The 68,116-nt window shown below is 48.6% G+C and overlaps 2 protein-coding genes across 2 annotated transcripts; one reads left to right on the top strand and one right to left on the bottom strand.

The window, feature by feature from the left end:
- Window positions 1-14,930: 14,930 nt before the first annotated feature.
- LOC309345790 (cytochrome P450 2F5-like) lies at window positions 14,931-41,469 on the top strand. The gene is made up of 9 exons (XM_081869184.1): window positions 14,931-15,386; window positions 22,514-22,676; window positions 26,138-26,287; window positions 29,478-29,638; window positions 30,808-30,984; window positions 32,157-32,298; window positions 34,122-34,309; window positions 37,734-37,875; window positions 40,811-41,469. The coding sequence occupies exons 1-9, from the start codon at window positions 15,201-15,203 to the stop codon at window positions 40,990-40,992; spliced, it is 1,491 nt and encodes a 496-aa protein (XP_081725310.1). The 5' UTR covers window positions 14,931-15,200; the 3' UTR covers window positions 40,993-41,469.
- Window positions 41,470-46,017: 4,548 nt separating this feature from the next.
- EGLN2 (egl-9 family hypoxia inducible factor 2) lies at window positions 46,018-64,889 on the bottom strand. The gene is made up of 6 exons (XM_081869444.1): window positions 64,725-64,889; window positions 63,293-64,004; window positions 53,432-53,551; window positions 50,626-50,762; window positions 46,557-46,624; window positions 46,018-46,282 (listed from the first exon to the last, which is right to left on the bottom strand). The coding sequence occupies exons 2-6, from the start codon at window positions 63,866-63,868 to the stop codon at window positions 46,224-46,226; spliced, it is 960 nt and encodes a 319-aa protein (XP_081725570.1). The 5' UTR covers window positions 63,869-64,004; window positions 64,725-64,889; the 3' UTR covers window positions 46,018-46,223.
- Window positions 64,890-68,116: the final 3,227 nt, after the last annotated feature.

Here is a 68,116-nt window from a genome sequence, read left to right as displayed (position 1 = left end):
AAACCAGAGCAGCGCACGGAAACGCCATTTACCTTTTGAACTGCTAGGTTGGCAGGAGCAGGGACCGAGCAACGGGAGCTCACCCCGTCGCAGGGATTCGAACCGCCGACCTTCTGATCGGCAAGCCCAAGAGGCTCAGTGGTTTAGACCAAAGCGCCACCTGCGTCCCTAGGACGTCCCTATTTACATCAGAGGGGATGCTTCATGGGGGGGGGGGGTTCTGGCACCTTTTCCCCCTCTTTAAAAAAAAATCACTGTGAACCAGGATAGACAAACTGAGTGGGGGATAACTGTCGAAGCCTCCGTACGGCCGAGCTGTAATGGCTACTCCTCCGGCCGTATTTTCGGAACCCATCCAGGCTCTCCTCCGAAGGTGATTAACGACCTAAGCCTTTGAATAATAATAATTATTATTATTATTATATATTTATACCCTGCCCATCTGGCTGGGCCTCCCCAGCCACTCTGGGCGGCTTCCATAGAAAGCAAAAATACAGTAAAATATCACACGTTAAAAACTTCCCTGAACAGGGCTGCCTTAAGATGTCTTCTGAATGTCAGGTAGTTGTTTATCGCTTTGACATCTGCTGGAAGGGCGTTCCACAGGGCGGGCGCCACTACCAAGAAGGCCCTCTGCCTGGTTCCCTGTAGCTTTGCTTCTCGCAATGATGGGACCGCCAGAAGGCCCTCGGCGCTGGACCTCAGCATCCGGGCAGAATGATGGGGGTGGAGACGCTCCTTCAGGTATACTGGACCGAGGCCGTTTAGGGCTTTAAAGGTCAGCACCAACACTTTGAATTGTGCTCGGAAACGTACTGGGAGCCAATGTAGGTCTTTCAAGACCGGTGTTATATGGTCTCGGCAGCCGCCCCCAGTCACCAGTCTAGCTGCCGCATTCTGGATTAGCTGTAGTTTCCAAGTCACCTTCAAAGGTAGCCCCACGTAGAGTGCATTGTAGTAGTCCAAGCGGGAGATAACCAGAGCATGCACCACTCTGGCGAGACAGTCCGCAGGCAGATAGGGTCCCAGCCTACGTACCAGATGGAGCTGGTAAACAGCTGCCCTGGACACAGATTGAATGAGACTTCAGGCATGCTCTCTCCTCAATCTGAATGAGACTTCAGGCATGCTCTCCATTGCGCAGTGTACCCAGACAGCAGCAGAAGGAGCCAGAAATATGTGCTACATTGCTACTTTATTTCTAACTACGCAAGACAGAAAAGAATATGCGCCTGCTCTCTGTGAGAGACAGAAAATAACAGGACAAAAAAACAGGAAACCAGTAACATCAACATCCATCTCCCGTGAGACTTCCAACAGTCTGGAATGTCAACAGAGTCTTGTGACTCCAAGAACTGCACAGTGGCATAACAGAAACCTAACAATAACACCCTTCCTTCAGGGTCTTACATGTGTATTTTTTTGATGTGGTTTATTTATTGTTTATGACTTTTGTAATTATGTAAATCTTGTTAGGCTGTAAGCTGCCTTGAGCATTGTTTTTTTAACTGTGGAAAGGCGGCATACAAATAAAAAATGATGATGAAGATGATGATGATGACACATCAGAAAATGCAGGACGGCTCCACCGATTGATTCAGGACAGAATCAGGAAAAGTCCAATGCTTTTTTAGCCACTCTAGAAACAAATATGGCCTTATTTGGGTTACCCATTCAGCTTTCCATACCCTCCAACATTTCTCTGATGAAAATAGGGACGTCCCATTCCATATCGACAATTTTACTATTTATACCCCACACATCTTACTGGGTTGCCCCAGCCACTCTGGGCAGCTTCCAACATATGTAAAAACATAATAAAACATTAAGCATTTTTATTTTTTTTTCAATATCCCTGTACAGGATTGCCTTCAGGCGGCTCAGGGGGTGAATAACTTCATACCCTCCAACATTTCTGCAATGAATATAGGAACATCCTAAGGAAAAGGGTGACATTCCGGGATCAAATCAGAAACCAGGACAGCTTCTCTAAATCAGGGATGTCCCTGGAAAATAGGGACACTTGGAGGGTCTGGCTTCCCAGGCTGCATTTAAAAAACAACAGCCAGGAAAAGGAAACAGTGATGGTTTTACATTAAGGCCTCCCATGCAACCATATGTGAAGGCTGAGAAGAAGCAAGCTGAACTGAGCTCCATCCACAGTGAGGTGTTAGCACCCTGATTACCAGGCTCCATTTTCACAATACAGTGGTACCTCGGGTTACATACGCTTCAGGTTACAGACTCCACTAACCCAGAACTAGTACCTCGGGTTAAGAACTTTGCTTCAGGATGAGAACAGAAATCGTGCTCCGGTAGCACAGCAGCAGCGGGAGGCCCCATTAGCTAAAGTGGTACCTCAGGTTAAGAACAGTTTCAGGTTAAGAACGGACCTCCAGAACAAATTACAGTGGTACCTCAGGTTAAGTACTTAATTCGTTTCGGAGGTCCGTACTTAACCTGAAACTGTTCTTAACCTGAAGTACCACTTTAGCTAATGGGGCCTCCTGCTGCCACCGTGCCGCCGGAGCACGATTTCTGTTCTCATCCTGAAGCAAAGTTCTTAACCTGAAGCACTATTTCTGGGTTAGCAGAGTCTGTAACCTGAAGCGTATGTAACCTGAAGTGTATGTAACCCAAGGTACCACTGTATGTTCTTAACCTGAGGTACCACTGTACAGGGTGCCCGACATGCCACCTGAAATTAAATATACTTATGTTTTCTCCTGTGCAATGGAAGTCAAAGATGTGTGTCTAGGGAGACACTTAGTAGAAAAACCCAGAAGCTGGCTGCCTTCTGCTCCGGGTTGAGTGGCAACCTCTTTGACTGCACCTTGCGAAAGAAAAGGCTGTTTGGGGAAATGCCACGTGGCAGAGGGACACATGGCGCTGCTGGGCCCTCCTCCCATGGCCCAGAGCCCCTGGGAAGCCGCTAAGTATTTGGCCGCGTCTGCATGTTGTTCCTCTCCTGATAAGTTGTTCAGCTGAACTTGCTTCTCAATGGTATCTATTTGCTTAACTTCCCTCTGTGTTTTGCATCTTTTGAAAATCTGGAATCAGCTTTGGCAGTGATGCCAAACCAACAGCAGGTTTCCAAGCCAAGAAATGTCCCCTTTGCCTGGAGTTTGATGTATGAAGTAATGTAATAGCAAACTTCTCTTGAGAAATAGGTTGGAGCTGAGGGAAGAAGGGGAGGAGGGGAGGTAGACCACATTGGCTGTGAGTCTTGGATGACCCACCCCACTCCCACCAGAAGTCAAAGAGAAAAACAACTACCAGACTTTTAGAAGACATCTGAAGGCAATCCTATTTAAGGAAGCTTTTGATGTTTGACAGACTATTGTATTTTAATATTTTGTTGGAAGCCACCCAGAGTGGCTGGGAAAACCCAGCCAGATGGGTGGGGTATAAATAAATTGTTGTTGTTGTTGTTGTTGTTGTTGTTCTTGTTGTTGTTCTTGTTCTTGTTCTTGTTCTTGTTCTTGTTGTTATTGGCTTACAGGCCTTTTCCACCTGACCTGGGAGGGCACAACCTGGACTGACTCCAGCTACAAAAGCAGAGGCGGCTGGGTCAGGTTGGGTAAAGGCCACACGGCACCGGCTGTCCCTCCAGTAGGGTTGCCAACAACTTTCTTTGGGTGATTTCCCCAAAGAAAACAACTTTTTGTGTCTGAATTTTTATTTCTTAAAGTGTAGCAATCCCACCTTCCTCCAGTCCTGGGAAATTGCCTTTCTTGGGCAAGGTTCTTGAGTAGGAGCTTGTGGACCAGATCCAGGTGCTCTTGGAGGAAACTGGTTTTCTAGACTTAAATATACTCGGAGTCGAGTGTGGATTTCATGCTCTTTATTCAGCTCATAGTAATGGGGAATGGAAGTTCCCCCAGAATGTCTGCTTTATATACATTATTTACACAATGGGCCCCACGTGATTGGCTAATTCCGGGGTTCACCTGCAGGCCAATCAGGTTGCGGATTCACTTCCACCTGGAGCTGGATTGGGTGGCTCCTGTGGACCAATCAGACTGTTGCATTCTGGACGCTATTGTTCTAGGACCAATCAGACTGCTGCATTCTGAATCCTATTGTTCTAGGACCAATCAGACTGCTGCATTCTGAATCCTATTGTTCTAGGACCAATCAGACTGCTGCATTTTGGATCCTATTCAACTCAGTACGTAACATAGACTCACTTCAATCATCAGTTCTGACAACCTCATTACTGGGATCCAGTCATCTGTAGGTTTCTCTCTCTGTATTCTGTTTCCTTAAATAGAGAGAATCCACTTTGCTGCTCATCGCTGAGTCTCTGCGCTGACCTGCAGCTGAACCGGCCCTGACAGGAGTGGGGAGTCACCACTTCACAGTTTTCTTCGGGTGCCCAAATGTCTTGGGCTGACTCTGATTGTATGTGTTAGAGATCAGCAACTCAGGGTAGCAGCTGGGGCTTGCCACAAGGGCGAGGCTTCAGGTTCCAGTTAAGCCCATGTTAACTGAGGATAAAACCTCACCCAGAGTTTCTATTCTATCCCAGGAACGTCTCTAATCCATACACTGGCAGGAGGGAGCTCAACATGTCAGGTTCTGCACTTAGGCAGGAAGAACCAGGTGCACAAATATATGATGGGGGACATCTGGCTTACTAGCAGTACATGCAGCGGCGTAGCGTGGGTTGTCAGCACCCGGGGCAAGGCAAGTAATTTGCGCCCCTAACCCCTAACCTGCCGCCGCTGCCAGCTTCTTCTTGCTGCTGCCTGGGCTGGGGTATTTACGGTAAGGTAGCCACGGCGGCGGCGGCGGGTCCGTGTCAGGTGATCTGAGGCGAGTTGCTGCTGGCGCTGGCGCTGCCGCCCAAACGACGCCGCTTGCCCGGAGGAGGAGGAGGAGGGCAGAGAGGCGAGGAAAATGCAACATGGCCCAGCAGCTGCAGCAGTGGCGGCGGTGGGGCTGTGAGGAGGGGCTGCCTGGTGCCGGACGCCTTCAGCCCGGACGCGCGCACAGCTCGCCGGTTCCGCGAGACATGGGGCTCGGCTACAGGCTGCACCCCCCACGCTATGCCACTGAGTACATGTGAAAAGGATCTAGGGGTCTTAGTGGACCACTGGCACTGTGGGTTAAACCACAGAGCCTAGGACTTGCCGATCAGAAGGTCGGCGGTTCGAATCCCCGCGACGGGGTGAGCTCCCGTTGCTCGGTCCCTGCTCCTGCCAACCTAGCAGCTCGAAAGCACGTCAAAGTGCAAGTAGATAAATAGGTACCGCTCCGGCGGGAAGGTAAACGGTGTTTCCGTGTGCTGCTCTGGTTCGCCAGAAGCAGCTTAGTCATGCTGGCCACATGAACCAGAAGCTGTACGCCAGCTCCCTCGGCCAATAAAGCGAGATGAGCGCCGCAACCCCAGAGTCAGCCACGACTGGACCTAATGGCCAGGGGTCCTTTAGCTTCACATGAGTCAACAGTGTGATGCAGCAACAAAAAGAGAAAATTCTATTCTAGGCTGCATCCACAGAAGTCTTGTGTTCAAATCAAGGGAAGTCAAAGTTCCAATCTATTCTGCCTTGGTCAGACCACACTTGGAATCCTGTGTCCAGTTCTGGGCACCACAATTTAAGAAGGCTCAGAACCAGTGAAGGCGGTGAAGGTCCTTTGTGTCTGGGGGCGGCTGGAGGATGGATGGTGGCTAACAGACTGAGGTTGAATCCTGACAAGAGAGAAGTACTGTTTTTGGGGGACAGGAGGCGGGCGGGTGTGGAGGACTCCCTGGTCCTGAATGGGGTAACTGTGCCCCTGAAGGACCAGGTGCGCAGACTGGGAGTCATTTTGGGCTCACAGCTGTCCATGGAGGCCCAGGTCAATTCTGTGTCCAGGGCAGCTGTCTACCAGCTCCATCTGGTACGCAGGCTGAGACCCTATCTGCCCGCAGACTGTCTCGCCAGAGTGGTGCATGCTCTGGTTATCTCCCGCTTGGACTACTGCAATGCGCTCTACGTGGGGCTACCTTTGAAGGTGAGCTGGAAACTGGAATTAATCCAGAATGCGGCAGCTAGACTGGTGACTGGGAGCGGCCGCCGGGACCACATAACACTGGTCTTGAAAGACCTACATTGGCTCCCAGTATGTTTCCGAGCACAATTCAAAGTGTTGGTGCTGACCTTTAAAGCCCTAAATGGCCTCGGTCCAGTATACCTGAAGGAGCGTCTCCACCCCCATCATTCTGCCCGGACACTGAGGTCCAGCACCAAGGGCCTTCTGGCGGTTCCCTCACTGCGAGAAGCCAAGTTACAGGGAACCAGGCAGAGGGCCTTCTTGGTGGTGGCTCCTGCTCTGTGGAGCACCCTCCCACTAGATGGGACCCCAAGGTCCCTTTGACAACAACAATTACCAGACTTTTAGAAGACATCTCAAGGCAGCCCTGTTTGGGGATGCTTTTAATGTTTAATAGGTTATTGTATTTTAGTGTTTTGTTGGAGGCCGCCCAGAGTGGCTGGGGAAACCCAGCCAGATGGGCGGGGTATAAATAATAAATTATTATTATTATTATTATTATTATTATTATTATTATTATTATATTATAAGGATGTTGATAAGCTGGAAGGTGTGCAGAGGAGGGCAACCAAGATGATCAAGGGTCAGGAAGCCAAGCCTTATGAGGAGCGGTTGAAGAAGCTGGGTATGTTTAGCCTGGAAAAAAGGAGACTGAGAGGAGATACGAGAGCCATCTTCAAATATCCTTACGGCTGCCACATGGAAAAGGGAATTAGCTTGTTTCCTCCTGCTCTGGAAGGTAGGACCTGAGGCAATGGCTCCAAGTTGCAAGAAAGCAGATTCTGACTAAACATTAGAAGGAACTTTCTGACAGCAAAAGCTGTTTGGCAGCAAAATTGACTCCCTTGGAAGGCTGTGGGCTTTCCTTCTTTGGAGGTTTTTAAGCTCAGTGTCCATCTGCCACGGATGCTTTAGCCGAGATTCCTGCATTGCAGGGGGTTGGACTAGATGACCCTTGGGGTCCCTTTCAACTCTTTTGATTCTATGACCCTCAAGCTGAAAAAAAGATTTGCCCCTGGTTCGAGTGGAACTGGCACACTCTCTGCCATGTGTTGAGGCACACAAGAGGATTGGGTCAGGCCCCTGGGCCATCCAGCTCAGTTTGGTCTGAGCTGACCGGCAATAATAATAATAATAATAATAATAATAATAATAATTTATTTTCCCCAAACACTGTAAAATTATTGAATGTTAATGACGTTGGAATGAAATGAAGTGGTTCTAGCAATAAGGCAAACTAAGAATATGCAAGAATGGATTGATATTAGATGAAAATATGAAATTATAATATGTGAGGATAAACAATTAATGGTAAACTAAGAGGGTATGGATTTGCTGAACAAATTTTTAAATGGAATACAAAAAAGGGAGGTGTGAGGAAGTCATGAAAATAAGTTAATGAGTGGTAAGATATTAGAAAGAGGGATTTTTTATTTTTTTATTTTTACGTTTAATTTTGGATTTTGTGTTTTCCTGTGTTTTCTCTTTACGGTTTTGTAACCCCTTTTTTCTTTTTCTTTTTTGTTAAAACTTAATAAATATTATTTAAAAAATAATAACAATTTATTTTCCCCATTTATTTATTATTAATGTTGCAATGTGGGACGCGGGTGGCGCTGTGGGTAAAACCTCAGCGCCTAGGACTTGCCGACCGTATGGTCGGCGGTTCGAATCCCCATGGCGGGGTGCGCTCCCGTCATTCGGTCCCAGCGCCTGCCCACCTAGCAGTTCGAAAGCACCCCTAAGTGCAAGTAGATAAATAGGTACCGCTTTATAGCGGAAAGGTAAACGGTGTTTCCGTGTGCTGTGCTGGTGCTGGCTCGCCAGAGCAGCTTCATCACGCTGGCCACGTGACCCGGAAGTGTCTTCGGACAGCGCTGGCTCCCGGCCTCTTAAGTGAGATGGGCGCACAACCCTACAGTTGGACACGACTGGCCCGTATGGGCAGGGGTACCTTTACCTTAATGTTGCAATGCATATATGAAATCCTTACATAATGATACATATACAGTGGTGCCCCTCAAGACGAATGCCTCGCAAGACGGAAAACCCGCTAGACGAAAGGGTTTTCCGTTTTGGAGGCGCTTCGCAAAACGAATTTCCCTATGGGTTTGCTTCGCAAGACGAAATGTCTTGGGGGGTTTTCCAACTTTTTTTTCTCTCCCCCCCCCCTTTTATGAAGATCACCCGCTCTGAGACCCCACAACTAATTCTCCCTTGGCCTCCTTACTGGCCCAAGTAGGACTAATTCAGCCAGCTAGTCCTATGGATTATCAAATGCTTATTAGATGGATTTCCCCCAAATTGATTTCTGAACTTTGAATTTTATTGTTATTCATGTTTTTATACTGTATTTTATGCTGCTTTTACAAGTAAGTGTTTTAAATTTGTTGTTAGCCGCCCTGAACCCGGTTTTTGAACCGGGAAGGGTGGGGTATAAATAAAAATTTATTATTATTTATTAGTAGTTAGAGAGTAGGACTAGAACCTAGGAGAGACCAGGGTTCAAACCCCCCCTTGGCCAGGAAGCTCAATGGGTGACCTTGAAGGCTCTGTCTCTCTCAGCCTGGCCTACCTCACAGGGTTGTTGTGGGATTAAATAGGAGGCAGAGAACCATGGACTCAGACTTGAGCTCCTTGGGGACAAAGGCGGGATAAAGGTAAAGGGTAAAGGGACCCCTGACCATTAGGTCCAGTCGTGACAGACTCTGGGGTTGCGGCGCTCATCTCACTTTACTGGCAGAGGGAGCCGGCGTACAGCTTCCGGGTCATGTGGCCAGCATGACCAAACCGCTTCTGGTGAACCAGAGCAGTGCATGGAAATGCCGTTTACCTTCCCGCCGGAGTGGTACCTATTTATCTACTTGCACTTTGACGTGCTTTCAAACTGCTAGGTTGGCAGGAGCAGGGACCAAGCAACGGGAGCTCACGCCATCATGGGGATTCGAACCGCCGACCTTCTGCTTGGCAAGTCCTAGGCTCTGTGGTTTAACCCACAGCGCCACCGCGTATTGGTTGGTTGGTTGGTTGGTTCTCTGCCACGCAGAAGACATCTTTCCCAGTCCCATGTGGGACTAAATGCCTGCAAGCTCGTGACCCCTCAGTGGACTCCCCAATTCGTTCATCATTAACCAGTGCAATTAGGCAACAGAGTAATGGATTTTCTCACTGCATGCTCAGCCCCTTTGGCCCAAGGCTAGATCTATTGTTATTAAGTTTTATTAAGTGTTTGTAACACTGGTTTCCCAACATCATATAAACAGTCTCGAACATTGCCGCAGGTTGGGTGCATTTTGCAAGTTGAGGATTTCAGGCGAAAGGGTGGAATTTATGGCTCTGTACAGACGGCTCAGAAAAACAGCTCCCCTCCCCACATTTGGCTAAAATGAGCATCAGGATTCGACTGCCACAGATGCTGGCATGACAATGCATTTGTTCTACAAGCTCTGCGGCCCAAATCTCATGGAGAGTTCTGCTTCCATGGACTGAGCTGAGCTGGGCACTCCGGTGTTAATCAGAGAGGTGCTGGGGCTCAGTCCTCTGGCAAGCCCCTGCCCTTTGGCCCTGGGAATCCTTCAAACACCAGGCATCAGAGAGCTGGTGACATGAGCTGGGGGTGGGGAATTCAACGCAGCTCACATGCAAGGGACCGAATTCACACTTTCCCAAACGACCCATGAACACAGAGCCCTTGTTGGAAAGTTGCTCTCCTCTGAACTTTGCAGTGCAGCAATCCAGCCAAATAACTTGCACAACAACAAGAGAAACCAAGAAACGGAGAGGAAAGGAAACGGACAGGAATGCCCATTTCTAACAATCGAACAAAGCTGAAGGCGAATCACTCAATGGCATAATGGTTAGGGGGCTGGGAGACTAGGACTCGTCTCCCCACTCCCCACACCATGAAACTCAGTGATTTTGGGCCATACATTGTCTCTCGACCTCACAGGGTTGTTGTAAGCATAAAATGAGGAGCAGAGAGCCATGTGCACTAGTTTGAGCTTCTTGGAAGAAGAGGTGGGATTTGAATGTAATAAAGTAGAATAGTTATAATAACTGGGGATCACCTAAAGGCGGGAGGTGACCCAGAAATAAGCTTTGGAGCCCACTACATGGCTTGCAGAGGCAGCCAAGAGAAACTAGGACAGCAAAGTTTGTCCCAAGGCTTATTCTTCTCTTCAGCAACGTGCTCAGCACAACAAAGTCTCTCGAATGTCTGCCAAGAGACCTTTGTTTCGCCACCATCCGTGGCCAGCACTTTCTTCTCGGCTGAAAAAAGTGAGGAGGAAGGACCTGCTGGGTGTTAGCAGATCTTGCAGTGTTTGGGTCAATAAGATTGGAAAATTTAGGGCTGCTATATTTCAGAATATAGGGACGCAGGTGGCGCTGTGGGTTAAACCACAGAGTCTAGGGCTTGCTGATCAGAAGATCGGCGGTTCGAATCCCTGCGACGGGGTGAGCTCCCATTGCTCGGTCCCTGCTCCTGCCCACCTAGCAGTTCGAAAGCACGTCAAAGTGCAAGTAGATAAATAGGTACCGCTCCGGCGGGAAGGTAAACGGTGTTTCCGTGCGCTGCTCTGGTTCGCCAGAAGCAGCTTAGTCATGCTGGCCACGTGACCCGGAAGCTGTACGCCGGCTCCCTCGGCCAGTAAAGCGAGATGAGTGCCACAACCCCAGAGTCTGTCACGACTGGACCTAATGGTCAGGGGTCCCTTTACCTATATTTCAGAAAGTGAAAACCTGGACAGAAGGGTTGTTGAGCTTATTTTGGCAATGTTGTTGAGCTTTCGACTGCAGTATTCCCCACACAAATCCAGGACTTACTTACTTCCTTCCTTCCTTCCTTCCTTCCTTCCTTCCTTCCTTCCCTCCTTCCCCTGAAGCCTAGTAAAGTCCTCCCTTGTGTATTTTCTCAGCAAAGTGGAAGCAAGTCTCTTCTGATGGAATGGCATTTCTCGATTTATTCATTTATTTCTCAAAAACACCTCTGCTTTCCCATTTTGACATGCCTGGGGATTTTGTTTTTAAGCTGGATTGTGGAAGGGAGACTCTCCCTGAAACACTTGCCCTCTCGCACAAGCGAGTACTTGCAGGGTTGGGGCCTTCCATCTTTCGTCTTCTCCTCCCTCCCTAGTTGTACAACACTTTCCCCCACACCCTACGCTACCTGCCCGGACCTCACAAGCAACTTTTTGCCAATTTTGAGAAGCTGCGTCTCTTCATTCTGGAGATGGTCAAGGAGCACCAGGCGACCTTCGACCCCAGCTGCCCTCGTGACTTCATTGACAGCTTCCTGCTCAAAATGCAAGAGGTGAGCCCTTGGGCTTTGGGGGTGGAGAAGGGGCTAAGTCCTTGTCTACGTGCTTCTTCTCACCTGGGGCCGGCAGGGAAAGGGCAGGGGGCGTGTTCCTGGCTGGGGGCATCAGGGCAGCTTCCTGGTAGCTTCATCAAGGGCGAGGCTGTGTTCTGCCATGGACAATGGAGTCCTCGCCTTGCTGCCTGTTTGCTCAGCTTGGAGATAATCTCCCCGTCTTTTGGTGGAGGCCAAGACAGGGGCAGGTGTGGGGTAACCTGAGCCCCGTCCCAGGTAAGCCCTGGATTTGGGACATGTCCAAAAAGTGGTTGTGTGTGTTGTGCAGCACCATTTGCAAAGCTCAGGTGCCACGCCTGCCCTGAAATCCCTCTTTCGGGAAGGACGAACAACAAGTAGGATCAATGCAATATCCAACAGATGCAAATATCCAAGGAAAATAAACCCTTAATGATCCGTGAAAAGCATATTACGGCTGCAAAGTTTAAAAGCCAACAAACAAGGACATAAGAAGAGCTTGATGGATCAGGCCAAGGGCCCCTCTAGCCCAGCCTTCTTTAGCAGATGCCCGAAAGGGGAGCCCACAAGCAGGATCTGACCACAAGAGCCTCTCCCCTCCTGGGGTTTCCAGCAACTGAAATTCTGTGGCTTTGCTGCCTCCAACTGCGCAAGCAGAGCAGAGCCCACCCTGGCTAGGAGCCACAGACAGCCCTCTCTTCCTCCATGAATTGGTCCAGTCCTCTTTTAATGCCACGCAAGTTGCTGGCCAACATTGCCTCCTGTGGCAAGGAGTTCCACAGTTTAGCTGTGCGCCGCAACCTCTGCAAACTATCGCTTCAGAGGAATGTGTGTAACTCAGAAAGCCTTAGGCAAACTGAGATGAATATCTTCCTTTGCAACACCACGTTCTTGCATAATGTGTTTTAAATGCTGCCTTCCATTAAAATCTCAAGGCGATACAGGATTGTGTCTCCCTTCCTGTGGTTTCTGAAGCATTGCCAACTCTGATAATAGAGTTGTAGACAGATGTTAATGAAGTTGTTAATGAAGTTGTTTCACCCTGGCAGTCCGAGTAATGAAGAGGCTGCTGTTCACCCCTGATGAGGCCTTAAGCCAAGAAAGAATATTCTCTATAAGATTGAATATCAATATACGTATCAAGACTTTGAGACGGAAAACTATCTTGGGAATGTGCTACCTACAAGCCCCAGTAAAAGGGCCCCATTGGGGGCGAACAGCGGCCTCTTCATTACTTGGACTTCATTAACATCTACAGTGGTGCCGTGCAAGACAAAAAGAATCTGTTCCGTGAGTCTCTTCGTCTAGCAGTTTTTTCGTCTTGCGAAGCAAGCCCATTGACGGCTTAGCGGATTAGCGCTATTAGTGCTATTAGCGGCTTTTAGCGGCTCTTAGCGGCTTATTGGCTTAGCGGATAAGCAGATAAGTGGCTTAGCGGCTTAGAAAAGGGGGGGGGAAAGAAACCTGCAGGAACTCGCAAGACATTTTCATCTTGCGAAGCAAGCCCATAGGAAATTCGTTTTGCGAAGCACCTCCAAAACGGAAAACCCTTTCGTCTAGCGGGTTTTCCGTCTTGCGAGGCATTCGTCTTGCGGGGCACCACTGTATCTACAACTCCACTAGCATCTCTCGGTATTGTGAATAACACCGAACCTACCTTTTGTTGGTATCTTTATGAACTTATCTAAAAGATTGAGCTAAGCATTTGAAAAATCGATTGAAACCAGACATTATAAGTTCACCTTAGGTTGGGTAGTTTGCAAGTCTCTGTGGCTTTGTTTAATGGTTTGTATTTTTCTCAGAAGGTTGATAAAGAATGTATAATTTATTATTCTGTGTATATTAATGGCCAACATGTTGCATGAGTCACACTACTTCTTTCAGCAGCACGGGCTGAATTTTTCTAGGCTCTGATAATAGAGGCAGAGCACAAATACAGTATCATCCACTGACAGCCCTCTCCTCATCCTTGAATTTGTCCAATCCTCTTTTAAAGCCATCTAGATTGGTGGCTGGGATGTGGGTGGCACTGTGGGTTAAACCACAGACTTGCCGATCAGAAGGTCAGCGGTTCGAATCCCCGCGACGGGGTGAGCTCCCGTTGCTCAGTCCCTGCTCCTGCCAACCTAGCAGTTCGAAAGCACACCAGTGCAAGTAGATAAATAGGTACCGCTCCGGCGGGAAGGCAAACGGCGTTTCCGTGCGCTGCTCTGGTTCGCCGGAAGCGGCTTAGTCCTGCTGGCCACATGACCCGGAAGCTGGATGCTGGCTCCCTCAGCCAATAAAGCGAGATGAGCGCCACAACCCCAGAGTCGGACACGACTGGACCTCATGGTCAGGGGTCCCTTTACCCTTTACCTAGATTGGTGGCCATCACATCCTTAGGGCTTAATTTAAGCCCCAGAATTGGATCTCAGGTTTGAATCTCAGTTGCTGGAAACCACAGGAGGGGAGAAGACTCTAGCCCTTGTATTCTGCTCCCTGAGTTCCCACATTTGATTTTTTTAAAAAAAATATTTATTTGCTTTTACAGAAGATAAAAAACATCAAGGGGAAAAAACAAAAATAAAAAAATAAAAATAGAAATTCCAGCTTTTAAATTGATATTTGCAAAACTTTCTTTCCTGACTTCCTCCCGCCTCCCTTTTTTGTGTTCCTCTTTACTCAATCAGATACAGCAAATCCTTACCCACTTTCAAAGCTCATTTCTGATTATTAAAATCTTTCTATTATGTCTCCAATCCTTCCTCCTTATGTTTAAACACCTTTAACATATTGTTTACTTTTGACATAATATAACTTTAGTCTTTCACCTTTTTTCAATTACATTTTTACATAACTTTTAAACCTATATCACTAATGCCGTATTATTTTTAAATCCAACATCTTTTTAGCATTCATAAACTTTACAATGTTTCTGTAGATAATCTTTAAACTTCTTCCAGTCCTCTTCCACCGCTTCTTCTCCCAGTTCTCGGATTCTGCCAGTCATTTCTACCATCTCCATGTAGTCTATTACTTGCATCTGCCATTCTTCCAGGGTGGGCAAATCTTGTGTCTTCCAATACTTTGCGATAAGTATTCTTGCTGCTGTTGTCGCATACATAAAAAACGTTCTATCTGTCTTTAACACCAATTGGCCGCTGAGTTCCCACATTTGATAACAGGTTGCTGGATGTGGATGGGCCATTGGCCTGATCCAGCAGCCAGAATCTTCTTACATTCTCATGGAACCTCCAGGTCCAGTGGCAGTCTATCTAGGTTTTCCAGTTCTTGGGGGGAGAGGGGCATTTGGCCACTGTAGGAACAGGATGTTGGGCATAACTCTTTGGCCTGAACCAGCAGTCAGGTTCTCCTGGTGTTCTTAAGCTTTCCAGGGTCTGGGCGGGGCCTGTGAAATGGGGCTGAAATGGGGGAACTGGGGAGTGGAAAGCCAAGGGAAATGAAAACCAGAAGTCTATCCGGACATCACGAGCCGTAACTTGCAAAGTGTGCATGACTCAAAAATCCTGCTTTGGCAGCTGGAAGCTGGGAATGTAAACAAATATTTCTCAAAGTCAAGAGAGAGAAAGAGCTGAAGCTGGAGATGGGTGCCTTTCGCCACCGGCTTGGCTGATTTACAACAACGAACTGCTGGAGGACAGGAAACCCGGACGGGCTTCGTGGCTCCCTGCCAGACCTTCCCTACAGCCTTGCGGGGGAGAGACGGCTCCAGCCCCGAGCAGGACCGTAAACAGCCATAAACTTCAGGAGTAAAAAACAGGGGGAAATATATACGCACCTATATATTTAGTGCAGAGGGGAAAGTCTAGTTCATCTTCTCTCTGCAGCCATGGACCTCAGCGGGGCAACCACCCCAGCATTGCTGCTCCTCTGCCTCTCCTGCCTGGTTTTGTACCTGAATGGGAAAAGGGGGGGCAGGAAAAATGGGAAGATGCCCCCCGGCCCAACACCGCTGCCTTTCGTAGGCAACCTCTTCCAGTTAGACCCCAAAGAAATGCACCGATCTCTGGAAAAGGTAAGAGACAACCTCTCTCTCTCTCTCTCTCTCTCTCTCTCTCTCTCTCTCTCTATTTCCAGGGGTAACTTAAATGGTTGAGTTATAGATAGGTAGCTGTGTTGGTCTGCCATAGTCAAAACAAAATAAAAAAATTCCTTCCAGTAGCACCTTAAAGACCAACAAAGTTAGTTCTAGGTATGAGCTATCGTGTGCATGCACACTTCTTCAGATACCATCTGAAGGTATCTGAAGAAGTGTGCATGCACACGAAAGCTCATACCTAGAACTATCTTAGTTGGTCTTTAAGGTGCTACTGGAAGGAATTTTTTTATTTTGTTTTAAATGATTGAGTTTTGCGCTTGAGCAAAACGCCAGACCTGTCATCATTCACGGCCAAGCCAGGGACCCCAAACACCTGTGAAACCGGTTTAGCCGCCAGAGCTTCCCCCATAGAGCCCAGGGCCTCTTGCCCAGGGTCAGTCTGACTCTGCAAAACAGCCAGAGTACAATTTGAGACATGGATTTTATTCGGAGCCAGAAGTTGTGAAGTCATGAAGACTGGGACACTCAACGTAGGAGGACTGCTTCCGGCTTTCCGTAACCACAGCCAGACCACTGCTCAGGCTGGGGGAGAAGAGATAGGGGAGAGCCATCTTCAAATATCTGAAGGGCTGTCCCGTGGAAGGTGGAGCAAGCTCCTTTTCTCCTGCTCTGGAGGGTAATAATAATAATAATAATAATAATAATAATAATAATAATAATTTATTATTTATACCCCGCCCATTTGGCTGGGCCTCCCCAGCCACTCTGGGCGGCTTCCATAGAAAGCAAAAATACAGTAAAATATCACACGTTAAAAACTTCCCTGAACAGGGCTGCCTTAAGATGTCTTCTGAATGTCAGGTAGTTGTTTATCGCTTTGACATCTGCTGGAAGGGTGTTCCACAGGGCGGGCGCCACTACCGAGAAGGCCCTCTGCCTGGTTCCCTGTAGCTTTGCTTCTCACAATGAGGGAACCGCCAGAAGGCCCTCGGCGCTGGACCTCAGCGTCCGGGCAGAATGATGGGGGTGGAGACGCTCCTTCAGGTATACTGGACAGAGGCCGTTTAGGGCTTTAAAGGTCAGCACCAACACTTTGAATTGTGCTTGGAAACGTACTAGGAGCCAATGTAGGTCTTTCAAGACCGGTGTTATATGGTCTCGGCGGCCGCTCCCAGTCACCAGTCTAGCTGCCGCATTCTGGATTAGTTGTAGTTTCCGAGTCACCTTCAAAGGTAGCCCCACGTAGAGTGCATTGCAGTAGTCCAAGCGGGAGATAACCAGAGCATGCACCACTCTGGCTAGACAGTCCGCAGGCAGATAGGGTCTCAGCCTACGTACCAGATGGAGCTGGTAAAGAGCTGCCCTGGACACAGATTTGACCTGTGCCTCCATGGACAGCTGTGAGTCCAAAATGACTCCCAGGCTGCACACCTGGTTCTTCAGGGGCACAGTTACCCCATTCAGGACCAGGGAATCCTCCACACCCACCCACCTCCTGTCCCCCCAAAACAGTACTTCTGTCTTGTCAGGATTTAACCTCAATCTGTTAGCCGCCATCCATCCACCAACCGCCTCCAGACACTCACACAGGACCTTCACCGCCTTCACTGGTTCTGATTTAAAAGAGAGGTAGAGCTGGGTATCATCTGCATACTGATGAACACCCAGCCCAAACCTCCTGATGATCAAACCAATGACTTCAAGTTACAAGAAAGGAGAGTCTGACTAAAGTAAGAGCTGTTCGACCATGGGATGGACTCCCTTGGGAGGGGGGTCGACTCTCCTTCCTTGGAGGGTCTTTAGTATAGATTGGAGTGGCCCCTGTCAGGGATGTGTTAGCTGATATTCCTGCATTTCAGGGGGTTGGACTAGATGACCCTCAGGGTCCCTCCCAACTCTACAATGCTACGATTCTTTGATTTTGCACCACATTCAGTAACTACAGCCAAGCCATGGCTCAAAATACCAGGGGCAGGCAGAGGTGGCCCATCTTCCTCCCCCCCCCCCCAATAATTTTTATTGAGTTTCATACAAATATAACACATACTGTAAAACAAGTAAAACAAAAATAAAAGAACAAATAGAGCAAATAAAACGAATAAAAACAGAAAATATAACAACAAACACATAAACAACACAAATGTTAGTTAATTAATTAAACTTCCAACCTCATAAACATATTGTTTGACTTCCTCTAGTCCCTCCCATCTGAATTTCCTTCTATCTGAATGTAACATTATTCAAAGACAATATTCCAATTATAATCAGATTTCCTAACTTTTCTTAACATTCTAAATCTCATTTATTTAACTAACTCCTAATTTAATCCTAGGCCTGTTTGGTACTTTCAGGGAACTTCTAATTTTTAATATTACAATATTTATTCAAATAGTCTTTAAATTTCTTCCAATCTTCTTGATATTCCTCTTCTTTCTGGTTGCAGATTCTTCCAGTGAGGTCAGCTAGCTCCATAAAGTCCATCATCTTCAACTGCCATTCTTCCGCAGTTGGCAGAGGTCTTCCAACTGTGGCAGAGGTGGCCCATTGCCAGAAGGCGACAGGCCGGCATAATTTCTCTAGAATGGGGAAGGGGAGTCAATTTGTCCCCCACCCACCTTTACCCTCATCATTTGGAAAGTGAGTCAGCATCTGGGATTAGATAAAAGAGGTTTGGGAAGCATAATAATCAGCTGGGGAAATCTTCCTTTTCATGACTTAAACCTCGGCTAAACAGCTGACTAGTTGAAGATTCTGGTCTGGGCAACTGTGGAATTAATTGCCCAGTCAGACTTGACAGTCAGGGCAACGGGGGGGGGGGGGGGCAATGCCTGGTTGTGTGAACAGAGGTACCTGCGAAGCAGCCCATGGAGTGTGCCTCACATCCCCTCTGACTTTGCAAGTTTCCCATTCCGGTTGATTGCTATTGATACCTACTGGCCAGGATGGCATATCCTCCAACATAAGGTTACCAGATTTTTTTCAAAGAATTGGGGACACTTTTTTTTTATTAAGAGAATAGTAATAGTAATAATAATTAATAATAATAACTTATTTATACCCCGCTGTCCCCGGCCAGAGTTGGGCTCAGGGCAGCTAACACCAGTAAAAATTACAGTAAAAACATAATGTGGGATGACCCCAATTTAAAATACAGGTTAAAATGCAATTTAAAATTCAGCCTCATTTTAAAAGTAGCCCATAGATCACATAAAGGGAGGAAAACATAACGGTCAGACTGAGTCTAAGCCAAAGGCCAGGCGGAACAGCTCTGTCTTGCAGACACTACACAAAGAAATCAGATCCTGCAGGGCCCTGGTCTCATGAGACAGAGTGTTCCACCAGGCTGGGGCCAGTGTTGAAAAGGCCCTGGCTCTGGTTGAGGCTAATCTGACCTCCTTAGGGCCCGGGACCTCTAGGGCGTTGCTATTTATGGACCTTAATGTCCTCTGTGTGACATATTAGGAGAGGCAGTCCCATAGGTCTTAGGCTGCATAGGGCTTTAGAGGTCAAAACCAGCACCTTAAACCTGACCCTGTACTCCACCGGGAGCCAGTGCGGTTGGTAAAGCACTGGATGAATGTGATCCCGCGGCAAGGACCCTGTAAGGAGCCTCGCTGCGGCAAAAAAGTTATTTTTAAAAAGTGGCTTTTTTAAAAAAAAAAAAAAAGAAGAAGAAGTAATATCTTCTGTTCTGTGGTCTCCTCTGTCGCGCGACCTTCCTCTGGGTCCCAGCCTGCTTTCTTGGAATGCTAGCTGCCGTGGAGTAGGCTCAGATCCGCCTGGGCTCAGCCACATGTCTTTGCCATCCCAGAGCTCTCTTACCTCTCCTCAGCGGCGGCAGTGGCAGTGGCACAGCAAGGTCGGGGCTCCCCTCTTTTTTCTCCTTCCTCTTTCTCTCTCTTCCTTCTCCTTGTCCTCTCCTCCTTCTCCCTGCATCGGCTCTGGGGTTTTCCTGGCCCCAGAGCACCACTGGGCAGTTGGCCGGGTGGCCGGGCGCTCTTGCTCTTGGCTTGATTTGGGTCACGGGGGGGGGGTCAGTGGTTCCCCCAGTTGATGCGCTGAGTGTCTCCAGTTCCCCCTTGTCAGCAGCAGTCTCATCAGCCCATGGCAGCCTAGTAGCGCAGTTGGCTCTGGCAGGCTTCAGGAGCTGCCCGCTGCCATGGCGCCCGCCATTTTGCCTCACCGGAAGTCCCCATATGATGTGTCTTGTGCCATTGAACCAATCACGGAACATTCATTCCCTACTAATAAATCTACAACACTTCAAATATACTTCCGGGGACATTAAATGAAATCCAGGGACATTCCGGGGACGGATTTGTCTGGGGACAGATTCGTAAATTGGGGGGCTGTCCCCTGGAAACGGGGACATCTGGTAACCATATCCCAACATTTCTCTGATGAAAATAGGGATGTCCCGTTCCATAATGATAATCTCACTATTTATACCCCACACATCTTACTGGGTTGCACCAGCCACCCTGGGCGGCATCACAACAACTTTCTAGTCCTGCCAAAACAGGGTGAAATCTGGAAGAGATGGGTGAGTCCGTATAATCCGAGAAGAAGTATTACCTTGAGCAATTAGGGTTGAGCAACAGAAGCTTCTGGGCCAAGAAATGCGATCTGGGCCTTTCGTTAAAGATTAATCCCAGGTGAGCCGGAGCTGTCAGTGTCCTTCTGTGGAGATGGTAGGAGCAATGAAATTAAGATCAAAGAACCTGATAACTCGGATTATCGTTTTCGTACGTTATGATGGTGTGTGTTTTTCTGTTATTAAAGTGCAAACCGCCTTTTGATCTTCAGATGAAGGGTGGCATAGGAATTTAATAATGTCATCCTTTGCAATTCCCACCGTTGGTATTTTGTTGCATCGAATTTCCCATCGCAATCAAGTATCACATCATAGAATCACAGAATTGCAGAGCCCTTCCAGGTCCCTTCCAGCTCTACAACTGGGGGCAGTGATGTTTCTTTATATATATAATTTTTATGAAGTTTTTGTATTTTACATTTTAGACTATTCGTTTCAACAACCTTCAAATATCAATGACTTCCCCTCTTCTCCTTCCATGGTTCCATTTGCATGCCATAAATGCATATTTTACATAAACTAAGCCATTCAGTATTCCACTATAACATCCATCAAAACTTATTTACCCTTTGAATTTATCTTAATGCTGCCAACGTTTTCAAATGTACACAATTTTCACCCATTAAACACTTTTCATTCTTCTTTAAATGTATATTCTTCTTGTTCTCTTATTCTATAAGTTAAGTCTGCCAGCTGCGCGTATTCCATCAGTTTAAGTTACCATTCTTCTCCTCACCCGTTCTCCATTTTGGGGCCGCAGTAGTAGCATACATAAGTAGCCTTTTTGACACCTTGGAATTTCCATCTGAATTATCCCCAACGAAAAGGACTCTGTGGGAATGTGTTAAGGAATACATGAAAAAAAGTCAGTGCTGGAGCTTAAAAATTAATATGCAAAAGTTTAAAAGGCGCAAGGAGATAGGATAATAATATATTAAGGAAGGAATAACAAATAAGGTGAATAATACAACGATAACAAAAATAATAGTAGGTAAAGAATATCGTACACGGGTGGAGGGTAGTACTGGGCTATGGGGGAGGGTGGTGAAGGGATTAATTGAAATTGTTAAAGATTGGTATAGGATTTAAGAGATTTAAATTTTTATAAAGATTCTATAAGGAAAGATTGAGAGCTGGACCATACAGAAGGCTGATCGCCGAAGAACTGATGCTTTTGAATTATGGTGCTGGAGGAGACTCTTGAGAGTCCCATGGACTGCAAGAAGATCAAACCTCTCCATTCTGAAGGAAATCAGCCCTGAGCGCTCACTGAAAAGACAGATCGTGAAGCTGAGGCTCCAATACTTTGGCCACCTCATGAGAAGAGAAGACTCCCTGGAAAGATGGAGGGCACAAGGAGAAGGGGAAGACAGAGGATGAGATGGCTGGACAGTGTTCTCGGAGCTACCAGCATGAGTTTGACCCAACTGCGGGAGGCAGTGGAAGACAGGAGTGCCTGGCGTGCTCTGGTCCAGGGGGACACGAAGAGTCGGACACGACTAAACAACAACAACATAAGGAAAGCAAAAAGCAGCAAGAAATATCAAGTAAAGGTATCAGAGAGGAGATCGGTATACTGTGAATGAAAACATGAGACATGGTTTTGTTATATATGATTTTATTTTGGAGTTGTCAGTTTATTTTGGAGTTGTTTGTTGTAAAGAATGTATAGTATGAGAGTAAAATAATAAAGGGTTTGGAGAGAGAGAAAAGGACTCTGGTCTTTTTGGAAAAGTACTTTAAAACATTTTTTTCAATTCATTACAAATTATTTCCCAATACTCTTTTACCCTTTTACAAGTCTGCCACATATGACAGAACGTACCTTCAGCCTCATTGCGTCTCCAGCATTTATCTGGTTCAGTCTTACACATTTTAGCAAGTCTAAAGGTAAAGCTAAAGGGACCCCTGACCATTAGGTCCAGTCGTGACCGACTCTGGGGTTGCGGCGCTCATCTCGCTTTATTGGCCGAGGGAGCCGGTGTGCAGCTTCCGGGTCATGTGGCCAGCATGACTAAGCCGCTTCTGGCGAACCAGAGCAGCGCACGGAAAAGCCGTTTACCTTCCCGCTGGAGCAGTACCTATTTATCTACTTGCACTTTTGACATGCTTTTGAACTGCTAGGTTGGCAGGAGCAGGGACCGAGCAACGGGAGCTCACCCCGTCGTGGGGATTCGAACCGCCGACCTTCTGATCGGCAAGTCCTAGGCTCTGTGGTTTAACCCACAGTGCCACCCGCATCCCACTAGACTTAGCAAGTCTACTGGGAGTTAAATACCATCTGTAAATCATTTTCAGGCAGCGATGCTTCTGAACCCCAGTTGCCAGAAACTACAGGAGGGGAGAGGGGTCTGCCGCTCAAATCCTGCTTGCGTAATGGGCATCCGGTTGGCCACTATGAGAACAGGATCCTGGGCCAGGTGGGCCATTGGCCTCATCCAGGAACCAGGCCCTTACGTTCCTACAATTCTGTGATTCAAATCCTGTGCCCTGTCCTTCTCTTTTGCAGCTCAGCAAGAGCTATGGCCCCATCTACACCATTCACTTGGGCTCACTGCCTTGTGTGGTCCTCTCCGGATACCAGGCGGTCAAGGAGGCCTTGGTGGACCAGGCGGATGACTTCAGCGGCCGTGGCGACTTCCCAGTCTTCTATCGCTTCACCGGGGGCAATGGTAAGAAGACAGCCCCCACCCCAAAGGTCAGCCAGCTAAGGAGGCCAGAGGGGTAGATTTAAAGACAGCAATGGGATAGAGTTAAAATGGATGTCTAGGACCAAGCTCAGTGCAAGGTCTGCAAGATAGGATCTGGCCATGCCAGTATCTCCAAAATATCTCCCTCCACCCTCAGCTGAAATATCTCCAGGGAGGGTCAGCCCCAGACCTCTGCCACACTCCCACACCCCAGGAGACCTCTGTCTGGCTCTCAAACAACTCTTACCAGAAGGACGTGAAAGAGGGGTCCGCTCCAGGGTGTTCATCAATGACTGGGGGGCACCTGGCTGGTGGAAAGGATCTCAGGGTCTTGGTGGACCACAAGCTGAACATGAGTCCACCGTGTGATGCAGCAACAACAAAAAGCTAATGCTGTTCTAGGCTGCATCAACAGAAGTTATAGTGCCGCTGTATTCTGCTCTGGTCAGACCTCACCTGGAGTACTGTGTCCAGTTCTGGGCACCACATTCAAGAAGGACACTGACAAACTGGAACGGGTCCAGAGGAGGGCAACCAAAATGGTCAAAGGCCTGGAAACGATGCCTTATGAAGAACGGCTAAGGGAGCTGGGCATGTTTAGCCTGGAGAAGAGGAGGTTAAGGGGTGATATGATAGCCATGTTCAAATATATAAAAGGATGTCACATAGAGGAGGGAGAAAGGTTGTTTTCTGCTGCTCCAGAGAAGCGGACACGGAGCAATGGTTCCAAACTACAAGAAAGAAGATTCCACCTAAACATTAGGAAGAACTTCCTGACAGTAAGAGCTGTTTGACAGTGGAATTTGCTGCCAAGGAGTGTGGTGGAGTCTCCTTCTTTGGAGGTCTTTAAGCAGAGGCTTGACAACCATATGTCAGGAGTGCTCTGATGGTGTTTCCTGCTTGGCAGGGGGTTGGACTCGATGGCCCTTGTGGTCTCTTCTAACTCTATGATTCTATGATTCTAAGTCTAGTGTCCAGATCAAGGGAAGTCATACTCCCACTCTCTTCTGCCTTTGTCAGAACACACCTGGAATGCTGTGTCCACTTTTGGACACTACAATTTAAGGAGGATTTTGACGAGCTGGAAGGTGTGCAGAGGAGGACAACTGAGAGGGTCAAGGGTCTGGAAATGAAGCCTGATGAGGAACGGTTGAGGGAGCTGGGTAGGATTAACCTGGAAAGGAGGAGACTGAGAAGAGAGATGATAATCATCTTCAGATATCTGAAGGGCTATCACATGGAAGAGGGGGCAAGTTTGTTTTCTCCTGCTCTGGAGGGTAGGACTCGAACCCATGCCTTCAAGTTACAGGAAGGAAGATTTTGACTAGACACCAGGGGAAACTTTCTGAAAGTAAGAGCTGTTTGACAGTGGAAAGGTCTCCCTCGGACGGTTGTGGACTCTCCTTCCTTGGAGGGTTTAAAAAAATATATATTAACGTTCTTATGTCACATATGTATACATTATCATATTACATTACAGGGCATATTATAATATAATTTCCAACATGTATACAAAGTTTATATACCAAATTTATGTACCGAAAGAAAGAAAAAAGAAAAAAGAAAGACATAAAGCCATTTCAAAATAATATTTCTACCTACACTACGGACTTCCTATCAATCTTGTTGTATATTCTTTTTTTACAAATGAATGTACTCTTATTATTGTCTATTTCTTTACATTTTATCTAATACATTCCTACATCAATATTAATCTTGTTTCTCAACTCAATTTCTCTCCAACGTCAATCAAATGCTAGCATAGATAGCGAACCTTTACTATATTTTTGAACATATATCTTATATCTATCCCATTTTTCCATTAATTTTTGTTTTGAATTGCCTCTCAGGCTATTTGTCAACTGTGCCATTTCAGCAAATTCTTGTAGTTTATTATGCCATTCCGTTGTTGTTGGGGCTTCTCCTTCGAGGTTTTTAAGCAGAAGTTTGATGGCCATCTGCCATGGATGCTTGTTGAGATTCCTGCAATGCAGATGTTTGTCCTAGATGAAGCTTGGAATCCCTTCCAACTCTACGATTCTACTAATCCAGAGGTTGCTGAACTACATCTCCCAGCAACCCGCACAGCCAAGGGTAAAGGGAGAGGAGGGGACTTGTCGTTCAGCAACGTGGGCAAGAGACATCAATTAGACACCCCTGCATACCTGTTGGAGACACAAGAAAGAAATAGGAACAATGTTTCACATGTGGTGGGAGTGCCGACCTATTAAACAATTTTGGAATGAAATATATAAAGAAATCAAAAAGATGTTTAAAATATCTTTTAGTAAAAAACCAGAGGCATTCCTTTTAGGTATAATCACAAACATTATAATCAAAGGAAAGTATTCCTCTATGCGACAACAGCTGCCAGGACGCTTATAGCAAAAAACTGGAAAGGGAGAAAAATCCCATCAATGAAAGAATGGCAAATTAAATTTTGTGAATATATACATCTGGCAATATTCACAGCATTCTTAAGGGGATAATCGGACCAAAAATTAGAAGAATGGGACTGTGTTAAAGAATATATGAAAAAACATTGTTCTGGAGTAAGTATATCGGTATGTAACAAATGAGGCTTTGCAGGGTTAAAGAAAGTGAAAAATGGTGTAAAAAGTATAAAGATAGAGGTAATTTACATTAGACACAAGAATTTAGAAAGATTAAAAATTTTGAGGTCTCAGAACAAAAGAAGGAAGTCAATGTGTGTATATGTACGTAATGATTAGTATGATGATGATAGTTTTCTTTGTAGACGTGTGTTCCTTTTGTTGTGTTTGTGTGTGTGTTTGCTTTTTGTCTTTTATTGTTTGTACTGCTTTGTTTTGGATTTTATGTTTGTACAGTGGTGCCCCGCAAGACGAACGCCTCGCAAGATGGAAAACCTGCTAGACGAAAGGGTTTTCCGTTTTGGAGGCGCTTCGCAAAACGAATTTCCCTATGGGCTTGCTTCGCAAGACGAAAATGTCTTGCAAGTTCCTGCGGGTTTTTTTCCCCTTTCCCCCCCTTTTCCTAAGCCGCTAAGCCGCTTATCAGCTGATCCACTGATAAGCCGCTTAACAGCTGATCGCTAAAAGCCGCTAAACCGCTAATAGCGCTAATCCGCTAAGCTGTCAATGGGCTTGCTTCGCAAGACGAAAAAAACTCTATACGAAGAGCCTCACGGAACGGATTAATTTCGTCTTGCGAGGCACCACTGTAATTTTTGTTGTAATTTTGCATTGAAAATTTAAAAAAAAAAAACAAATTTAAATAATTAGCCACCCCTGGCCTCCCAAGCCACATCCTCACCTTGACGTCCAGATGGGCTGTCCCTCAGGAAGGTCTTGGGGTGTCCCCTTGGAGCGGAAGGAACGAAATCAGCTTTGGGCAGGGAGACCAACCAGCCAGACCCCCCCTCCATGCCCCCCTCAACCCACGGCTCCCCATGACTCCTACAGGCATCGCCTTCTCCAACGGGGAGAAGTGGAAGGTCCTTCGCCGCTTCGCTCTGCACACCCTGAAGAACTTTGGAATGGGAACGAGCAGCATTGAAGGCCGGATCCAGGAGGAGGCCCAGTTCCTGGTCCAGGAGTTCAAGAAAACTGGTGGTGAGTCCTTGCTTGGTGGGCGGGAGAGGATTTCGGAAGAGGCGGTGGCTACTATCCAGGACGGCTTTGCTCTGCCTCCTCCATGGTTGGAGATATGGATGCCGGACTAAATGGGCTCCCTTTGGCCTGATGCGACAAGCTCTTCTTCTGTTCTTATGGAACCTCCAGCTCTAGGGGCAGTCTATCTTGAGCCCTAGGTTCTTTATGAGAACAGGATGCTGGCCCAGATAGGCCCCCTCTGGCCTGATCCAGCCACCAGGCTCTTCAGGTATTCTTAGGGTCACTCTACGGCATGGGAAGCTACACTTTCCTCCACGTTCCCCATTTTTCAGAGCAGTGATTTGAGGTGCAGGCCAGCATGGTGTAGTGGTTAGAGCGGTGGACTCGTAATTTGGGGAACCGGGTTCGCTTCCCCACTCCTCCACATGCAGCTGCTGGGTGACCTTGGGCCAGTCACGCTTCTGGAAACGATGCCTTATGAGGAACGGCTAAGGGAGCTGGGCATGTTTAGCCTGGAGAAGAGGAGGTTAAGGGGTGATATGATAGCCATGTTCAAATATATAAAAGGATGTCACATAGAGGAGGGAGAAAGGTTGTTTTCTGCTGCTCCAGAGAAGCGGACACGGAGCAATGGTTCCAAACTACAAGAAAGAAGATTCCACCTAAACATTAGGAAGAACTTCCTGACAGTAAGAACTGTTCAACAGTGGAATTTGCTGCCAAGGAGTGTGGTGGAGTCTCCTTCTTTGGAGGTCTTTAAGCAGAGGCTTGACAACCATATGTCAGGAGTGCTCTGATGGTGTTTCCTGCTTGGCAGGGGGTTGGACTCGATGGCCTTTGTGGTCTCTTCCAACTCTAGGATTCTATGATTCTTTGAAGTCTCTCAGCCCCACTCACCTCACAGAGTGTTTGTTGTGGGGGAGGAAGGGAAAGGAGACTGTTAGCCACTTTGAGACTCCTTCGGGTAGTGATAAAGCGGGATATCAAATCCAAACTCCTCCTCCTCCTCCTCCTCCTCCTCCTCCTCCTCTTCTTCTTCTTCTTCTTCTTCTTCTTCTCACCTGGCAAGAGATGCAGGAAGGGTGCAGGCAGGGCTGAGCCTCTTTTAGATGCAGAGAGACCCCCTCAAAGGGCAGGGCTGATCCCAGGATTGGTCACACCACATGGCCCAGGGCTGCTCTTGGGAGGGAGGGAGGAGCTGTGGGCGAGGACCTCTTTATCTGCTCGCTTTGAGGTCCCCCAAGGAAGGAACCCCTCTGGCACCCTCAAGGTCTCCTTGTCCGCTTGGAAATTAAAAAGCTAATAAAAACATTACATAATAAAAGAGCAGAATCATATTTATTTATTTATTTATTAAATAATTTTTATTAACTGGCCAATCACATCAAATTAAATCACATCATATAAATTCCGAATTACAAAGCCAAATTTTGAATTTTGTTGGGGGGACCCATACTTCAAGATCCGAAGGGGAATTCTTATCATCTTCTTGCTGCTGCGTTAATGTCCAAATCAGTCCAAAGACAGAGTTCATAATTCTATCCCATCTTATCTTGGTGTTTCCACTTCACATCTTGTTCATATATTTTCTCTTTTTTCTTTACGATCTCTTCTGATGGTCTCCTTAAGCCGATAAACACCGATAGTAATAATAATCCTGTGTGAATTTTCCGTTCTTCCAATCCTCAAATCAAGATGGTTTCCATATATCATCTTCTTCATAGATAACATCGCTCTTTCCATCATAATCTTGCAAAACTGTCGCTCTTAAGTCCCACTGAGGAGTTTAATCCACAATATATAAACAGCTTTGTTTCTCTCTTTCTCCTCCCAGACTCAAGACCTCAGACAGAGCTTCCCAATATGGCGACGGCATTTTTAACTGCGTCATTCCAAAGCTCTTATACCTTCCACGCTCTTCTTAAAACATGCTTTGGTTCGAAAGTTTATCTCCACACAGCCTTAAATCCACAGCTTAAGTCCTTAAAACGACATTTCTGACTCATAAGGAGAGGGGATTCTTGTTTAATCACATAAGAAAAGAATCATATTTATTAGGAATTTTGAATGGAGACATCCCGAATGACAAAATTAATATTTTCTTGTACGCGACCACAGCAGCGAGAATGTTGATTGCCAATAATTGGAAATTATGTTCCAACCAAAGAATGGTTGAATAAATTATGCAAATACTTGGAATTAGCAAAGTTGACTGATTCGATAAGACAAAAACCAAAAAATATAATCCAGAAACAATGGAAATGTCTAAATGATTATTTATGTAGACACAGATTAAATGTAAGGTTTTGGTTGTGTTTAGAATAGATTTATGAAAGATTTAGATACTTATTGATAAGAATATTTGTGTGAGATTGTATGGGGGAAATATGGAATAACAGATACAATCTTGCTTAAAATGTATATAGGAAGTGCAGTGTAAGCGATGGAAGTCAGTCAATGAAATTTTATTATTATTTTCATATTGAGATATTTGTAAAATAAATTTGGAAGAAATTCTTCCAACTTTTCTTCTTCTTTTCTCTTTATTTCTTCTTCTTTTTTCTTTTCTTCTTTTCTCTTTTGTTCCTTTTTTCATATATATGTGCTTATTTGAAATACTGTATATTTTGCTCCATAAGACGCACTTTTTTCTTCCTAAAAAGTAAGGGGAAATGTCTGTGCCTCTTATGGAGCGAATGCATTGTCCCTGGAGCTGAATTGCCATGGGGCAAAAAGCAGATCATCGTTTTTTGGTGTGTGTTTTTTTGAAAGAGGGAAGTGGGTGTTGAAACAAAGCTGCTGATCGTTTGCCAATCAGGGAGAGAGATAAGGGACGCTAGAGATAAAGGAGGCTGCCAGGGAGGGGGCTGCAATGGCACAAAAATGTGGTTACAAAGCACATATCCTCAGGATCCTCAGGATTTTTGCATTGGGTCACCCCAAATTCACCATCAGATCACATGTCTGTGGCCACAGCATGAACCACAAAAATCATACATCCACTGTTTCATTCAGAATATTTTTTTTCTTGTTTCCCTCCTCTAAAAACTAGGTGTGTCTTATGGTCAGGTGCGTTTTATGGAGCGAAAAATACGGTCGGTGTGTGTGTGTGTGTGTGTGTGTGTGTGTGTTCGCAATATTTTGCTTATATTTTGTAAATATAAGGACTCCTCTTCCTCTCTACGCACAGGGGCTCCCTTCGACCCCATCAACCCCGTTTGCCGAGCCGTCTCCAACGTCATCTGCGCCGTGGTGTTTGGCCAGCGCTACGAATACCAAGACGCCAACTTCCTCACCCTCCTGGACCACTTCAATGAGAACTTCAAGATCATGAGCTCCATCTGGGGGGAGGTGAGGAGGGGCCTGGGAAGAGGGTGGGTCCCAGCATCGGAGGAGACCCACTGGCTGCTCTCCACCCCTTTGGGGCCAAAACTCACAGAAACATGGAGCTGAAAGGGACAACAAGAGTCATCTAATCCAACCCTCTGCAAGCCAGGAAACACAACTAGGGAATATCCTCTGCTTTAAAACCCCCACACTGAACAAATTTGAATCAGGTCATTCCGGGTCTCTTTTCCCCACCTGACTCCAAAGGAAAATTGATGTTGGGTGAAAATGACTGTCACTTCCAAGGTTCCAACAAATTGCCTCTGTGAGAGTGAGGCAGCTCCCATTGGGGTTATTATTATTTACCTATATTTATTTATAACATGAAAGGGACATGGGTGGCACTGTGGGTTAAACCACAGAGCTTAGGGCTTGCTGATCAGAAGGTCAGCGGTTCGAATCCCCACGACGGAGTGAGCTCCCGTTGCTCGGTCCCTGCTCCTGCCAACCTAGCAGTTCGAAAGCACGCCAAAGTGCAAGTAGATAAATAGGTACCGCTCCGGCGGGAAGGTAAACAGCGTTTCCGTGCGCTGCTCTGGTTTGCCAGAAGTGGCTTAGTCCTGCTGGCCACATGACCCGGAAGCTGTACGCCGGCTCCCTCGGCCAATAAAGCGAAATGAGCGCCACAACCCCAGAGTCGGCCACGACTGGACCTAATGGTCGGGGTCCCTTTACCTTTTTATTTATAAGATGACACAGTATGATAACAAATGTCACATCAAATAAAAGTAGGATCATAGAATCATAAAATTGAGAGGCAGGGCATAAATAATAATAACAACAACAACAACAACAACAACAACAACACCACAGTGGTACCTCGGGTTAAGTACTTAATTCGTTCTGGAGGTCCGTTCTTAACCTGAAACTGTTCTTAACCTGAAGCACCACTTTAGCTAATGGGGTCTCCTGCTGCCGCCATGCTGCCGGAGCACGATTTCTGGTCTCATCCTGAAGCAAAGTTCTTAACCTGAAGCACTATTTCTGGGTTAGCGGAGTGTGTAACCTGAAGCGTATGTAACCTGAAGCGTATGTAACCCAAGGTACCACTGTAATAATAATAATAATAATAATAATAATAATAATAATAATAATTTTATTATTATTACCTCTCCTTCTCCCCGTTTCCCCAGCTCTACAACATCTTCCCCAGCCTCATGGACATCCTGCCGGGGCCCCATCACCAAATCTTCCGCAACTTTGAGAAACTGCGTCAGTTTATCGCAGAGCGCATTCGGTGCCACCAAAAGGATCTGGACCCCGACGCCCCGCGGGACTTCATCGACTGCTTCCTCATCCGCATGGAGCAGGTACCTCCAAGGAGGGGGGTCCAGCTGCCCCCAGGACACCCACCCACCCCAGCACCCAAAGGCCTCCAGCCGCCACCAGCCATCACCCCTGCTGTTCAATTTGTTTGGGGTAAAACCCCTGCCCTGAGGTCTCCAGTAGGCCATCAGCGCCTTGTCTACTATTCATTTATTTGATTCATAAAATTTAGGCACACCTTGTTTTGAAACAGGAACCAAGCAAACTTCCAAGTAGTTTACAAAAGAAAAGAAAAGAAAAGAAACAATAGAATTATTACCGTATTGTTCCATCTATAAGACGCCCCCATGTATAAGCCCCCCCTATTTTTGGAGACTCCGATTTAAGAAATGGGGGGTCTATCTGTGTATAAGACGCCCCCAAATTTTGGACATTGTTTTTTTAGGGGGGGAAACCTAGTCTTATACACGGAAAAATACGGTAGTTTTAAAAAATCAACAGCAATAGTTTAAGACATTGTAAAAGTTAAAATAGCAATGGATTGGATTTCTAAACATTTGGGTAAAAGGTAAAGGGACCATTAGGTCCAGTCATGGCCGACTCTGGGGTTGTGACGCTCATCTCGCTTTATTGGCCGAGGGAGCTGATGTACAACTTCCAGGTCATGTGGCCAGCATGACTAAGCCGCTTCTGGCGAACCAGAGCAGCGTACGGAAATGCCGTTTACCTTCCCGCCAGAGAAGTACCTATTTATCTACTTGCACTTTGACGTGCTTTCGAACTGCTAGGTTGGCAGGAGCAGGGACCGAGCAACGGGAGCTCACCCCGTCGCGGGGATTCGAACCGCCGACCTTCTGATCGGCAAGTCCTAGGCTCTGTGGTTCAACCCACAGCGCCACCCGCGTCCCTCTAAACACCTGGGTTTGCTTAAACAAGTGCAGAGAAGGTGCCTGCGTGATGTCAATTGGCAGGGAGTTCCAAAGTTCAGGTGCTGCCACACTAAAAGACCGATTTCTTGCAGATGCGGAACAAGAGTCGCGCCAGTTCCGCCAATCAACGCGGTCGAGTGGGCATATAGAATCAGAGAACTGCAGAATTGGAGGGCACCCCTGGGCTGCAATGTCACAAGGAAGGGGGGAGCCAAGCTTTCCCCCGCAGGAGAACACAATCCGCAATCCAGCCTTGCGCATGCGGCCTGCCCTCTGCTCTCTTTCAGGAGAAGCAAGACCCTCTGAGCTACTTCCACACAGAGACACTGGTGATGACCACCCACAACCTGTTTTTCGGGGGCACCGAAACCACCAGCACCACCCTGCGCTACAGCTTCCTCATCCTCATGAAGCACCCCGAAGTGGCAGGTGAGGGGGGGGAGCTGCAACCCCCACATTGCGGGGGGGTGGACCGGATGACCAGCGGCGTAGCGTGGGTTGTCAGCACCCGGGGCAAGTCAAGTAATTTGCGCCCCCTAACCCGGGGCAAGGCAAGTAATTTGTGCCCCCTAACCCGGGGCAAGGCAAGTAATTTGCGCCCCCTAACCCGGGGCAAGGCAAGTAGTTAGTGCCCCCTAACCCGGGGCAAGGGAAGTAATTTGCGCCCCTAACCCCTAACCTGCCGCCGCTGCCAGCTTCTTCTTGCTGCTGCCTGGGCTGGTCGGATGTGGTTCTCTCCCGTGCTCAGCGCTGCGCTGGGCGGCCGCTGCACTGTCCCTCCCCCAGATAGTCCCTCCCTCGCTCTTTCTCCGCTCCGCTCCGCAACGCACACCTGGCACCCTCCCCCTCCACAGTGGGCGGCGATCCGGCAGCTTGGATCGGATTCGCACAGCCAGCACTGCAGTGAGAGAGAGTGAGTGAGCCAGGTAGGGGCAGAGAGCTGCGAGTGCCAGCGCCCCCCCCCAAATGTTGCGCCCGGTGTGGCTGGCCCCCCCTGCACCCCCCACGCTACGCCACTGCGGATGACCATTTGGGGCCGTCCCAACGTGCCATGCTGCCGGGCTGCTTCTGGGCGGCGGAAACCTCGGAGGCAGGAGGTGGGAACAGCGGGGATGTGTGGAGGGGACCGGGGCCCACCTTGACCTGCAGACCTCCTGCATGGAGCTCCCTGCTGTCCTCCGCCTCCTCCCGGGGCTCTGGCACTTCCTTCTGCTGCCGGCCCCCCTCTGCCATCTCCTGGGTGGTGTGTCCCAGGGCTGGCTCCAGCATGTCCCATTGCAGGCGTGGCGGCTTTTTGGAGCGGCGCATGTCAGCTGTTGGTTGTGGAGGCAACTCCCGTTGGCTTGTCATGATCACGTAGAAGTGCAACCTGGGAGGAAGGGAACAGTTGCCATTGTGGCTCATTGCCTGTCTCGCTCGCCAACAGGCGCACAGTGTGGCCTCTTGCAGATAGACAGCCATTGTACTATTCTCCACTTCTCGTGTCCATTAAGTATCTGGTCAACACGGTCATGCCAAGTATCTGGTCAACCAGGGCACACTGGTTCCCTGCAGCCCAAACTTAAGGTCCACCAATGACAACATTTTGGAGGTCCCAGGTCGCAAGGTGGTTAGATTGGTCTCAACTAGGGCCAGGGCCTTTTCAGTACTGGCCCCGACTTGGTGGAATGTTGTCTCACAAGAGACTAGGGCCCTGCAGGACCTGATATCTTTCCGCAGGACCTGCAAGATAAAGCTGTTCCGCCTGGCCTTTGGTTTGGACTCAGTCTGACCCTTATGTTTCCCTCCCCTTATGGTCTTGATTTATCGGCTACTTTTAAAATGAGGCTGCATTTTAAACTGTGTTTTAAATTGGTTCCCCACCCCCTATTATGTTTTTACTGTGATTTTATTGGTGTTAGCCGCCCTGAACCCGGCTCTGGCTGGGGAGGGCGGGGTATAAATAAAATTTTTTATTATTATTACTATTATTGTTATTATTAGATGTTTCAAAAGGAAAGCTGGCAGAAGGCAGGCGGCTGGGCACGCAGGACACCTGCTTGGCATGCAGAATGTCCCGGCGGCTGCAGTACCTGGCAGCATCTCCGAGGAGGGATGGGGGACCAGGTGCCCTCCTAATGTTGCAGGACTACAGTTCCCAATGGGGATAGCGGTCAGGGGCGAAGGGAGTTTCCTGCATTGCTGTGATTGTGAGTTCAAGCACTGGGTTCAAGAAGCATCACCTCCTCTTCCTCGTGTCCATCTTCCCGCAGCTCGAGTCCACCAGGAGATTGACCACGTGATCGGGCCGGACCGCCCCCCCTGCCTGGCTGACCGCAAGCACATGCCCTACACAGAGGCCGTCCTCTACGAGATCCAGCGCTACATCAGCATCCTGCCCATGGGGCTCCCTCGCGCCGTCATCCGCGACACCCCCTTCAGAGGCTTCCTGCTGCCCAAGGTCAGAAGAAGAAGAACTCTAGCCCAGTTTCCTTCACTGCAAAGAGGGCACACCTGGGAGGCCCTCCTGATGTTGCTGGATCATAGCTGTCAACCGTCCCTTATTTGGCGGGAAACTCCCTTATCCCAGCGCCGTGTCCCGCTGCTGTCCCTTATTGATGATGTCCCTTAAATTTCCCGGGTTTCAAAGGAAGCAGCTCCTCTCCCTCCCTCCCTCCCTGCCGGCCAGGGAGGAGGGAGGCTCCAACTGTGTTGCTTGGCTGCGTTGCTCACCCAATAAGGAGTCTCAGAACGACTGGGGGGTGGAGCTTGCATGCCTGGTGCCAATCAAATCGGCCACATTGACTGGGGGCTCGCCTTTGCTCAGCGCTTCCCAGCGGAGAGCTGACGGTGGTTTTCCTTACTGCATCCCCTTTGCCGGGTTGCTGCGCTGTGGGAACCACCGCTTGAGGCTTCGTTTGGCTGCTGGTTGACTAAAATCCCTTATTTTGGCTGCTGATCCCTTATTTTCGAGGCTGATGGTCCCTTATTTTCAAATCTGTAAGTTGACAGCTATGTGCTGGCTGTCAAACTTCCCCCTCGCACCCCAGCTCACAGGGTTGGGCTAGAGGACCCTTGGGTCTTGGCTATTTCACAGATGAGTTGGGCTGTAGAAGGCGTGCTGGGGAGACCACACATTCAAGAAACGCAAAAGTAACTTTTGCTTGGTTTAATAACAAAAACAAGAACTCCTTTTTACACTAAATTACATTATATCAATAAGTGTTTTTTTTTAAAAATAGATTTTTATTAGGATTTTTTTTAAAAGGTTACAGAAAAAAAGAAGAAATATAAGTAACAATCAAAAAAGAAAAAAAAGAGCAATACATATAAAACAAACATCATCCAAAAACAGAAAAGAAAAGAGAAAAAAAATCAAACCTTTACATCACTTACTTTCGTTCACTTACTTCCTTTACCTCCTCACACCTCACATTTTTGTTTTCTAGTTCAATTAGATATTTCAGCAAATCCTTTCCAGCTTTGTTTTTATCTTAACAATTTATCTTAATATATTATGATTTTGCATTCTCTTCTTTCACCAATTCATTTTTGCTTAATCCTTTATATCTTTTCTGCTAAAACCACATAATTTTATTCTAACCTCTTTCTAACATTCCTTAATTTTACAATATTTCTGAAGATAAATTTTTTCCAATCTTCTTCCACCAACTCTTCTCCTTGGTCTCGGATTCTGCCAATCATCTCAGCCATTTCCATGTAGTCCATCACCTTCATCTGCCATTCTTCCCGGGTGGGTAGATCTTGTGTTTTCCAATACTTTGCGATACGTATTCTTGCTGTTGTTGTGGCGTACATAAAGAAAGTTCTATCCTCCTTTAGCACCAATTGGCCGTGCATTATATCAGTAAGTGTGACCCATTCACCAAGCTATCCTCCAGGGTACTGAGAGAGCTGCATGCTACTCTTTATATACTATACCCAACAGCTTAATTAACATAACTTAACAGCACCTGCTATGGGACGCGGCTGGCGCTGTGGGTTAAACCACAGAGCCTAGGACTTGCCGATCAGAAGGTCTGCGGTTCGAATCCCCGCAACAGGGTGAGCTCCTGCCCACCTAGCAGTTTGAAAGCACGTCAAAGTGCAAGTAGATAAATAGGTACCACTCCGGCAGGAAGGTAAACGGCGTTTCCGTGTGCTGCTCTGGTTCGCCAGAAGCGGCTTAGTCCTGCTAGCCACATGACCCAGAAGCTGTACGCCGGCTCCCTCGGCCAATAAAGCGAGATGAGCGCCGCAACCCCAGAGTCGTCTGCGACTGGACCTAATGGTCAGGGGTCCCTTTACCTTTACTTTTAACAGCACCTGCTATACTGCTTCACAGCTATAAAACTAGGTCATGTTATTTGCTCTGGCCCTTAAAGACATACACATCTTGTGAAACAGAAAGGAATCTAAAATTCAAAGAAACCATTCAACATTGGGGTCCTTTGCAGCTCTCCAGTTCTGTGATGCTGTGACCATTGGACATGCTGGCTGTGGGGGCTCCCAGCCACTGGATTTCAGAAACATCTGGAGAGTACCAAATGCCCAACTCTGACTCCGAGCATGTCAATGGCTCTGCTCTGCCCTCCACAGTCGGAGGCAGCAGCAAATCCTGCTTGCAGGTTTCCCATGGGAATCTGGTCGGCCACTGTGAGAACAGGATGCTGGGTTACATGGGCCCCCTCTGGCCTGATCCAGCAGCCAGGCTCTTCTTATGCTCTTATAGGACCTCCATCTGCAGGGGCAGTCTATCTGCATTCCTAAGTTCTTGGGGGTATTTGGCCACTGTGGAAAGAGGACTTTGGACTAGGTGGGGCCCTGGCCTGATCCAGCAGGCTCTCCTTATGTTCTTACTTTCTCACCACCCATTTACCCATATTTTTCTCTCCATAAGACGCACTTTTTTCTTCCTAAAAAGTAAGGGGAAATGTCTGTGTGTCTTATGGAGCGAACGCGTGGTCCCTGGAGCCAAATTGCCCAGGGGCAAAAAGCAGATCATGCTCTCTTTTTTTTTGAAAGAGGGAAGGGGGTGTTGAAACAAAGCCGCTAATGGGCATGCGATCGGGGAGGGAGATAAGGGACGCTAGCAATAAAGGAGGTTGCCTGGGAGGGGGGAGGTAAAGACAGGGAACTTGCAAGGAGAGGAGACAGGAAGACTAAAGCAATGAGGAGAGAAATTAGAAGAAAAGGAGGAGCAAAAAACTGCTCCAGCTAAGGAAAAGACACTGAGGCAAACAAGAGGAAAGGGAGTGTTGAAAGGAAGCAGCTGATCGGTAAGCGATCGGGAGGGAGATAAGGGACGCTGGTAAAGGAGGCTGCCTGGGAGGGAAGAGGTAAAAGCCCATGGATCCTCAGGATTTTTGCATTGGGTCACCCCAAATTCACCATCAGTTCACATAGCATGTCTGTGGCTACAGCCTGCACCAAAAAAATCACGCACCCACTGTTGCCTGGGGCCGCAATGGCACAAAAACATGGTTACAAAGCACAGATCCGCATGGATTCTCAGGATTTTTGCATTGGGCTACCCCAAACTCACCGTCAAATCACATGTCTGTGGCCACAGCATGAACCACAAAAATCATACATCCACTGTTTCGTTCAGAATATTTTCTTTCTTGTTTTCCTCCTCTAAAAACTAGGTGCGTCTTATGGTCAGGTGCATCTTATGGGGCGAAAAATATGGTAGTTTGGATCTACCCTTTATGAGGAAAACCTGGTCAGTAAAACAAAAACTTGCCCATGACCTGGCTGGAAGCCCCTTCCACCTCCAAAATGTCAAGACTGCTGTTTCTCTCAGCATTTCTCGTGTCTCTTTCCCTCTTCCTTCCGCAACCCTAACAACTCCCGTTCTCTCTCCCTGCCAAATCTCACTGCAGGGCACCAATGTGATTCCTCTCCTGAGCTCAGTGCACTATGACCCAACCCGGTTCAAGGACCCCACAGCCTTCAACCCAGCCAACTTCCTGGATGAAAACGGAGCCTTCAAAAGCAGCGATGCCTTCATGCCTTTCGCCCCAGGTAGGGAAGCCGAAGAGGGAGGGAAGGCCGTTCGGAGGAGGCTTGGTACCTAGAAAGGTCCCAGGGTGGGTTGCAAAAATTTAAAAAAGGTGTAGTTTGGATCGATACCGTTGCTTCCTCAATCAACTGTAAGACAAGGGAGATGTCACGATGCTCGAGAAATAGAGCAGTCAGTTGGTCTGTTGTGTTTGTTTCACATAAATACAGCATCCATAAAGTTTTTTTAATATTTAAAATTTTTATTGAGATAATTCAACATTAATACATTTATAATACATATTACGGATATACAAACACACACACATTTCATACAATCCTTTAAAATATTCATACATACCCATTTTAATCCCACACATACTTCCTTTTCCCACCACCGTCCCTCACCCCACCCTGGGCTAGACTTCCAATCAGTACTCAATTGCAATTTCTTTCCATTTCTATTACTTTCTTTCACACACTATTAAACCAACTTTCTACTTCTTTTTCTATTTCACATTATTATCCATATTATGTGATATTTCAGTATTTATAGCGGAACTTGTTTATTCTAATAGGAGTTCTGGTTTTTCAATATTACTTTGCAAATATTCCTTAAACACCTTCCAATCCTTTTCTATCTTCTCTTTGGGGATCCTTCCGATTTCTCCCATTGTTTTGGACATATTGTAATACTCCAATAATTTGGTAAGCCACTCTGTTTTTGTCAGTATTATACCACTTTTCCAATTTTTCACAATCAATAGCCTTGTGGCTACTTTTGCGTATAAATATAATGTCTTATCCTCTTCCTTTAAACTTCCTGGTACTATTCCCAATAGAAAGCCTTCTGATGTTTTCCTAAATGAGTATTTGAGCATTTTTTTCATTTCATTATATATTGTTTCCCAAAATTATTTGATATTTAAACAATTCCACCATATATGGTCCAGCGCCAAGGGCCTTCTGGCGGTTCCCTCATTGCGAGAAGCAAAGCTACAGGGAACCAGGCAGAGGGCCTTCTCGGTAGTGGCGCCCGCCCTGTGGAACGCCCTCCCATCAGATGTCAAAGCGATAAATAACTACCTGACATTCAGAAGACATCTTAAGGCAGCCCTGTTCAGGGAAGTTTTTAATCTGTGATATTTTAGTGTATTTTTTGTTTCTATGGAAGCCGCCCAGAGTGGCTGGGGAAACCCAGCCAGATGGGCGGGGTACAAATAATAAATTATTATTATTATTATTATTATTATTATTATTATTATTAATGCATCATAGTACCTTTTTCTGTGCCAGCAGACCGCCGCAGTTTTTATTCATTTTGGCTATTCTTTCAGGTGTTAAATACCATCTATGTTGTATTTTAAGGTAATTTTCTTTCAAAATATAACACGTAGTTTCTTTCCACAATTTTCCCCATTGTTCAAGCATAATATTTTCCCCAATACCTTGTGCCCATTTAATCATGGACAGCATCCATAAAGCTGATGTGGAAGGAAATGCTTCTGAGCAACAATTGCCAGTCCAGCTTGCGGGTTTCTGGTTGGGACTTGATAGGCCATGGGCCTGATCCTGCAAGCACTTCTTATTTTATGTTCATTCCTCCAATGCCTTTTCCTTCCACTGGTGCCGCAGGAAGTGCACAAGAAAAGCCACTGTGTTCCTAATGAGCAGTATGGATTTAAATATATGTGTGTGTGTGTGTGTTATAGAAGCCTTGCACAACAGTGGTCCTTAGCTAAACAAAGTTTGCACAATAGCGATGAAAGATTTTGAAAAAACTATTGCACAACATGCAGCTGCCAGAGTCTCTGAGACATGTCTGCCTTGTGCTCAGGTGAGGAGAAACCAGAGCTGGGATTCAGAAGCCTCGCTGCCTCTGACCAGAGAAGCTGGGCATAGCCAACTTGGCTGGTAACCATCGAGAGCCCTCTCCTCCCTTCATGAATTTCATAGAATCATAGAATCCTAGAGTTGGAAGAGACCACAAGGGCCATCGAGTCCAACCCCCTGCCAAGCAGGAAACACCATCAGAGCACTCCTGACATATGGTTGTCAAGCCTCTGCTTAAAGACCTCCAAAGAAGGAGACTCCACCACACTCCTTGGCAGCAAATTCCACTGTCGAACAGCTCTTACTGTCAGGAAGTTCTTCCTAATGTTTAGGTGGAATCTTCTTTCTTGTAGTTTGGAACCATTGCTCCGTGTCCGCTTCTCTGGAGCAGCAGAAAACAACCTTTCTCCCTCCTCTATGTGACATCCTTTTATATATTTGAACATGGCTATCATATCACCCCTTAACCTCCTCTTCTCCAGGCTAATCCAGGAGTCTGGGATTCTACACTCTCTCCAAGCCCACCCTTGACCCCTTTCCACACTTCCTTCTGGGAATCGGTTGTGCAGATTCTATATTTTTTTATATAATAATTTTTACTAATTTTAACATATAAATTATAACACATACCACAAAACTTCACCACTTATACAATCTTTGTTGGACTTCCATCAGCACCTCTGCTGATCCACCGTTTTAACCGCTTCTTATGCATTTCTTAAATTCATACTGCCTTTAATTATCATAACTAATCATCCTCCCCTTTATCCATTTTTGCAATACTTCCAATAATTCTCCTCACAAAACTTGCAAACTACAAACGTAGTCTGATCATCACAATTACTTTTCAGATAGTCTGTAAATTTATGCCAGTCTTCTGTGAATTTCTGGTCCCGCCGATTTCGAATCCTTCCTGTTAGTTTGTCTAATTCTGCATAGTCCATTAGTTTCATCCTCCATTCTTCTTTCGTCGATAATTCTTCTTGTTTCCATTTTTGTGCCAATAATATTCTTGCTGCTGTTGTTGCATATAAAAACAACTTACATTCTTTTCTATTTATATCGCTTCCTACAATGCCCAGTATTGTGCGGATTCTAAACCCTGTTCTTTGCTCCTCGTCTGCAGGGAAGCGCATTTGCCTGGGGGCTGGCCTGGCCCGAATGGAGATCTTCCTTTTTCTCACCACTATCCTCCAGCACTTCAGCCTCCACCCCACGGTCCCCCCTGCGAAGATCGACCTGACCCCCCAATGCACTGGCCTGGGCAACGTGCCCCGCCCCTTCGAATTCAGGCTCCTCCCTCGCTAGCTGGAGGCGGGACACAAACAGAGATAGCTTCCTTCACCTACCACAAGACCAGAGAGAGATGCTCAGCACTGGCGCTGGACCCACAACCAGGCATGGGTCTGCACTGCCCCCCCCCAACAAACAGCTGAGTCGTCACGCATCCCTATTCTGCACCTTGTACAGGTGAAACTCGGAAAATTAGAATATCGTGGGAAAGTTCATTTATTTCAGTAATTCAACTTAAAAGGTGAAACCAATATATGAGCTGATGACATGGCTCCCCAAATCTCTTTGACACCAGCTGATGACATGGCTCCTCAAATTTCTTTTCTGATGAGAGCAGCTTTTGCATTTGGAAACCAACGACCCAGAGTCTGGAGGAAGAACAGGGAGGCACACAATGCCAGATGCTTGAAGTCCAGTGTGAAGTTTCCACAGTCTGTGTTGATTTGGGGAGCCATGTCATCAGCTGATGTTGGCCCACTGTGCTTCACTGAGTCCAGGGTCAACACAGCCGTCTACCAGGAGATTTCGGAGCACTTCATGCTTCCTTCCGCAGATGAGCTTTATGGTAGAGAGCCAGTGTGGTGTAGTGGTTAAGAGCGGTAGTCTCGTAATCTGGGGAACCAGGTTCGCGTCTCCACTCCTCCACATGCAGCTGCTGGGGGACCTTGGGCCAGTCACACTTCTCTGAAGTCTCTCAGCCCCACTCACCTCACAGAGTGTTTGTTGTGGGGGAGGAAGGGAAAGGAGAATGTTAGCCGCTTTGAGACTCCTTAAAGGGAGTGAAAGGCGGGATATCAAATCCAAACTCTTCTTCTTCTTCTTCTTCTATGGGGATGCTGACTTCATTTTCCAGCAGGACTTTGGCACCTGCCCACATTGCCAAAAGTACCAAAACCTGGTTCAATGCCCATGGGATTACTGTGCTTGATTGGCCAGCAAACTCGTCCGACCTGAACCCCATAGAGGATCTATGGGGCATTGCCAAGAGAAAGATGAGAGACATGAGGCCGAGCAATGCAGAAGAGCTGAAGGCTGCTATTGAAGCATCCTGGTCTTCCATAACACCTCAGCAGTGCCACAGGCTGATAGCATCCATGCCACGCCGCATTGAGGCAGTAATTGATGCAAAAGGGGCCCAAACCAAGTACTGAGTGCATGCTTCTACTTCTCAGAGGTCCAATACTGGTCTATTTGCAATCTTTGTTTTGCTGATTTCATTTAATATTCTAATTTTCTGAGATTGTTAATTTGGGGTTTTCATCGGCTGTACACCATGATCATCACAATTATAACAAATAAAGGCTTGACATATCTTGCTTTGCATGTCATGAATCTATCTCATATATTAGTTTCACCTTTTAAGTTGAATTACTGAAATAAATGAACTTTTCCACGATATTCTAATTTTCCGAGTTTCACCTGTACATATTATTAACATGTGCATAATCCCTCTTGCTTTGCAGAAATTGCTCCAAACTTGGTCTGCATTTTTCAGCTCTCTTGTCCTCAACCTTTTTGCAGTTTCCACAGGTGTCGCTCAGATGCTTTAAAGCAGCCCGTTCCCAAATATTTTTGGGCCACCCGCACCCCGGCTCCGTAAACTCATCCCCAGAGCCCCCCTGCCCTATTAAAAACATTGTTCCGACTAGCTGCTCTCAGCACGACCTGCCAAGAAATAAATTTCAAAGCAATAACAACGAATCCCACATCTATTCAAAATCCAGTTGGAGGTACCGAGTTTCATGAATTCAGCCGCATGAATGAACTTGGATCCAGGGATACCGGCTTAACTTAGGGTTGGCTTACGTCTGCAATGTCCGGGATATTTCCAGGATTCTGCATTTGGGCAGGAATCGCTTTAATTGCTTTAATTCTCAAAGTCTGACGCTCGTTGGAAGTCAGTGACATGAGGATTTGCTACCACCTAGTGCTGATGCAATCAATTGCACTCACTCACGCACAAACAAAAATATTTAATAAAAAATTTGCTTCTTTCCCATTAGGGGCACCTTTTTAAACGACTCAAAAGGTTACTTTATGGTTTAATCTGAGTGAGCCACACAAATTGTGAGGGTGTAAATGGAGCCCTCAATAGTCTTCTCCATGAATCTGTCAAATCCTTTTTTCTTTTTTAAGCCATCCAAGTTGGTGCCAGGGAGTTCCATAGTTCCTTTTCTCTGTCCTGATATACCTGGTTTGGTGTGGTTTGGGCCCCAAATCAGCCAGATGCCTCCCATTGCCAGTGAGGTCCCAGTAGGTCCCCTTCTTGAGGGCAGCTCTTTGCGGTACCAAAAAATCCAGCCCCCAGCCCTATGGACTGTCTCCCTCTGGCCCCACAGCCCCACTCGCTGGTTCCTCTTCAGACCTATCTAAAAGTGATGTTCGCCACTCTCAAAGTCGCTTCCCCAAAGCCCAGCTGAGCGATTGCTCCCCGCCGAGGGAAACACTCTCTCTACATGGTCAGGAGAACTCTTCAGGGTTTCATAGAATCATAGAATCCTAGAATCATAGAGTTGGAAGAGACCACAAGGGCCATCGAGTCCAACCCCCTGCCCAGCAGGAAACACCATCAGAGCACTCCTGACATATGGTTGTCAAGCCTCTGCTTAAAGACCTCCAAAGAAGGAGACTCCACCACACTCCTTGGCAGCAAATTCCACTGTCGAACAGCTCACTGTCAGGAAGTTCTTCCTAATGTTTAGGTGGAATCTTCTTTCTTGTAGTTTGGAACCATTGCTCCGTGTCCGCTTCTCTGGAGCAGCAGAAAACAACCTTTCTCCCTCCTCTATGTGACATCCTTTTATATATTTGAACATGGCTATCATATCACCCCTTAACCTCCTCTTCTCCAGGCTAAACATGCCCAGCTCCCAGTTTCGATGTTTGCCAAGTTGTCTTGGGCCAACGTTAAAATGCAGCTCTGGGGCTGGCCAAAATTCGGTTTTACTCTCCTTTCTACAGCCCAGGATCTCTCGACATGCTGGCAATCTTGTTCCTCACACCTTCCCAAGTCAGCGCAAAGGGGCTTTTCCTGCCTGAACCCTCTTCCTCTACGGACCCTTTTCCTAAACCAAAGTCCAGGGATTTATACTGTCCTAGGAGCATTCAGCAATCATTGAGCAGGGCCATTTAGCACAGCAAACTTGCACATGCCAGTTTAAACGTGCAGCGGCAATTTTCGAAATGTTGTATCGCCTTGGCCAGAACCCACCTGGAGTCTTTGCCGGAAGGTGTGCAGAGGAGGGTGACCAAGATGATCAAGGGCATGGGTAGGGAAAGTAAGACCCGGATCTAGCCCAATCGCCTTCTAAATCCGGCCCGTGGAAGGTATGGGAATCAGTGTGTTTTTACATGAGTAGAATGTGTCCTTATACAGTGGTACCTCTGGATACGAATGGGATCTGTTCCGGAGCCCCGTTCGCATCCTGAAGAGAACACAACCTGAGCATGCAGGTCGCGATTCGCCACTTCTGCGCATGCACGTGACATCAGTTTGAGCATCTGCGCATGCGCGAGCAGCGAAACGCGTTCCGTTACTTCCGGGTCGCCGCAGAGCATAACCTGAAAACGCTCCACCTGAAGCAACTTCAACCCGAGGTATGACTGTATTTAAAATGCATCTCTGGGTTATTTGTGAGGCCTGCCTGGTGTTTTTACATGAGTAGAATGTGTGCTTTTATTTAAAATGCATCTCTGGGTTATTTGTGGGGCACAGGAATCCGTTCATTCCCCCCCCCCTCCAAAATACAGTCCGGCCCCCCACAAGGTCTGAGGGACAGTAGACCGGCCCCCTGTTGAAAAAGTGACCCCTGATCAAAGGTCTGGAAACTGAGCCTGATGAGGAACGGTTGAAGGAGCTGGGTATGTTTAGCCTGGAAAAGAGGAGACTGAGAGGAGATAGGAGAGCCATCTTCCGATATCTCAAGGGCTGTCACACCGAAGACAGAGCAAACTTTTTTTTCTCCTGCTCTGAAGGGCATGACTCAAACCCAAACCAATGGCTTCAAATTATGAGAAAGGATATTCTGACTAAACATCAGGAGGAACTTTTTGACATCAGTAAGAGCTGTTTGACGGTGGAACGGATTCTCTCGGACGGCAGTGGACTCTCCTTCCTTGGAAGTTTTTGAGCAAAGGTTCGGTGTCTGTCCATCTGTCATGGATTGCAGGGGGTCAGACTAGATGATCCCTGGGGATCCCTTCCAATTCCGCGATTCTACAGAGAGAATTTCTGTCTCTCCTTACCCTAGAACTCACAGGCTTGTTGTGGGAATTAAAGCAGGAAGAAGGAGAACTACGTACCTTGAGCAACTTGGAGAAAAAGTTGGATACAAAGGCAGATAATTAAATCCACGTTCCACCGAGAAATGGGGGCGCAGGGACTTCAGAGGACGAGATGGGGACAACTCTAAATCAGATGTTTTTTGAGACTACAATTCCCATCATCCCTGACCACTGGGTCCTGCTAGCTAGGGACGATGGGAGTTGTAGTCCCAAAACAGCTGGAGGGCTGAGTTTGGGGATGCCTGCTTTAGACTCGCCAGTGTGACAAGTGAACCGCTCAAATGCCCCCCACCCCTTTCCCAGAGCAGAAAAGGGGTGGTCCAGGAGCCCTGGCTCCCTCTTCTGCCCCCCACCCCTATTCCCAAAAAACAAACAAGTCTGAGATCATTTCCATGAGCTGATGTTTATTCCGTCTCATCCACGGGGCGGCTGGTTCTCTCACCACCCCTCTCATATTCTGCTCTTCCGCACTCCCTCCTTTCCTGCTCCCTCGTTCTCTCTCATTTCGCAGATGGATTAGAATGAGCAGGACCAAGCGCTGGGGGCAGGCAGGGCTGGACCGGGAGGGTTCTGCTGGACAAGGGTTTCCCGGCACCCGGGGGTCCCGTCTGACGCGGCAGAAGGGGAACACAAAAGCCACCCTCTCCCTGGGGGGGGGGCTGCACCTACAGATGCCGGGCCCATTCACACAAACACACACACACACACAAACACACCCCCTTTCTTCTCAAGGTCCAGCTGCCTCTCAACAGTCCCCTTTTTCTTCTTCTTCATCATCGTCATCTTCCTCTCCTCCTGGGCTGTGGTCAAAAGCCTTCCAGCTGCAGCCGGCCGGAGTTGGGGGGGGCAGCGGCAGCGGACACAGGCGGCAGCAAAGGCAGCAACAGGCAGCTTGAAATGGCCAAAGAGAGCGCAAGGTCTTTGGCGGTCAGGATCCCACGGCGGCAACACACGGCTGTCCGTCAGGTCGGTCCGTTTTCCTGCGCCCCGGCAGGAGAGGAGTCTGCCCCCTTCTCCTGAGCTTTAGAGGGGAAAAAGAACAAAGGTGACCCCAAAGAGGTCAGCTTTTCTGCAAAAGGGGCTTTTTAGGGGGCCCTGCCACCCTCACCCAGTTCCAGGAGGCTGTGCAGAGGGGAGGAACTCTGCACGCGCTCAGAGGTTGTTTCCCCAACCCAGCGCCAACGGAGCCCCAAGCGCTAGCAGTCGGTCTGTGGGCCTGCCCTCCGTGCCCCGGCTGCCCCCACCCCACTTCCCGGTGCCAGTGAGCCCCAGCACCTAGTTGCCCGTCCACATACCCAGCTGGTGCCTCCCTTTGGCTTCTGCCCGCTCCTTGGCATCAAAATACCAGATGGTGATGGCATACCTAGGGGAAAACAGAGCGGTGACAGTTTTGCAAGGTTCCTGTGCTGTGCGGAGGGAAAGCGACAGTTTTGCAAGGATCCAGTGCGGTGCCGAGGAGCTGAGCTCTCGCACGGCTCATGCTCGGCTCGGTGGGGCGTGCGCAGGACAACCGCCCCCAGTCCCAATGGGAAGAACTGGGGAGGAACCGGGGGCCAGTCCCAGTTCCCCATCCCAGCCACTAAAATGCAATTGTACAACTTGCTGTTGAAATGGAATACAGAGGATGAAACGGTGAAATCTGTTATGATCAAATGGGCACAAGATGTTGGACATAACATTATGATGGCTGACTGGAAACAGTTATGGACCACAGGTATGAAGTTTACGGCATGTAATGCCTTAGGAGAGAATATAATGAAAATGATATACAGGTGGTACATGACACCAGTCAAGCTTGCAAAAATTTATCATTTGCCTGATAATAAATGTTGGAAATGTAAAGAGATTGAAGGCACATTCTTTCACCTTTGGTGGACGTGCCCAAAGATTAAGACCTTTTGGGAGATGATCTACAACGAAATGAAAAAGGTATTTAAATATACCGTCCAGAAGAAACCAGAGGCCTTTCTCCTGGGCATGGTCGGACAATTGGTGCTAAAAGAGGATAGAACTTTCTTTATGTACGCTACAACAGCAGCAAGAAAACTTATCGCAAAGTATTGGAAAACACAAGATCTTCCCACCCGGGAAGAATGGCAGATGAAGGTGATGGACTACATGGAAATGGCTGAGATGACTGGCAGAATCTGAGACCAAGGAGAAGAGTCGGTGGAAGAAGAGTGGAAAAAATTTAAAGTATATCTTCAGAAATATTGTAAAATTAAGGAATGTTAGAAAGAGGTTGGAATAAAAGTATGTGGTTTTAGCAAAAAAGATATAAAGGATTAAGTAAAAATGAATTGGTGAAAGAAGAGAATGTAAAACTACAATATATTAAGATAAATTACTAAGATAAAAACAAAGTTGGGAAGGATTTGCTGAAATATCTATTTGAACTAGAATACAAAAATGGGAGGTGTGAGGAGGTCAAGGAAGTAAGTGAATGAAAATAAGTGATGTAAAGGTTTGATTTGTTGTTGTTTTTCTTTTCTTTTCTGTTTTTGGATGGTGTTTGTTTTATATGTATTGTTCTTTCTTTACCTTTTTTGATTGTTATTTATATTTTTTCTTTTTTTTCTGTAACCTTTTTAAAAAAAATCCTAATAAAAATCTATTTTTAAAAAAAAAGAAAAAAAAGAAAATGCAATTTGGAAAGCCAGAGCCAAAAGCACAGAGATTTCTGCACACAGGGACACATCTCCCTTCTGCAGGATCTGATTTCTTTCCGCGGGGCCAGTTAAGACAGATTTGTTCCGCCTGACCTTTGGCTTGGAATCAACTTGATCCCCTTCCCCTCTATCCTTTCTCCTTCTGTGATGGAACTCCTATTTGGGGACTTCCCTGGCTTTTTTTCTGGCCCACGTAGGACCAGTCTGGATAGTTGGCCTGATGAAGACTTGACGTTTTGATCCCAAAAAAGTTTTTGATTTGAGTTTCTACTGAAATGAGGCTGCATTTTAACGTTGTACTTAATCTTGTTTTTAAGTTGTATTTTAATCAATTGTTTTTATACCTGGTGTTAGCCGCCCTGAGCCAGGTCTTGGCTGGGGAGGGTGGGGTATAAAGAAATTATTATTATTATTATTATTATTATTATTATTATTATTATTATGCAAGGCCGCCTTCGTTTCCTAGAAGCGGAAGGAAGAGATCTTCTCAGGATGGAAAAGGAACCTGCCCCCAATTCCTAGATCCAGTGTTGGGGAGGATTGTGGCTGCTCCCCAAAGGCACTCTGCACGCACTCCGTTGCTCACCTTTTGCACAGCTACGCCTGGAGGGTGCTGCTGCTGCTCCCCAGTGAGGCCTGCCTCAGAGCCTTGCCCAAGCCCCAAATACTCAATGAAGAGCAGAGTAGGAATACTAATAATAATATTAATAATTTTAATAAGAGGGCCTTCTCGGTAGTGGCGCCCACCCTGTGGAACACCCTCCCTTCAGATGTGAAGGAAATAAGTAGCTATCCTATTTTTAAAAGACATCTGAAGGCAGCCCTGTTTAGGGAAGTTTTTAATATTTAATGCTGTATTGTTTTTAATACTTGATTGGGAGCCGCCCAGCGTGGTTAGGGAAACTCAGCCAGATGGGTGGGGTATAAATAATAAATTCTTATTATTATATTATAATAATACAGTGGTAACTCTGGTTGAGAACGGGATCCATTCCGGAGGCCCATTCGCAACATGAAAAGCCCGCAACCTGAAACGCCGTATCTGTGCAGGTGTGCGGTGCGAATTGGCGATTGTGCGCATGCGCGAGCGGCAAAACCCAGAAGTAACCCTTTCCAGTACTTCTGGGTCACTGAGGGATGCAACCTGAAAAAACATATCATGAAGCAAACATAACATGAGGTATGACACTGTAATAGTAATGAAATAACAGCAATAATATATACAGAAAGCGATGCGCAGGAGGAAAGGGAGGGGGTTCCATCCTGACTAGGAGTGAGAGGAAGGACTTCCTTCCCCCCCCCCAGTAAAAAAAATACCGTTATTATTTATTAAATTTATAGACCAGCCTTCAGGGCATTTTACCTGTTGCAAGTCCTCTTTGGAGACAGAAAATATATCTCACAAACTAAAAGCATCTAATGACAGCGCTCAAATGACCGTTGGGTTTTTTTATATGGCAAAATTGAGGCATATGGTCGCTCAGAGCCACTGATATATAGAATCAGAATATGGAAGGGGCCCTCAGGGGCCATCTAGTCCAACCCCCTGTCATTTAGGAATCACAGATAATGTAATGAATTATTCTTATTCTTATTCTTATTCTTATTCTTATTCTTATTCTTATTCTTCTTATTCTTCTTATTCTTCTTATTCTTCTTATTCTTCTTATTATTATTATTTTAGTTGTACCCCCGCACATCTGACTTGTTTGCCCACTGTGGGTGGCTCCCAACATATATAGAAACATAATGAAACATCAAACATTTAAATCTTCCCCAAATGCAGATGTCTGGCTCATTTAGGACGACGTAGAACCTTTATTCTCAACCCTGATGGCACTCAAAAGCGGAGAATACATTTATTTTTATAAATCTTTTGCAAAGTGTTTTATTGTATTTTGTTGGAAGCCGCCCAGAGCGGCTGGGAAAAACCCAGCCAGATGGGCGGGGTATAAATAAATAAATTATTATTACTACCCCTTTGGAATTTATTTTTGTACTTTTCTGCCTCCAGGCTGTGATGCTTGATATCTTAATTTTTTTATTCTTCTTCACACACACACACACACCCTTTGTTATCATTTATTGGTAATAATTTTGTTGTTTTTTTAAAAATAAATTTTTATTGAGATTTTAAAGGTTACAAAAAAGAATAAAAAAAGACAATTAAAGAAACAAAAAAGAGAAAAAACAATGCATATAAAAAGGACATCATCAAAAAACAGAAAAATGAAAAAAAAGAAAAAAAAAGAAAAAAAATTAAATCCAACCTTAAACTCACTTGCATACCTTCACTTATTTCCTTGACTTCCTCACACCTCCCATTTTTGTATTCTAATTCAATTCGGATATTTCAGCAAATCCTTCCAACTTTGTTTTTATCCTACTAATTTATCTTAACATACTATAATTCCCCTCTTTATATTCTAATTCATATAAATATTTCAACAAATCAAATCCTTCACCTTGATTTTATCCTTATGTCTTATCTTAATATACTGTAATTTTCCATTCTTTCTTTCTTTCATTTTTTGGTAATAATTTTGAAAAAGTCACTCTGCGCATCCTCAGGGGCACTCCAGCACAGGCCTCAGCTCTGGCATCCGACAAAATCTGCCGTCGGCTTACACCCCCCGGCCAGCTGGACCAGGAGTCGCAACCCCCCACCAACATTGGGCCCACCCCTCTCCGTTACCTGGTGGCGTAGGCTGGCTTCACTTCGTGGGGGTTGCGCCGATCGGACCAGAAGATGAGCAGCCGGTCAAAGATGGGCTCAATGTTGGCCACCACCGAGCGTCCCTCAGGGTAGATCTGCAGGATCCCACCGTGAACCTGGCACAGACGGGGAGACGTCAAAGGGTCCCTTCGCAGATGGACCCCAAGGTAGCACGAAACTGATACCCAAGTCATTCATTCAGCTCCTGCCCCTCCCAGGCACCCTTGGGTGGGGGCGTGAGAATATTGAGTGCCCCTCTGGAAGAGGACTTCCTAGCTGGGCATTCAGGGTGCTCAAAGAGGGGCTCCTATGGGTGCATCTGGGGCACAGAAGGACAAGCGCGACAACTCAAGGACGGGGGCTGGGGGGCAGGAAGTTGGGGCGATGCTCTAGCCAGGCACTGAGGCCCAGGTTGCCCTGGGGTGCAAGTGGGAACACCTTGGATGTGGAATAATAATAATAACAATAATTTATTATTTATACCCCGCCCATCAGGCTGGGTTTCCCCAGCCACTCTTGGCAGCTTCCAACAAAATATTAAAATCCATCAAATGTTAAAAGCTTCCTTAAACAGGGCTGCCTGGAGATCCAGGTTAGGGGGGGCGGCACCGGTGTCCCCCACCCCACCCAATGCAAGTAGGACTAGAAGAGGAGTCCAGAGAATGGATCAGGCCAGCATCCTGTTCTCACAGATGCGTGGGGAAACCCGCAATCAGGATTCGAACACAAGCCCCTTCTCCGCTCCTGGGGTTCCCTGCCTCCAGGGATGAGCACAACTATCCCGGCTGGGAGCCACCCAAAGCCCTCTCCTCCTCCTCCTCTGGGAATTGGTCCAGTCCTCTCTGAAAGACATCCAAGTTGCTGGCCGATGCTGCGTCTAGTGGAAGGGAGTTCCGCAGTTTAACTCCCTGCTGCGTGAAGAACGACTTATCCGTCCTGAATCTTCATCATATGCCCTTGAGTTCTTTTCTGGGAACTTGCCCTGAGACCTTCAGGTATAGGGCGGTATATAAATTCAATCAGTTCTAGTGTTATTGGGTGGGGGGGGGCAAAAACTTGTCAGGTTGGAAGGGACCCCAAAGGTCTTCTAGTCCAACCCCCTGCAATGCAGGAATCTCAGCTAAAGCATCCCTGCCTCTCGGTCGCCTTTCCTATAGCCTGAAAAGTCCCGAACGCTGCAACCTTTTCTGCAATATCCATTTTGAGACGAGGCAACCAGAACAGGACACTGAACCCCCAATCCGGTTGCACCACAGATTTTGCAAAACGGCCTTGTGATTTGGGCGTTTTTATTCTCAGTCTCTTTCCTAGAAGTATGGGCCTCCAACTCCCATCAGCCTCAGCTGGCATGACCAAGGATCAGGGATGACGGGAAATCAGGAATACTGAAAGGGGGGTGGGGGGCGACAGAGTCTCTCCCCCCCCCCTACACACACACACCCCTCCACTCTCCAAAACCAGGAAGAATTGACCTGTGAAATTACCTGCTGCAAAACAGATGGGGAGGTTCCCTCGCTCCAGGACTTTTATCCAGGATGGCGAAAATGGAACCTCCAGGCTTAAAAGCAGTCTACCACATGAATACTCATTTAAAGAGAAGGGCAATTGCCTGAGGGGTTTTCCCCAGGAGTATCTGGTTGGCCAAATCGGAGGGAGTTCACAATGTTGGACTTAGGTAGCTTGAGGGTTCGCATCTGTCTTTCAACCCCAGAACAGAGCCAGGGAATTTCCCCTACGGGAAACGGTTGCAGCATTTGGGACTCCTCTGTTTAGGGAAAAGCCGAGTTAAGATGTGACGTGATGGACGTTTTTCTCCTTCTCTCATAAGGCCAAGTCGGAATATTCAGGACAGTTGAAGGGAAATCCTCCTTCGTGTGCCACAGAGTCGGACTGTGGAACTCTCTGCCACTGGAGGGTGTGAGGGCCACAGCTTCAAAATATCAGACAAATTCATGGAAATCAGTAAGGCTCTCGGTGGCTACTGGCCGCAAAGGCTCTGCTCAGCCTCTGAATCCCAGTGTCTGGAAACCCCAGGATGGGAGAGTTGCTCTTGTACTCGGATCCTGCTGGCTGGTTTTGCATAATGGTCATCTGGTGGGCCACTGTGAGGGCAGGATGCCGGACTCGATGGGCCCCCTTTGGCCTGATCCAGCAGCCACGCTCTTCTTTTGCTCTTATGGAGCCTCCAGCAGCAGGAGCAGTCTATCACGATTCCTAGGATCTATGGGCTCTTTGGCCACTGTGAGGACAGGAGGTTGGACCAGAAACTTCACCAGATCAGGCCCACTCTCGGCAGAGACCTTCTCCTTTCATAAGCTCTCCGCTGAGCCTCCGCAACGGAAAGAACCCAGGAGTCCTGGCGGAAAGACCCCACGGCCAAAAGACTTTGGCTGGGACTTTCCGTGCGCACCAGATAGTCAAAGCCCAGTCCCTGCAATCCGCCGACACTGGGCAGGCACTCTGCATATGCTCAGATGCACACGCTTTCTATCGGTGCTTCTCGTGGCCCCAGAACTGAGCCCTGCGCTCTTCGCCTCCAAACTTTCTTCTTCCGCAAGCCGAGAGCAGGACCCCGGAGTCCTAGGCTGCTGAAGGAACCCAGGCGTCCTACTCCGCAGGGTCGGCCCCCTGAGCACAGGAGTTTCGCCTCCTGGAGGGGGCAGAGGAAGGGGCACAGAACGGAGGGCAGGGCGTCGGGGAAGAGGAAATGTGTGCCATGCATGAGACCAGGGGGGTGGGCAGAGGGGCAGGTGGCAGGTGCAGAGGCCCCCCCTCCCCCACATACCTTGCTGTCCCAGTGCCGGTTTAGGTAATAGATGCAAGTGACGCAGCGCCCGTCTCCATGAGGGTTGTCCACGTGGCGCAGGTACCCCCTGCCGTTGCCGGGGTAACATGCCACCATGGCCTGGAGGGGAGGGGGGAAGGGAGAGGAGGGAGGGGTCAGTGCCAGGGGTCGGACCAAACACAGCTCCAGGACCGCCTCTTCCCAGCTCCGCCCCCCCTGCCAGGAGCTCCACCTCCCGGCTCGCCTATGGAGAAAGGAGAGTCGCCTCCAGGTGACCAGGAAGCAAAAACAAGGAGCCAAAGCCCGTATTCTCCCTTTTGGAAAGCGGTCTGCATGGGGCAGATGGGGAGATTAATTTGCAAAGCGCCCACCCCCTAGCACCCCCACTCTGGGGCCAGGTGGGCAACAGCGGAGGAGGCCAGTCTGTAGCTTTTCCTAGGGGGCAGCATGCATCGGGGGCAAGCAGGGAAGGAAGGGGGAGAGGAAGGCAGGCAAGCAGACAGAAGGAATTTGGGGGTGTCCGATTGTGAAAACAACCCAAGTCGGAGTCTGGAAGCCACTTTGGCAGGAAGACCAAATCCTTTCTTGGAATCCTGGAACGGTCGAGTCGGAAGGGAACCCGGGGATCATCTAGGCCAACCCCGAGCAAGGCAGGAATTTGCTGGTTTCTTTGTCTACCAGCGGGTGATGCTGTGGGTTAAACCACAGAGCCTAGGGCTTGCTGATCAGAAGGTCGGCGGTTCGAATCCCCACAACGGGGTGAGCTCCCGTTGCTCGGTCCCTGCTCCTGCCAACCCAGCAGTTCAAAAGCACGTCAAAGTGCAAGTAGATAAATAGGTACCGCTCCGGCGGGAAGGTAAATGGCGTTTCCGTGCGCTGCCCTGGTTCGCCAGAAGCGGCTTGGTCATGCTGGCCACACGACCCGGAAGCTGTACGCCGGCTCCCTCGGCCAGTAAAGCAAGATGAGCGCCGCAACCCCAGAGTCGGCCACGACTGGACCTAATGGTCAGGGGTCCCTTTACCTTTTTGCCCACCTACTCCTTGCCTGCCCTTCTCCCCGACATCCTAACGTGCAAGAATTAAAGCGCATTGTTAAAAGCACTTTAGGATAACTTCCCGCTGTAAGGCGGGTCCCTAGAAACATGCACCTCGAGAGACAGAGCAAACAGGTGAGTCTTCAGCAAAAGGTGAAACAGTGCAAGGAAGCACATCTCAGTGGGGAGGGGGTCCCCAAGCCAAGGGGCCTCAACAGAAGACCCTCTCCTCCCCCTGGGCTGCCACCCACCCACCTGGAGCCCCTACAGCCGGAGGAACCAGCAAGGTGCCTGTCTCAGCACCCAGAAGGAAGCAAGACGTTCAGGTTTTGGGGTCCCGAGTCGCCCAGGGCTTTAAACACCCGTGAGGAGGTGTTTAAATAATAATAATAATTTATTATTTCTACCCCGCCCATCTGGCTGGGTTTCCCCAGCCACTCTGGGCGGCCTCCAACAAAACACTAAAATACAATAACCTATTAAACATTAAAAGCTTCCCTAAACAGGGCTGCCTTCAGATGTCTTCTAAAAGTCTGGTAGTTGTTGTTCTCTTTGACATCTGGTGGGAGGGCGTTCCACAGGGCGGGTGCCACTACCGAGAAGGCCCTCTGCCTGGTTCCTTGTAACTTGGCTTCTCGTAGCGAGGGAACCGCCAGAAGGCCCTCGGCACTGGACTTCAGTGTCTGGGCTGAACGATGGGGGTGGAGACGCTCCTTCAGGTATACTGGACCGAGGCCGTTTAGGGCTTTAAAGGTCAGCACCAACACTTTGAGAATTGTGCTCGGAAATGTACTGGGAGCCAGTGTAGGTCTTTCAAGACCAGTGTTATATGGTCTCGGCGGCCAGTCTAGCTGCCGCATTCTGGATTAGTTGTAGTTTCTGGGTCACCTCCAAAGGTAGCCCCACGCAGAGCGCATTGCAGTAGTCGAAGCGGGAGATAACCAGAGCATGCACCACTCTGGTGAGACAAGTCTGCGGGCAGGTAGGGTCTCATCCTGTGTACCAGATGGAATTGATGGACAGCTGCCCTGGACACAGAATTGACCTGGGCCTCCATGAACAGCTGTGAGTCCAGAATGACTCCCAGGCTGCGCCCCTGGTCCTTCAGGAGCAGAGTTACCCCATTCAGGACCAGGGAGTCCTCCACACCCGCTCATCTCCTGTCCCCTCAAAACAGTATTTCTGTCTTGTCAGGATTCAATCTGTTAGCCGCCATCCATTCTCCAACTGCCTCCGGACACTCACACAGGACCTTCACTGCCTTCACTGGTTCTGATTTGAAAGAGAGGTAGAGCTGGGTGTCATCTGCATACTGATGAACACCCAGCCCAACCCCCCTGATGATCTCTCCCAGCGGTTGCATGTAGATGTTGAAAAGCATGGGGGAGAGGACAGAGGACCTTGAATTAGGTCTGGAAAAGAACCGGCAACCAGCTGCTTTAAACTGGGGCTCATAGGAGATCTAAAGAGAATCCTAGACAGGAATCGGGCTGCTCTGTTTGGGACCGAACAAAGTTTCCCAGCAGTCTTCAAGGGCAGCCCCAGGAGGAGCACATTGCAGTAATCCAGCCTGAAAATTGCCAGAGCATGGAGTTGTAGTGGCCAAGTCGTCTCTGTCCAAAAGGGGCTGTAGATGGAGATAAAAGTGTGCGTGTCCCCAATACTGAGGCCACCTGAGCCCCCCAGGAACAGGGGGGAATCCAGGAGCCCTCCCCCAAAGTGCAGGGGAACACAGCTCCCCAGCCTAGACTTGAGAACCTGGGATACAGCACATCTCTGCCTTTTCAGGATTCAGTTTATTATTATTATTAATTAGATTAGAATATAATTTTTAAAATAATTAACAACGATTAACAATTGGTAATAAAAATAATTGAAAATAATTAAAATAGTTAGCAAGGGTAACTATAGTTAAAAATGATAATTGATTATATATTGATAACCCGCCCTCATAAGGGACCCCGGGTAGGTTACTGCATCAAAACACAACATTAAAAACAATTCAATATACAGTGGTACCTCTGGATACGAACGGGATCCGTTCCAGAGCCCTGTTTGCGTCCTGAAGTAAACGCAACCCGCGTCTGCGCATGTTGCGATTCGCAGCTTCCATGCATGCGCATGACGTCATTTTTGAGCATCTGCGCATGCGCGAGCAGCGAAACCCGGAAGTAACACGTTCCATTACTTCCAGGTCGCCGCAGAGTGCAACCCGAAAGCACTCAACCTGAAGCAACTTGAACCCGAGTTGTGACTGTAATTTATGAAAAATGAGAACAAAACTCCCCTGCCTTTGAGCACAGCAGAAGCCAAGCCTCCATCCTGAGAACAGTTTGAGGAGGGGTCCCCAAGGCCGCCAGGGGGATCCTGACCCCAAGAGCTTGCTCCCTCCGCCCACAACTTCCTTGGGGTACTTCTTCCCCGAACTGCGAGCCCCTCGTCCCTGCGAGACAAAGACGGGATGCGCTCCCACAAACGCCCCTCGTGCAAATCCAAAACACGCGACACCTTTTTAGGGTCCCTCGACCCTGAGCAAAAAGAATTCTGCGTATGCCCAGAGGCCCCTCTCCGCTGCTAAAACAGAAAGCGGGGAAATAGCAAAACTACTTCCAAAGTCAAAGCCCTGGAGAGGAAATTCTGGAGGGGGGAAAGCTTGAGAAATGAAATCTGATTGGAATTAATTTTATAATGAAATGATTTTATAATGTTTTATCATTTTACTGTTGTGAGCCGCTCTGAGCCCGGCTTCAGCTGGGGAGGCCGGGATATAAATAAAAAATTTTATTACTATTATTATTATTATTATTATTATTATTATTATTATGGCAGTGAAGATTGGGGGGTGGTTGGGCTATGAATGGGCATTATTATTATTATTATTATTATTATTATTATTATTAGGCTGACACCTGAGATTTTGGAGGGGGGCGTGGAGAGAGAGACAAGAAAGGGTCACCGTTTGCTGCCTGGCCAGGAAGGAGACGCTGGGCAGGGGAGGCCAAATGATTTCCCAACAGATCTCTGCCCCCCAACAAACAAACAAAAATAAAGTGGGGTTGCAAGCAAAGCCAGTGGCCAAAGTCCCACTGCTTCCCAACCCTGCAAGAAAGTCCACAGCAGAGGGGGGGGCAGAGAAGAAGCCGAGAGAGGCTGTAATCTCTCTCCCCCCCCCCAGGTGGCCAAAGGCTGGTGCGTCCTGTTCCCTCGCATTCCCGGTAGCACCAAGGACATAAAGTCCCCGTGACGCAGGATCTGCTCTCGGACCAAAGCGTGGAAGGCTGCCGGAGGGGTCAGCCGAGGACACGGCTCAGCTCTGCCCTTAGACGCCTCGAGATAATGAGCCCCTTCGCGCTCCAGGAGGCGGCGGGAAGGGGAGGGGTGGCCTGCTGTGCCTCGGTTTCCCCTTCGCTAGGCGCCTGCAGGGGTTGTGCCAGGACATGGAGGGAGACCCCACACAAACCCACACTGAGTCAAGCCAAGAATCAGCTCTCTGGCAGGCTGGCAGGGCCCCAATTTTGTGCACCCTCTGCAGTGGGGGTGCAGGGGAACAAAGGATGCGATAAGCAGCCTCTGGACCATTTCCCGCCGTTCTGGAGGAAGTATCCTGGCAACGCTCGGAGCGGCTGCGACTTGACCGAACGGCATTAATTGCTGCGGCGAATCTGCAGCTGCTTTTGATCTCTGTGGCTTTCTGAAAGGCTGTTGCGAATCACAGGGAGCTCAGGGTTTGCTGGAAAGCAGAATAAAAATATAAAATCGGACCGGCTTTTTGGGGGAGATGGGGTTGGAATCCAGGAATTTGGGCTTCCTCCTCCTGCCCCCTTTCTGCACCTGCTTTAAAATCCTGGCAGCAACCCAGTAAGGAAAAACTTTGGACTCTCAGGCCCTCCCCAGGGTCAAAGAAGAGGACACAGGAGTCTTGGGCAGCAAGAACCTCCCTTTGGCCTGAGGCTGCTGCCCCCAGGGGAACATGCCCAAGGCAAGTCTCCTGCACCAGGGTGTCTGTGCAGGAGCACTTTCCAAAGGGTGAGAAGGGGGCCAACACAGCTGAGCCCCATGGAAGCTGGTGGGGCAGGAGGGGAGGCCTCACCATCGCAGCTTCTGCAGTAAAAACAGAGGCCCCTGTGGATTTTATTGCGCTGTCCACATTAGGGGATCGTTTGAGAGGACGGCACTGGGGGCCCCACCTCAATTAATATGCTTGCCTTTCAGTTGCCAGAAGGAAGGGACTGCCAGAGGCCATCTAGTCCAACCCCCCCCCCCCGCAATGCAGTGGTGCAGCTACCAGAGCACAGGCACGCTTCAGGGTTGCTCGGTCCGGAGTTCGAAATTCGCCAGGCACGTTTTGCAACTGCCCTGGCTCCGATTGCAACCCAGTGGAAATCTCTGAGCGCCAAGTTGGCAGATGGCTCACCCCCTCCTCCGTTCATTATTATTAATTATTATTATTATTAATTATTATTATTATTACAGTGGTACCTCGGGTTACATACGCTTCAGGTTACAGACTCAGCTAACCCAGAAATAGTACCTCGGGTTAAGAACTTTGCTTCAGGATGAGAACAGAAATCGTGCTCCGGCGGTAGCAGGAGACCCCATTAGCTAAAGTGGTGCTTCAGGTTAAGAACAGTTTCTGGTTAAGTACGGACCTCCAGAATGAATTAAGTACTTAACCTGAGGTACCACTGTGGTGGTGGTGGTGTTGTTGTTGTTGTTGTTGTTTACTTGTACTTCCCTGGCCACTCTGGGCGGCTTCCAACAAAGATTAAAAATACATTAAAATGTCACACATTAAAAACTTCCCTGAATAGGGCTGCCTTCAGATGTCTTCTAAATGTCAGGTAGTTGTTTATCTCTTTGACATCTGGTGGGAGGGCGTTCCACAGGGCGGGCGCCACCACCGAGAAGGCCCTCTGCCTGGTTCCCTGTAGCTTTGCTTCTCGCAGGGAGGGAACCGCCAGAAGGCCCTCGGCGCTGGACCTCAGTGTCCGGGCTGAACAATGGGGGTGGAGGCGCTCCTTCAGGTATGCTGGACCGAGGCCATTTAGGGCTTTAAAGGTCAGCACCAAGACTTGGAATTGTGCTCAGAAGCATACTGGGAGCCAGTGTAGGTCTTTCAAGACTGGTGTTATGTGGTCTTGGCGGCCGCTCCCAGTCCCCAGTCTAGCTGCTAACTACAACGACCCTGCGAGGGAGGTTAAGGAGGCTGCGAATAATTCCAGGGACACCCAGTGAGCTTCATGACAGAGTGAGGATTCGAACCCTGATCTCCCAGGTCCGACACTCGAACCACTACACCGCAATGGCTTCCTAAGGCAGCTCAGGAAATTAAGTAGGTAAATAAATATGGAGAAAGCCAAACGTCACTTAGAGAAGGATCTGAAATATTTTCCTGGTTTATTCCGGATTGTTTTATTTGATATTTTAATGTGTTGTAAACCACTTTGAGGTGTTTTTTTTCCCTTTAAAATACGAAGCGGCATAGAGTGAAATGAATAATAAATAAATTCCATCGCCAAAAAAAAAAATGGCATCCAGGCATTCCGATTCGCTTATAAATCTGAGTTTCTAACACTGCCTCTACCCCACCTTCTGCCTACCCCCCCAAAAAAATATATTATGCCGCCCCCGCCCCCCCAAGATACGATCAAATTCCAACTCCCAGAAGGCAGGGAGAATGGCAGGCATTGCAGATCACTAACAGCTGGAGGGCTGCAAATTTCTCTGATTCCAGGAAAGAGATGGAGGCAGCCAGGGCCTTTCCTAGAATTCACAAATCCCTCTCCCTACTGGGAAATGGGGAGCAAAGAGTCAGGGCTGCCTGCAGGGGCAAATGCTGCATGCTCCGTCCCAGCCCCCTGCAACCCACCCCCCAAAAAAATAAAAGATCCTGCCAACGTTGCTGGAAAAAGCAAAAACAGAGCGAAGAGGGGAAGAGGGGAAGAGCTCTGCGCTCGTCCAGGCAAATCGGCTTCCGTCAGCAATTTTACCCACTGGGAGGGAGGGAGGGAGCCGGGGGTCAGCCGAGGACCTTGACAAAAGGGGGCAGCCGGGGTTGCCAAAAAAGCCGCAGGGTCAGCCTGGGTGGCTCCTGACACCGATCCGGGCGCAAAGAGCTCTCTGGGATGGCTTTGAGCCAAGCGGTCTTCGCAGCTCAGCCCCGGCACTCGTTTGAGGGAGAGGGGTCCCAGCAGGGAAACTGCTATCGGCCTTTATTCTAGATTACTGCAAGGTCTTCTGCATGGAGCTTCCGCCAAGCAATGGTTCCAAACTACAAGAAAGAAGATTCCACCTAAACATTAGGAAGAACTTCCTGACAGTGAGAGCTGTTCGACAGTGGAATTTGCTGCCCAGGAGTGTGGTGGAGTCTCCTTCTTTGGAGGTCTTTAAGCAGAGGCTTGACAACCATATGTCAGGAGTGCTCTGATGGTGTTTCCTGCTTGGCAGGGGGTTGGACTCGATGGCCCTTGGGGTCTCTTCCAACTCTAGGATTCTATGATTCTAAGGACGGCTCAGAAACTCCAGCGGGAGCAGAACTGGACAGCCAGGCTGCTCATTGGGCCAAGATGGACGGAGTCTGACTGCGCCGGCTGCCAATCAGTTTCTGGACCCCCTCCAAAGTGCCGGTTTTGCCGAGGAACCGCAATATCTCAAGGGCCTCCTCTCCCCATATGAACCCACCCAGATCCTCTGGTTATCATCCGGTGCCCGTCTGAAGGAGAGGTCTGGCAACACGAGAGCAGGGCCTTTCCTGGGGTGGCTCCCCATTCGTGGAATGCTCTCCACAGGGAGGTTTGCCTGGGGAATTCACTGAGCATCTTCTGGCACCAGGCAAAAACATTCCCATTTAACCAGGCCTTGGACTGTTAAACTTAAAGGAGTCGAGGGGGGGTATTGTTTGTTTGCTTGTTTGTGTTTTTATGTTGTCAACTGCCCTGTGATCAGATAAAATGGTGGTATACAAATTTAATAAATAAAATGAGAATAAAAATAACTTGCAAGTGAGGGGCCCTCTGAGCATACACAGAGCCCTTTCCCCTTTGATTAGAGCAGCCCAGCCAGTCCCTAAATTGCTCTGGAAGGCAGGACCCGAACCCACGTCTTCAACTTGCAAGAAAGCAGATTCCGATTCAATACACGGAACAACTTTCTGACAGTAAGAAGGGCTGTCTGAATCAGAGTAAGAAGCAGAATTTGAAGGGCCTCCTGTCAGGGACCCTTCAGCTGGGATTCCTGCCTTGAAGGGGGTTGGGCTAGATGACCGCTGGGGTGCCCTTCGACTCAACGATTCTACGATTTAGGCAAAGGCGGGCAGGAGAAGGTCAGAACGACGGCGCCTGTTGCGACAGCAGAGAGAGCGGGGCAAAGTTCTTTGCGGAAATGATAGGTGCAGCGTCACAAGACTGTCTAGCCCCCACACAAACACAAATAACAAGTGGCTCAGCTCCTCCCCCAGTTCTAGGAACGCAGGAGGGTGAGTTGGCAGCTGTTTCTTAGAAATGCACCCTAGACATCCTCAGAGACACTCTTTCCCTGCTGCACAATCCACAGTGATTCCAAAATCCACCTTCTCCAGGGACCCCACAACTATCTGTGTGCTCGTTACAGAACATATACAGTTTTCGTCCAGCCGACACTGCCTCTGCCTCCTCCAGGAAAAGGACCCCCCCCCCCAAGTCACCCCCCAGAGACAGGAAAAGGCTCCCACCTCCCTCTGGCAGGTGGGATGAGTTAGCGACCTCTGACAGGCACCCCAAAGAGGCAACACGGGTTGTGGAAGGGTGCCCTTGCAATGCAACACCTCCAGGGGTCCTGGGAGCCCCCTCCTCCTCCTCCTCCCCAGACCCCCACCCCCAAATGCAGGAGGGCCCAGGACCCCCAGGACCTGCCCTGGCTGGCCCAGAGGTCACCGACGTCCGAAGCAGCTGAGCGTTTCCACCAAAGGTCCAGCTGTTGCTGGGGGGGCGCACAGAGCAGGGAAAAGCCCCCAACATTTCAGGCGCACGGCAAAGCAGGGGGCACCAGGAAGACCCCCAGATCCTGCTGTGGTTCCTGCATCGCAGGCTGCAGGGGTAGAAGGCCTGTCGGTAAAGCTTGAGACAATTAATCTGAGGGTTGTGGGTTCGGGCCCCAAAAGGGGCAAAATATTCCTGCCTTGCAGCGGGTTGGACTGGATGACCCTCAGGGTCCCTTCCAACGCTGCAGTTCTGTGATTCTAGAATCGTACATCTGGAAGGGAGCCCCCCAAGGTCATCCAGTCCAACCCGCTGCAAGGCAGGAATAAAAATGGGGCAAGCTTGTTTTCTGCTGTTTCAAGGGGTAAGATCAATAATATTATTATTATTATGGAGCAGCGGAGGTTTCTAAACAGAGGTCAGACGGCCGTCTCTCAGGGATTCTTCAGCCGCAATTGCTGAATTGCAGTGGGTTGGAATGGATGACCTCTGGGGGTCCCTTCCAAATACACAATTCCAGGGCGATACGATGGCTTTCCCAACCTAAACATCTGCACAAACTGCGCATTCAGAAGCACAGACTTAACACAACCCAAACCTCCTCCCACGCTGCCACCTCGCACCTGGCCAAAGCCGAAAAAAAGAGTCCTCTGCTCCCGTGCAGAGTTCCAAACGGCCAACGCGGACACCCACCCGCCAGAAGCAAGATGTGCCCCCTCTAGGCCAGCGCAGGGACAAGAAAGCAGAGCATTTTGTAGGAACCTACTTTACGCAGCGAGGGAAATGCACTCTGCACATGCACAGAGAGAGCTGGGAGCCCTGCATTGCAGGGGTTGGACTAGATGAGCCCTGGGGGCCCCTCCGGAACTCACCTTGGTCCGTCCGCGGATGTCGTAGGTGCCCAGCTTGCCGGCGCACTGAAGCATGAGCCGGTCAACATGCGCCATGAGTTCTCCAATGGCGCGGCACCCGGGCTCCCAGCCCTCCACCCAGGCGATCTGGTCCCCCCGGATGGTGTGGGGGGCCACCGCCCTCTGGCTGACCAGCTGGCCGTCGCGGAACTTGCCGCTGCGGTGGAGCCCCTCCACCTCCGCCAGAATCCGGGCGCCCAGAACCTCCCCGAGGAACGAGTCCTTGACGCAGATCCCGTAAAAGTTCATGCAGGGTACCACGTAGTCCAGCGCCAGGTGCCCCGAGGGGGGTGTCCGGGGGTCTGGGGGGGCTTCTCGGTGACGCTTGGCCGCCCCTTCGCCCGCAGGGTCGTTGTTGTCGCTGCCGGGCTCTGCCCTACGGCGTTTTGGATGCCCGTTGAGTGCCAACAGGAGGAGGCTCCCCACGGCTGCCCCTTCGCCCTCCAGCGGGCAGGCCTCTCTGCCCTGGCTGCCCCGACCCATCCTCTGGCAGGGGGGGAACCCTAGCGCGGCGTCCGGGGGGTGCGACTCCTCCATGGCATGTCCCGGGAGCAGGCGGGGGCCGGCGCCATCTTGCGGCCGGGGCGGATTCAGGTGGGGGCAGGAAGGCAGGTCACGGAGAAGAAACTCTGGGGGGTGCCATGTTGCCGTTGGGGGTGCTCAGCCCCCTTGCCTAATATGGGGGGGGGGAGGAAGGCAGGCAAGGTCAAGGCAAAGATCCGCACCAGACCAGCATCCCCCTCCCCACCCTGGCTGCTCTGGGCACGGGTTCAAATCATCCCACTTGGCTCAGTTTGCTGCCTTTCACGGCCAGACCTACCTCACAGGGTTGCGGTGGAGATCAAAGCTGGGGGACATGGGTTCAAATCCCACCCACCCCCGGACTTAGCCACGAAGTTGAACTGGGGGGCCAGCCGCTGCCTCTCTGAGCCGAATCCACCTTGCAGGGGCGGGGGGTTAAAGGAGGAAGGGGAGAACCAGGACGGCGGGGGGACCCCCCCCCCAGCTCCTTGGGGAAAGGGATGGGGTGGGAAGGGCAGAGATAAAAGAAAAAGAGGGAAAGGGGGGCGACCAGGAGAGGGACTGGACCCCCCCCCCAAAAAAAAACGCACACAGAGCAGCCTCAGGGCCACCCAAAAAGCACCCCCAGCGCGCGCGCAAGGAAAAGGCGAGTTTCCCAACTTGGCCGGAGAACCGGCGCGATTGTTTTGGGGGGTTTGAAAAAGGGGCGTCCATTTCGGGGGGGCTCCCCGGGAGGAGGGGTCCAGGACCGCGGGGGGGGATCAGGGGAGCCAATGCGGTAACCCCCCCCCCCGGAAGAGGGGTCCAGGGATTTAGGGGGTCCAGCCTGCGCCCTTGGTGACCCGGGGGTCCCCCATTCCGTCCCTCGTACCTCGGCTCGCCGGGAGGGATGCGGAGTCGCCCCGCAAGCGGCTAGTCCTCAATGCGCCCCCGGCCGCCGCGAGGCCTCTTCTTCTTCTTCTTCTTCTTCCTCCTCTCCTCCTTCTCCTCCTGCCGTCGCTCCTCCTCCGCCGCCGCCGCCCTCCGCTTTTGTTCGCCGGCCCGACGAGCCCGAGCCCGGCTGCGCGGGGAGGAGGAGCCTCGGCCGCCGACGAAAGGCTCAACCGGGGAGGCGTGGCGGCGCTTCTCTGAACATGTGCAGAGCGCGGCGCGCGCGGAGACCCGCCACCGCCGGCCCTGCGAGGCGGGCCAAAGAGGAGCGCCTAGCGGAGAAGGGCAGGGGGGCTCCCGGACTCCCAGCTGTAATGCTGAAGAGAACATGGGGAAAAGGTTGAGAAATAAGTAATTGACCAATGGTGAGGATTTGCTGAATTAACAATTAGAATTGGAATACAAAAAGGGGAGGTATGGAGGAGGTCTGGAAAGTAAGTTAAAAGAAAATAAGTGATTGGAATTTTATGTTTTTAACTGTTTTTTTTAGTTTTGTATTTTTGTTATTTTGTTGTGTTATTTTGTTGTTGTATAATTTTTGAAAAGTTAATAAACATTTTATATAAAAAAAGGGGGGGCTCCCGGACTACAACTCCCAGGGATGGCCAGGAGGATGGGAATTGTAGTTCGCCAATACCTGGGAGGGGAGCCCCGGCTTTCCCCATCTTTCGGGGGACAACCTGGGGTTCCTTCTACCGGGCTCCGCGCCGCCTTTCTTCTCTTTACGCCTTCGGAGCAGCGCAGCAGCGCCCGGCCATAGGATCGCGGCGTTGGAAGGGACCCCACCGGGTCATCTAGCGCAACCCGCTACAATGCAGGGGTCTGCTGTCCTCAGCATGGTGTCATTGCAGTGGGAAGGAAGGGTGGGGGAGAGGCAGGCTGTTTCTGGGGGTTCAAGCAGCCTTGGTGGTAAGTACCAGGGTGCAGCGACTTGGCAGCTGCAGATTTTATTTTTATTTTTTAAAAGCAAGTTTCTAGATCTTGGGTAAGCAAACTAAGGCCCAATCGCCTTCTCAATCCAGCCCGCGGACGGTCCAGGAATCAGTGTGTTTTTACATGAGTAGAATGTGTCCTTTTATTTAAAATGCATCTCTGGGTTATTTGTGGGGCATAGGAATTCGTTCATTCCCCCCCCCCCCAATATAGATAGATGATAGATAGATAGATAGATAGATAGATAGATGATAGATAGATAGATAGATAGATAGATAGATAGTCTGGCCCCCCACAAGATCTGAGCAACAGTGGACCAGCCCCCTGCTGAAAAAGTTTGCTGACCCTTGTAATCTAGAGCTTACTGTCTGAATGGGAGGGCCAGTGTGGCACATTAGTTAAGTGTGCGGGACTTGGTCCTGGGACAGACCTGGGTTCGAATCCTCACTCAGCCGTGGGGCTGTCACTGCCCGCCTCAGACAATCCTGCCTCACAGGGATGCTGTTGGAGATTAAATGGGGAGGGGGGAAGCCATGCCCATGCCTTCAGCTCCTTGGCGGAACAGGGGGGATATAAATGCAGTAAGGGAAGGAATAGGCAGCATCTGGGCCTAAGCAGAGTGGGGCTGGGCTGTGGCTCTTGTTATTCCTCACCACTGAGCCAAGATGAAGCCAGTGGCTCTGTCCCACCTTGGAAGAATGGCAGATGCAAGTGATAGACTATATGGAATTGGCAGAAATGACTGGCAGAATTCGAGACCTGGGAGAAGAGTCGGTGGAAGAGGACTGGAAGAAGTTCAAAGACTATCTCCAAAAACATTGTAAAATGTTTGAATGTTAAAAGGATGTTGGATATAAAGATAATATGGCATCAGTGACATAGTTAAAAGGAATATGCAAAAACGTTTTAAAAGAAAAGGGTGAAAAGACCAGAGTAATATTATGTCAAATTTAAACAAAATGATACAAGGGATTAAGTTATAAAGAACATGTAAAAATGGATTTAAAAAGAAAGGAAAAATCGGAGACATAAAGGTTGAAATGTATAATATTGAATAAGATTTGAAAGAGGGTAGGGAACTGCTGAATTTGATTGTGTAAAGGGGAACACAGAAAAGGGAGATGTGAGGAAGTCAGGAAAGAGGGTTATAAAGATAATAAGTAAAAAACTAGATTTTCTTGGTTTTTTATTTTTTCTTACTTTTTCTATATTTTTTACTGTATTTTTCTGTTTTGTTTGATTGTGTTATTTTTTATTGTCTTTCTCTTTTTTGTTTGATTGTGATGTTTGTTTTATTATACAAAATCTTAATAAATATCTTTTTTTAAAAAAATGCAGCCAGTGGCTCTGTGTGACTCTCTAAGCTGGCGCTCATTCTCTCAGTTTCTGTCTCTCACACGCAGTCCCAGGGCCATCGGAGTCCATCCTACAGTTCTCACAGCGGCCAATCAGTGGTCCCAAATGGAACCCCACAAGCAGGATCTGAGTGCGAGAGCAACATTCCCCACCCCCGGTGTTTTTCCAGCACCTGGGATTCAAAGAGTCGTCTCTCCATCCCCTTGCTAGGTTTTGCCCGTGCTTTTCTGAGCATTTGCCACTCTGCAATATCCTTTTTCAGACAAGGCAACCAGAACTGGACAGAGTCTTCCAAATGCGGCCGCAGTAAATCTGTAAAACGGCATAACGAGACGTCTCATCCCCGGGTTAGGATGAAGCAGGGAAACGTTTGTTTGTGGCAGGCTACAACTCCCATGAAGGGATGCGGGTGGCGCTGTGGTCTAAACCACAGAGCCTAGGGCTTGCTGATCGGAAGGTCGGCGGTTCGAATCCCCGCGACGGTGTGAGCTCCCGTTGCTCGGTCCCTGCTCCTGCCCACCTAGCAGTTCAAAAGCACGTCAAATGCAAGTAGATAAATAGGTACCACTCCAGAGGGAAGGTAAACGGCGTTTCCGTGTGCTGCTCTGGTTCACCAGAAGCGGCTTAGTCCTGCTGGCCACATGACCCGGAAGCTGTACGCCGGCTCCCTCAGCCAATAAAGCGAGATGAGTGCCGCAACCCCAGAGTCGGTCACGACTGGAACTTTACCTTTAGCACTCCCATGAGGCTGGATCTTTAGGGCTGATGGGAGTCAGGAGCCCAAGAACATCGAGGGGGCATCATCTCAGTTACCCACCTGCGTGCCCCCCCAATTCAGTCCATCCCTCTCACAGCTGAAGCCAGACCATGAGCGCAGGTTGGGCAACATCAGCTGCCCTTGGGGGTGTTGCTGGACTGCACACCCCCCCCCCTTGCCAGACCTCTGGCTGAGCTGACTGGCATCAGACTCCAGCAACATTGGGGGGGGGAGTACATCATCCCTGAATTTGGAAAAACATTGTGAATACGGTTGGTTTATTGCCC

Source organism: Podarcis erhardii (genome assembly GCF_964252035.2).
Source record: "Podarcis erhardii genome assembly, chromosome: 7".
NCBI lineage: Eukaryota > Metazoa > Chordata > Lepidosauria > Squamata > Lacertidae > Podarcis > Podarcis erhardii.
Note: the sequence above shows the minus strand (reverse complement) of the source record. Positions and strands in the feature narration are given on the sequence as shown.

Excerpts from the sequence above, each read along its gene's own strand:
- LOC309345790 (XM_081869184.1), top strand. The coding sequence starts at position 15,201 with ATGGACCTCAGCGGGGCAACCACCCCAGCATTGCTGCTCCTCTGCCTC. Across the intron at positions 29,639-30,807 it reads TGAGCTCCATCTGGGGGGAG|CTCTACAACATCTTCCCCAG; the intron begins GTGAGGAGGGGC and ends CCGTTTCCCCAG. Across the intron at positions 32,299-34,121 it reads GAAGCACCCCGAAGTGGCAG|CTCGAGTCCACCAGGAGATT; the intron begins GTGAGGGGGGGG and ends ATCTTCCCGCAG.
- EGLN2 (XM_081869444.1), bottom strand. The coding sequence starts at position 63,868 with ATGGAGGAGTCGCACCCCCCGGACGCCGCGCTAGGGTTCCCCCCCTGC. Across the intron at positions 53,552-63,292 it reads ACATCCGCGGACGGACCAAG|GCCATGGTGGCATGTTACCC; the intron begins GTGAGTTCCGGA and ends CCTCCCCTCCAG. Across the intron at positions 46,625-50,625 it reads AAGCCAGCCTACGCCACCAG|GTATGCCATCACCATCTGGT; the intron begins GTAACGGAGAGG and ends GTTTTCCCCTAG.